Raw genomic sequence first — 72,089 nt, forward strand, 5'->3', positions numbered from 1 at the left:
GCTGAGGAATCCCACAACCATAGAAGTTGGGGATTCACCACCCTCACCAAATAATTTCCACCAATGACTACCACTCCATTCATGAACCAAAAGCACAAAATAACCCCAATTGCGCCATTCCCAACATCGCAAATACCTTTGAGTATCAACTCTATTACCTCATAAACATCACGCCAACTAGAAGATTGCATGTGAAGCACCAAGTGCATACGCACTCCATAAATGCTTCGTTAATACACCAAGGATGGTATGCACAAACACCGAAACCCCTCATTACCCATCAGAGACACTCAACATTTATTATAAAAAAAATATAAATATAAAATAAAAATAAAAAATCACAGTTATAAATATTATAATAAAATTAAAATAATAATATATTATTTATCATTCAGATTAGAATGAATTTATTTTATATTTTATATTTATATTTATAATATTTAATGATATGCACATCTTAACCTACTTAAGATCTTGAAATATATGCAACATTTTTAAAATGCTTAATATGAAATATGATATGTATTAACCTGATTTATTATGTTTTTATTCTTTATTAATAATATATAGTTATTATTATATAAAGTAGTGTAATTATTCAAAGTTTTTTATAATTTTTTATTTATTTTTAATTTATTTTATTTGAAATTTAATATGAATTCTTTGTTAGTAAATTTGAGTTTTATAATCTATAGACCTTAATATTTCAAAAAAAATAATCAAAATATTATATCTATTTATATATTAAAATGTCAAATAATTAATCTTCCTTTTATTATATTATAATATTACATTATAAATTTATAATATTATATATAATATTAATCTAATGATTATAAAGTTATAATATATTTTTAAAATAGTAATATTATATGTTTTTACACACTAATTCATTTAAATTAACATATTTATTACATATGTTTATCATCAGTTCATCTTATAGATAGGTTTGCACAATACAAAATAATATTATTTTTTTATTAATTTATTAATTTATTATATAATATAACAAGTTTGTTAGGTTGAAATTTTTTATAATATCTTATTAACAAGTTAAATGGAAATTTTAAAATGTCAGTTAACATCACATTATAATTTTTAGGTTCTACTAACGGATGGTTTTTGTGCATTAGTTTCCAATGATATTTTTTAGTATCAGTCTTAACCTATAAATGGGGATTTTTTTGTCATTTTCGTTTCCATTTCTAGTCTACATTGAGGGTTTCGATATTTTTGACATATTTGAGGGTGGCCTTTTCTAGTCCTTCCTTCAACCCATTTTACCTGGTGTTCTATCCTCCCCCTGGTCCCTGTCATGGAGGACATGTTGGTGGACTATTTGGAAGATCCACTGGTAGGTGAGAGCATATTTGTTTGGTCAGCTAGGAATTATATCAATGATTTGAGTTTGGATCCGGGTTTTACCGACCAAGAAGATCATGGGTCTCGCTTTAGGGTGGATGTTCACAATGGGGAAGTTTCTCTCTATTGTTATGGTTTCAACCTGGCATCTCCTATTGAAAATGCAGCAAGAAAATATCAGTTTGACTTTGCCTTCGTCAAACTAGAGAAAATTTGAATTTCTATTTCAACAGAAATCTTGGAGGTAGTTAATTGAGGTGTCATGGAACTTGTCACTCAGTTAATTCAAGTTGGGGAAACTTGATTTCAGTTCGGTATGATTGATTTCTAATTTGTAGCAATTTATTTAAGTTAATTTAATTTGTTGTTAGTTAAACTAGTTCTAACTATCTGAAGAACTAGTGGAGGTCAAGTTATGGAAATGGAACTTCAACCAAACTCAGAGATCAACCAGTTAACTAATAAATCAGCCCAAAATAATTTTTTCATGTAGATAATTCGAGTTAACCAATTGAGATGGAGATTTCAAGGAAATGTACAATCAGTTGTAGCATATTCCCATGTGTACAGGTGGTGCATGCAGTCAGAGGAAGGACATAGAGGAATTGCGCAATTCAATAGTGGGTAATTCCTAAATAATAGGGGTTAATTTCCTGGAGGAACACCGCAAGGAAATAGGAGCTTGGAGGGCTTGAAAATTGGCTAAGTGTTGGCTAGAGTCATTCAGTCAAGCAGAGGGATAGACTATACACTTATAGGGTGTGCTCAGGCTTGAGCAAGCATATGTATTTCTTCTCTTCTTTGATTAGTGCAATACAAATAGGAAGGGGTTTTGAGCAGTTGATTTCCCCTAGATAAAGATATGTGCATGTGTGATGTTTCCTTTTGCATGTCTATGATTTTAGTTTTAGATGGTGAATTAACTTCCGCATATCAGTAGAGTAGCTTCAAGTCTTGTGATTTGGTAAATTTCGCGAGCAGTTTTGAATCTACACATTAATTTCTACATGGTATCAGAGTTGGATTCACCGTAGAGAAAATATTTCGATGTTGTCATCACAGGAGGAGCATATTTGCAGGATCAATTCTTCAGAGTTAGAAGGATGGATTTCTATGGACTAAGGCTCAAGTATGCTCTTGAGGGAAGCTCGAATTATGTTGCTTGGAAGGACCGCATGGAGGTAGTGCTAGAAGCTAATGGACTGAACAAATTCATTGATAACGATATCCTGAAACCAACAACATCTGATGCTCAGGATCTAGTAGAATGGAAGAAGCATGTAGCCAAGGTGAGGAGAATAATATTGGAGGGAGTACCAGGCCATATTGTCTCAAATATCCATGGGAAAGAGGCTATGTATGCAATGTGGCAAGCATTGACATATCTGTTTTAGAATAGTAGTGACCACAAGAATTTGGCGCTCAAGGACAAACTTCAAAATATCAAGATGCAAAAGAACAATACCATTCCACAATACCGGAGCAGGTTCACAATGTCGTGATGAACTTGGTCAATTTGGTGTTACTATAACAGAGGATGATTTGGTAAGCCTATCCTTTCTAGGCCTTCCCAAGAGCTAGAAAAACTACCAAGATTTGGTGAATGGGAGGGAGAAACTACCAATTTGGTAATGCCTATGGCCTGATTTGGTGCAGGAGGAAATAAGGTGGAATACCAAAGACGTGACTTCATCCAAGGGCGAGGATGAGGAAAATTGTGCCTTGGATGGAAAGGAAAAGAAAAGGAAAGGGAAGAAATCCCAATCCAAAGCAGAATCTAGTCAAGGGGGCAAGAAGAAATACTTGTCCAGAATCAAGTGCTTTCACTGTCATGAATTTGAGCATTATGCCACGAAGTGTCCACATAAGAAGACAAGCAAAAAGACCTCAGGAGGAGTAGCAGTTGAAGCTTTGGCTTCGCAATTCGAGCTTGATTTTACTCTCATTACATGCATGGCCATCATAGTGATTGGAAGTGTGTGGTACCTAGACAATAGTGGCTCATTCCATATGATGGGGATTATATATTTTTTCAGTGATTTGGAGGAGAAGGATCTCCAGATGCATATAGAGATGGAAGATGATGGAAGGTATAGTGTGACCGCGATTGGTACAGTTAACCTTTCAGAGGGAGTCAGGCTCCCCTCTTGGACTCAAGGATGTGATGTTTGTTCCAGGTTTAAATACTAATCTTGTCTCCATTGCAGTCTGGAAGACCGTAGTTATGATGTGATCTTTATCAAAGGAAAGGCATTCCTGAGACACGTAGCCACGGGATAGGTGAAGTAGATCGGGGTTCATGTGAAGAACCTCTACAAGTTAGATGTGGAGGATTGTGTTGCATTGAGCACAAAGGCAGAGAAGGTGCAGAGCCTCGATGTCGGTTAACTTTGGCATAGAATACTTGGCCATTTGCGGCACTTTGAAGATCATGCAGTAGATAACTACAAGCCTCCCCAAATGAGAACTAGAGCAGCAGGATACATGCAAAGGGTGTACCATGGGGAAGTACACAAAAGGCACTTTCCATGATCGGGACATTAGAGCACATGCATTTCTTGAAAGGATCCACTGTGATGTTTTTGGACCTTTCTCAATAGACTCCACTACAAGGCACAAATATTTTTTTTATTTTTATTGATGACTTCTCATGGAAGTGTTGGATTTCCTTCATGCGGAAGAAGGATGATACTTTCTCCAAGTTTGTATAATTCAAAGCATTGGTTGAGAAAGAAACATGAAAGAAGGTGAAGGCTCTCAATAGCGATAATGGAGGTGAGTACATGTCAAATGAGTTTAAACATTTATGTGCAAAATAAGGCATTCGTTGAGAGTTGACAACACCCCACAACCCACAGCAAAATGGGTAGCTGAGAGGAAGAACCGTAGTATTGTGGTTGCAGTGAGGGTGATGTTGCATAACTAAAGGCTACCTCTACACTTGTGGGATGAAGCATGCAACATAGTGGTATATTTTCAAAACATGAGTCCTCATTGCATGATTACACTGGAGGAGGCTTTTTTGGAGAGGAAGTCAGATATGTCACACTTCAAGATTTTTGGAGCCTTTGTTTACTTCCATGTGTCCAAAGAATCAAGGAAGAAGATAGAGTCAAAAACAGAATTGGGGGTATTTTTGGGTTACACAGAAACTCCCACAACTACCATATGTACTTATCATCCCTCAGAATGACAGTTGTGCGAAGGGATGTAAAATTTGATGAAGACAAATCCATGCAGTGCTTTCTTGAGAGGGAGGTTCAAATCCCACCGAAGGAGGAGATTTTAGCTCCAAAGGAGGAGCCCCAAGATGTTTTGGAGAAGTCACAAGTTTAGGAGAAGAGAGTGGAGACAGCTGCTAAAGAAGAACCATCCAGAGAAGGAGGGAAAAGGACCAGAGAAGCTAAGAGACTTGTGCAGGATGCGGGGGAGAATGTGGGTTATCCTTCAAATCAACACAAGTAGAGAAGGTCACCATATCAATACACTAGCTACATGGCTCTAATGAATGAGCTTATAGAGACTAAGCCATCCTCTTTCATGGAAGCAGTAGAGAAACCAGTATGGGTTGATGCTATATTGGAGGAGTATGAATCCATTGTAAAGAACAATGTTTGGGAAGTGGTCCCAAGACTAGTAGACAAGTTGTGGGTTCGAGATGGATCTTCAAGGTGAAGCATGCAAATGATGGAAGCATAGAAAAGCACAAGTCCATATTTGTGGCCAAGGGGTACTCTCAGGTTGAGGGGATTGACTATGAAGAGACCTTTTCTCTTGTAGCAAGGTACTCATTCATAAGATCAATATTTGCTTTGGTTGCATAGATGAGGTGGAAGATCCACCAAATGGATGTGAAAACAACATTACTTCATGGATTTATTGAGGAGGAGGTGTATATTGAGCAACCAGAAGGCTTCAAGACTTTTGATCGAGAGTCTGATGTGTGCATGATCAAGTGAGCATTATATGGTCTCAAGAAAGCACCACGTGCTTGGTACACCAGGATTGATATCTATCTCAATCGCTTGGGCTTCACCAAAAGTGGTCTGGATGAAAACCTTTATCATATTTTGGTATAAGGTAAATTGTTGATTATTGTCTTATATGTTTATGACTTGATTTTGACTGGTGATGAGTAGCTAATTATATCTTTAAAGGAGGACCTTGCAAGAGAGTTTGAGATGAAGGACATGCGTCCCATACACTACTTCCTTCAATTGGAAGTATGGCAAGGTGATGAGGAACTGTTTGTCTCTCAGGGAAAGTATGCCAACGAGATACTTTAGAAGTTATGCACAGATAGATGAAAACCCATGGAGACTCCTCTAGCGACCAAATGGAGGAAAGAGGATGCCACTTCAGGTGAGGAAGTGGATGCCACTGTTTACCAACAGTTGGTGGGTTCACTCATGTATCTTGTGAATAGACAACCAGATATGTGCTTTGTAGTCAACTAGCTGAGCCAAGCTATGGTTAGGCCACCCAAAATATTTTGGAGGGTAGCTAAGCATGTTCTACAGTACCTCAGAGGCACTACCCTATTTGGACTTTGGTACAGACGAACAAAGGGAGTGAATTTGTGTGGCTTCACCATTGTAGATTGGGCGGGGTGTCCATCAGACCAGAAGAATACATCAGGTGGAATTTTCAATGTTGGGTCTACAACAATTTCTTGGTATAACAGGAAGCATAGATCTATGGCACTCAACTCAGCAAAATCAGAATACATGGATACAAGTCAAGCAACATGTGAGGCGATCTGGATGAGAAAGATACTTGTTGGCTTGTTTGGTCAGATGATGGATCCAACTGTGATTTATTTTGATAATCATAGTTGCATCAAACTCTCGGAAAATCATGTTTTTCACAATCGATCTAATCATATTGATATATAGTATCACCATCCATGGGATTATGTCCAGAGGCGGATTATATTGTTGCAGTACATTCCGACAGAGGAACAAGATGAAAATATTTTGAAAAAGGCCTTATCAAGAGGGAAATTTGAGTTCCACCGGTCCAAGATAACGGTGGTTGATAATCCCTTTCTTGTTGAGATGGAGTGTTGAAAATGTAGCAAGAAAATCTTAGTTTGACTTTTCCTTGGTCAAACTAGAGAAATTCGAATTTCTATTTCAGCAGAAATCTTTGAGGTAGTTAACTGAGGTGACATGGCACTTGTCACTCAGTTAACTCGTTAATTCAAGTTGGGGAAACTTGAGTTCAGTTCAGTATATTTTTTTCTAATTTGTAGCAATTTATTTCAATTAATTTGAGTTATTATCAATTAAACTATTTCTAAGTGTCATAAGAACTAGTGGAGGTCAAGTTGTGGAAATAGAAAATCAACTGCATTCATTGACCAACCAGTTAACTGATTAACCAGGCTAAAATAATTGTTGCATGCAGAGAATTCGAATTACCTAGTTGAGATGGAGACTCCAAGGAAGTGTACTATTAACTTTAGGATATTCCCATGTGTACAGGTGGTGCATGCAGTCAAAGGAAGGACCTAGAGGAATTGCACAATACAGTAGTGGGAAATTCCTAAATAATAGGGGGCAGTTTCCTGGAGGAACAACACAAATAAATAGGAGCTTGGAGGGCTTAAAAATTGGCTAATTGTTGGCCAGAGTCAGTCAGTCAGGCAAAGGGATAGATTATACACTTGTAGGGTGTGCTTAGGCTTGAGAAAGCATATGTATTCCTTTTTTTTTCTCTGATTAATGAAATACAAATAGGAAGGGGTTTTGAGAAATTGTTTTCCCCTAGATAAATCTATGTGCATGTATGATGCTTCCTTTTTCAAGTCTATGATTTGTGTTCTAGATGGTGAATTAAATTATGCATATCATTAAACTATCTTCAAGCCTTGTGATTTTGTAAATTTCATGAGTAGTTTTGAATCTACACATCAAATTTTACATCTCTGAAGGTCTCAAGTGTTGGTGCCCCTTTACAAGGTGGTTCAAGAGCCATGACTAGTTGGGGTCTTATGGAACCAGCCTTGCATCATACTACTTCTTCTTTATTTCAACATCCGATGGAATTTTTAAACACCCTCTCATCTGGGTACAGTTATGGCATCTCTTTGGATGGTTTGTCATTCTCAATTTCAAACTCCTTGGAAATATTGTCTTTGGGCTCTCACGAGCCCTCTTTTGGGGATCATTTCTCTCTACCTTCTCTTAGAGAGATCATCTCTTTCCCTGTGGAGTTTCTGGGCCTATCTACTCCCACCTTTTCCTCTTCTCCTACTGCGAGTGTCGGGGTTTTCAGTCTGTCTTGCTCTCTTAAGGTGGTACTACCCATTGGTGGTCTAGATCAGGCCTTTTGTTTAGAATCGCCAGACTCAAAGTTGTTTATATTTGAGGATCCATTAAACATTCAACTTTATGCCCTATAATTCCTTGAGTTTTCTCTCCCCATGAAGGTTATCAAGAGAAAAAAATCTTTTGTTAAGGAAAAGAAATGCTAGCTTTCTATGGTCTTGGGTGATACCGTTAAGATGCACCATGTCATTCAAATGAGTGGACTCGTGATCGTGTGTTGTTCCCATGGGTGTTTCTATTGTAGTAAATCATTAAATGCCTAGTTTCACACGGAATAAGTCGATCTTGCAGACAAGATAGACCTTCCTAGAATCTAAAGAAGACCTAATGACAAGCAAACCAACCAGACACTATCTTTCTCTAAATATGCTTTAATAAACAATAGCAAACAAGTGCTTTTAGGGCCTACCTTAGGTCCAATGCAAGCTTGTGGATGCCCTCACTTCTTTGATCCAAATGAGCTCCTTTTCATGAATCTACAAACACAAACAAGGCAAACAAATTAAATAGCACCTGAAAAGCCAATTGCATAAAACATATTTAACATGAAAGTCAAGGAGTCCATGAAACAAATAACATAAGATACTTGTTGAGAAAAATGAGTTTGATTGTATTAATTCAAAAGAAGAAGAACCTTACAACCTTTGCCTTGACGTTGTACAAGCTCCTCCCAGGGTCCAGCAAGAAGTCTCCTCTACTTTGACAAGTTTCACTCACTCCCCAATGAAACCAAAAAGGTATGTGATCTCTCCTCTTTAGGCTTAACTAGGAAGTCTTGATTTCACCAGCATTTACCCTCAAAAATTTTCAGCTTCTAACCTCTCCAGCAACCAACCCAATGCTTGTATTTATAGTGCAATGGAGGGAGGTTACTAGGTCCTCCTTCAAAGGGATAAAGCCCTCCTTCAAAGGGATAGCTCCTCCCATCAAGGGATTAGCTCCTTCTCTTTTGGGATGCATGAACCACCTCATAGTGAACAATCCACGTCAAAATTCCTTCTAGAAACCTCTAGAATTAACCCAAAGTGAGTTTTTTAAGATAAAACTTGCGCCTTTTGACTTTCACATGGGTCCGCACCTACACCGTTAGGGACAGAGCGGGCAAGTACGCAGCTTTTGTACACAGAAGGTGCGGGACCACAGGTGACTATGAGAGAAAGTGCGGAACCAGAGTTACATTGATTTTTAATGTCTTTCTCTCATTTCCAAAGCTTGATTTGAAGAGCTGAGGTCTGAGACTTGCTTAGGAGGATAGTACAAGTGATGATAGACCCATACTGACTGCAAATAATCATGGTGACGATATTTTTGTGTAACAGATTGCCCCCTAAAGTGCAAAGTCTGTAGTAGATGAGGATTTCTTATCATTTAGGAAGAGTGAAGTACTTTATCATTTCGAGGATCATCTTGTGGAGAACTCGGTTGGAACCTGTAAAAACATTCAATGGAAGATATATATATGAGATCATATCATCGCTGAGGTAGGCATTCCCATACTCAGATAAAAACTGTCTAGAAACTAACTACTTTTCTGATACAGGAATGATCTTGTAAAACATCACAAGTATAGACTCATGTGGACACAATATGGGTGCAGCCATCTGTTTATGAATAGTCCATTATATAATGAATACAAAATTCCTCGCATCCTGGATTGTGGAAACTAGATCTAGGGTCTTCATTTCTACTTCCCGAAACAGTACGATTCTATCCATGCGAATGAATGTGTTGATGTCGAACATGGTAGAAACCACTTGATTACCAGTCAATGATGTAAACTGTTAACAAGTGTGAGAGAAACCACCAGCGATGTCAATGGCTCTCAAAGTACCCAGTACAATCCATGAGATGCGAATAAATGTGTTGATGTCGAGCATGTCACGGAATCCTTTGATCGAAAGTCAATGATGTAAACTGTCGTCAAAGGCGAGAAACCTGCCATTGATGCATGTAGATCTCAAGGTACTGACGATTCCTAGATCATCTTTCTAGATAATGAGCTGATGTCGATAGAAAGCGATCCGTCGTAGGCAAGCCCACAACACGAAATCATAGATCAAGTTGAAGAAATTTAGTTGCAAGAACTGACTCAGGGATGGTCAAGATGGATGACAGATATTTTGCAGATGAATGGCTTATTGGCAGTGACCTCTTGAACACATAACGACACGACAGATGGTTTGGTGATAATTGACCCAAAGTTAATACCCAGAAACCGGCTGAAGACTTTCAATGTGGTTTGATCAACTATTAGGCAAAGGATTTCCCAACCCAGGTGAATAAAAGTGTCGTGTTCAAGAGTGGTTACAAAATATGACAAACAGGCTCATTTTTCTCTCTTTTCCCCCACCATTTCTGGCAAGTACCTCTTTATTTTTGACAAGCTTGAGGAGGATATCATTTGCTTGATTATAAGCTCATCCTTCGGATGAGTCCAACTTAGTTTAAATTTGAACCCTAAGAAGGAGTGGTTCGTTCCTGTTTGTAATTGAACAGGTCCTTTACTGTGAAATTTTAACGAGTCCAGTATAGGAGAAACTCGGCGTTTTTCAATTTTAGAGAGTCTGAAAAAACTTAAGAAGACTCCAGGGTTGACCTTTTTCGTAAATTTGTGTCTCCCAAGCCCGAAAAAGTATAAAATAATACTTGAGAGAATCGCTTGATCTTTTACGACCAAGGAGTACTTTTCGTCATTAGTGCCTTTGACCCGAAAAAGTAAAAAAGCGATCAATGACACGTCGTTTTTTAAAACCAATATCGAATTTGAAACGACAAAAATCCGGCAATCTTTTCATGTTTTTACGGTCGGAAAAGAGTTGTAAGTGGACCATCTTTTAATTCTGTTTTAACGAGTCTAAAAGAAACACTCGGCAATCTTTTCATGTTTTAGGAGTCAGAAAAGAGCTTAAAGATGACTCTACATGTTTTTTCGTTGAAAATAATAGATTTCGCCTGAATAATCCTTTATTCTGCACAAAAACACAAACATTACTCATACCTGTTTGAAATGGATAAAAATGTCGCAAAATACCTTTTCAAAGTGAAACATAAACAAATTTTCGATTTATTTACTCAAAAAACTTATAAAAAGGGCCTTTGTCAATTCATTTTTACCGTTTGAGTTTGGGTGAGAAAATAGTGCTTTTGCTTAGAAAACTTCCCGTGAAGATTGCGGAAAATCCAACCGTCGGAATCGAGCGCCGTCTTCTCCAGGTAATCCACATCATCCTACTCTTCATTTTTAACCGTTTAATTTTTTGTTTTAGTCCTTTATTTTCTTTTTGGGAGGGTTTTTAGGCGCAAAACCCACGCGGGGGCCCGCAGGTTTACCATTGCGGACCCGCGGACCCCGACTTTTTCTCCATTGGGAAAAAGCTCGGGGTCCGCACCTTCCGTGTAGACAAAGTGCGGTCCCACGCACTGTGTCTAACCCGGAGGGTGCGTACCCCGCCGCAAGGGTTTTGAACCCAAAAATTCTCAAAAATGGACCAATCAAAATATTTTCTAGCAATTTAATTAATCTTTATACTTGATGCAGAGAGTACATCATGCTAGATTGGCGTGAACGAGAGCATGAGGACGTGGATGCTGCCGCATGGAATCATCAGCCTTCACTTGATGCTTTGAGGGCGTGCGAACTGTACAAATTCTGGGCCATTCCTGGCATGAGGGCTCAGGTGGATTTCTTACAGTGGCTGGTTGACAGATGGAGCATACAGGACCAGTGCTTCTTCATTGGCGGCCACCAGCTCGAAATCGAGCCGGCGGACATTTATTTCTTGACTGGTTTGCCTAAGAGAGGCGAAGACTTGACTCTGCACGGGACTAGGCCAGGTGGCCAGTCTGTCGATAGCCTCCAGCTAGAGTACTGCAACAGCCAGGCTAGAGACAAAGGGATAGACATAAAGACGATATCCTGTCCTGAGCTCATGGTGATTGCATTCACTGTCACCAGACTTTGCGGAGCTGCCGCATTACATATTGCCACCGGATCCCAGATGCGTATGGCAGTTGATTGCTTTCGAGGCACCATCTTCAACTGGTGCGATGCCGTGTTGGCCAATGTGAAAGGCCAACTGACCAGGGCCAAGAACAGACGACTAAAGACCTTTGGTTATGGGGCTTTGGTCGTGAGTTTTGGCCTGGAGAGGGTTCCTATGCTGATCCCACAACACCTTACTGTTGGAGCTGGGCTTCCTCGAGAGCCCAAACTGATGCGATGGGTCGCAGTCATGGCCCGTCACCCGGACGAGAGGACAGAGGTTGCTCGCTTCAAACCTGAGTATTTCCAATGGTTGGAAAACCAGGTCTTTTCCATTCAGGATTTTCCTTACGCTGGGATAGATTTTCGTGGTGACCCAGACATGGTTCTTCCACCAGGAGAGCAGTGGGACGAGTCAGGTAAAATCCTTTTCAACATTTTTCCTATTTTAATTTTTTTTATTTTTCCATCGTCTCAAAACTGATAGTAAAAATTTTAAAATGCAGATGTGGGTCCACAGCGACCAGCCGCTCTCCGGCCTTTCGAGAGGAAGCAACCAGTTGCACCCACGCCAGCCCCACAGGACGAATCAGCAGAGGTTTTGGCCGAGTTGGAGGGTCATCTTGAGCGCTTGACAGGAGATATTCCTGAGACCACTATAGACGACATTCCTCGTCGACTTCAGCGCTATGTGATTGGAGTCCCGGGACCTTTTAGGAGGTTCCTTTGCAAGGTGGCCCGTGCAGTGGTTTCTTATAGAGATCATCACCAGTGATAGGATGATCGCCTATTGTGGGCACATGTGACATTTTTGTTTTTTGTACTTATCATTTTTGCCGATCATAAGGTGTTTTTCAACCTATGATCGAGGACGATGTATTTTTTGACACACTCCTATATATATATATATATATATATCACTATTACCGGCTTATCTTGTAAATCATGTTATGGAATGATTTTAAATTTACATGTATGATTATTGCAAATGTCTATTTAACATTCGAGAAGCAATTGCATCTGCTAATGTATTTAAAGATCTTGGAATATGCTGATATTCAATGTAATCAAATTCACGTTCCAAGAGACGCACTCTCAAAAATAATCTTAATAACACTGGATTTCTAATGGCATACACTCTATTAAGCTGTAATACAACGAGTTCAGAATCTAACCTCACTATCAAACTCCGAATCCCAAATGAAATAGATTCAGACAATAACTCAATCACTGCACTGTACTCGGCAATGTTGTTTGTTGTTTGACCGAGGCTTACCCCATGCATAGATACTAACTCGTCAGAGGGCGAATAGATAACCCAAGCTGCGGAAGAGATGTTCCATGTATTACGACAAGCACCATCAGCAAAACCAATGTATGTTTGGAGAGGCATCGACATCTGCAATATCAAGAGTAAAACCAAGATAAGCAGGAATAATGACGAAAAAAACTCTCTAAGCTAAGCACACTGTTTAAACTAAAACACACCAGCTAGAAAGAAAAACTATCCTAACTAAAAATCTCCATACCCATTCTTTTAAGCATAATACCTCTTCAAGTAAAGGCCATTTCTGGGTTTACCCAAAGAGTCCCCATCAAAGTCTACCAATTCATAAGCCCCTTTGGCTAGCTTTCGCTTGACAACATAGGGACCATGCCACATAGGAACGAATTTTCCAGCACCTAATTTATCATTAGCTTGATCATAAACTAAGACTAGATCCCCTTCCGAAAAATTTCGAGGGGTCACATTTCGATCATACTGAGCTTTCATCGTTTTGCGTGAGTCTCGATCGCCAATGCAGCATCACGTCGATTCTCATCTAATTGAGCTAAGTATAACAAACACTTTTCCTCTTCGGAAGTGGCTGGAAGTAACTCGATGGCCATTTGCAGTGACGGGATTTCGCATTCAATGGGTAACACAGCTTCCAAACCATAGACTAGTTGGAAAGGAGTGAACCCTGTTGATGTTTTTACTGAAGTTCGGTACGCCCAAAGCGCTGAAAATAGCATGTTGTGCCAATTCGACCGATGAATCCCAATGATTCGTCGGATCATGATAACTAAAACTTTGTTGATGGACTCAACCAGACCATTCGCTTGTGGATAATAAGGGGTTGAACTATCGTGACGTAAACCAAGCTGGCCTGTAAGTTCGGTCATCATAACGTTTCGAAAATGACGCCCATGATCAGTGATTATCGCTTGCGGGACACCAAACCTAGCAATTATATGATTGAACACGAAAATTGCAGTTGTCTTGCCGTCTGCCTCGAATGTAGGCATCGCCTCGGCCCACTTAGTAAAATAATCTACCGCAAGGATGATATACGCATGCCCCCCGGCCGAGTGAGGGTTACATGTAATAAAATCGATACCCCATTTGGCAAAAGGACCAACGGAAATTATAGGGTGGAGAGGAGCAGGTGGAGCGCGCATCTTACGATCAAAAATCTGGCAGTTGTGGCATTTTCGGACCGCCGTAATACAATCTTTAAATAAAGACGGCCAGAAGTAGCCAGCGCGCAATATCTTTTGGGCTGTGGCATACCCAGACATATGACCGCCACACGCTCCAGAGTGACAGTCATTTAGAACCCTTTCAGCTTCCTCGTGAGTTAAGCAACGTCGAAAAACAGAGTCCGCCCCACGGCGATAAAGAGTATCTCCAATAATTCTGAATTGTTGGGACTGGAATCGAATTTTCCGACGTTTTGACCTTGAAATTTCTGGCCGAAAGGATTGGGTCTAGAGATAAACGATGATATCCCCATACCACGGATCTAAAGTGCTGATTAGAAACAAGGATTCGTCCGCAATGGGCTCCTCCGCCACAGTTTCCGTGTCAGCACGCGGGAAGTCACACATTAACTCCGCAAAAACTAAAGATTTCTTAGACTTAGATTTCTCAAATTCCAAGTCGAACTCTTGCAGGATAACGATCCATTTAGAGTACTTGCCCCCTAGCAATTGCTTGGTCAAAATGTAGATCATAGGGTTGCAATCTGAAATTACCGTAGTTTTACGTAGTAAAATGTAGTGACGAAAACGTTGGACAGCTTGAACGGCTGCCAATGCCAATTTCTCCACATGTGAGTATTTTAGCTCAGTTGGATTTAACGTTCGACTAAGGTAATATATCACATGTTCAATTCCTGATTCATCTTCCTGAACTAAGACCATTCCAATGGTGGAATGAGAGGCGGCGAGATACAAGAAGTAATCCTGGTTGTAGTTGGGAGGATGCAACAACGGTGCATGGGTCAACGCGTGTTTGAGTGCATCAAAAGATTTCTGAGCTATCTCATCCCAATAGAATGGAGTGTTTTGCTTCAACAACCGGGTAAAACCCTTTGTAACCTCGGCGTAGTTAGGAATGAATCGTCGTAAATTTGCTTTCCCCTGCAAACTTTGGAGTTGGCGAAGACTCGAAGGAGGAGGCAATTTGATGATAGCTTCGACCTTCGAGGGATCAACGCGAATGCCGGCTTTCGAAACTACAAATCCCAGCAATCGACCCATTTCTATACAGAAGACACATTTGTGTGGGTTCAACCGAATACGATAATGCCTACACCTCATAAAGATTGCTCGTAAATGGACGAGGTGATCAGCTCGATGTAATGAATGAGCAGGCAAGTCATCGAGATACGGTTGCACAATGTGTTTGATGTCATGAAATGCATAAGACATCGCCCTTTGAAAAGTTGCTCCGGCATTCTTAAGCCCAAAAGGTAATTTGCAATAAGCAAATGTCCCCCATGGACAAATGAAAGTCGTTTTTGGTTGATCGGCAGGTAGAATGTTGATTTGATTGTATCCAGAAAAACCGTCCATAAAGGAAAATATTTTGCTGCCGGCACAATCATCAATGATTTGATCGATATAGGGAGTTGGGTAATTGTCCTTTGGACAGGCTCGATTAATGTCCCTATAGTCGATGCATATTCTTATTGTTCCCTGCTTTTTGTTAACCAGAACAATATTCGATACCCAATCCGTTAACGGGATCGGATAAATGAAACCTGCTTTCAATAGTTTTTCAACTTCTGCTTTAATTGCAGCAGCTTTTCGTGGGTGAATCTGACGCAAACGTTGTCGGACGGGTTTAGCGTCCGGGTAAGTCTTGATCTCATGAACAACAATCGCGGGATCAATTCCTGGCATTTCCTCATAGGACCAGGCAAACACGTCGCGGAATTCTTGAAATAGGGCCTTATATATTTGAATTTCGTCATCTGTACACGAGGCACCTATATGAATGTTCTCAACAATTCCGGGCTTAACCGAAATGTCAATAGGAATATTTCGAGAGATGTTTCCCAAATTTAACTCTGAATCGGGATGTTTCATTGGATTCTGAGGTTCCTTGACATATTCAGTTGTAAAAATTGATGAGAAATCATTTTCAAAATGATCATCCTCAGGTAAAAACGAAGATCTGTGATGGAGATCTTCCCATGGTAAATCATCTACACATAGGATTTCATGAATTTGCTCATCAGAGTGAACAAGTTCAGAAAACGTAGTTAAATCCAAGGTTGATGTGAAAAGTGATTCCTCACAGACCACATTCATTAAGTCATTTTTGGTTGAACACGGGTTGGCAAAAGACTGCATGGCTTCATAGGCAATTTCATATGGACTCAAAGGCATGGAATTTCCAAATGAGTCTATCTCAGATTCAGAAGGGACGATCCAAGGATCATCATAAATAATGGTGTCTGATGTAATCATATGAATGGTTGCAAATGAAGATGATGCGTTGATTGGAGGAAAAGGAAAAGTTCCCAGTAAACCGGCATCTTTAACTAATCCTACTCCAACATCCTTATATGGGATAGTCGTTTTACCAACATGCTGAATACTCTCCGAAGAGGCTGGGTCGGATGAAAAGTAAGCCAGCTGGTCTATTGTTACGATCTTCCCATTGTGTGGAAACTTTATTACTCGAAAGACCGATGAAACAACTGTTGTCATAGCGTAAGACCAACTTCGACCCAAGAGAAGGTTGTAGTCTAGAGGGGCATCAACCACCTCCACATCTAGACTAACGGTTTTTCCTTCAACCCCTATAGGTAAATCCTGTAGAATGCCAAAAGGATGAAACCCACGGCCATCAAAGGCCTTTAGAATCGTCGGGGATTGATTTAGTGAAGGAGAACCAAGCGATCTCCAACACTGTATCGACATAATACACGTTGAGGCTCCTTCATCAATTACAGTCCGATGAATAGGCCTGTTTTTTACTATCACTGGAATCTGGAAAGCCATTTGATGAGGCAAACGCGGTGTACTATTTTCTAGATCGAAAATTATTAGGTTCGGGTCCTGAACATCAACAGCTCCTATAGCCGACAAAAGTAATTTACATTGTGCTGGGCATGATTGCAGCACTTCCAAAGCCGACATTGCTGAGGGTGAAACAGCTAAATCCTCAACAATGTTATAATTCTGAGCCGCTCTCGCATGTGGATTGAAAGCTGACTTTCAAAGTATACCCTTGGCAGGCGGTTTGATTACCAAGTCTGGATTAGGTTTCTCGATCTGTAGTGGATCGGAACCGGGAGCTGAGGTTGATGGATTAGAATGAGAAGATTCTGCTTCTTTACCATCAACAAGACTCTTACTACCATAATCTTGTGATCGAGTCGCAATCCTAACATGGGACATCATCAGTATGGGTTCTTCATTGGCACCCGAGGATGAACCTATCATCTTACTGTCTTGAGCCGGAAAAGGATCCTTCAAAACAGCAGGAGTTTGGGAACCCTTGACAATCTTCGCAACCTCTGCACGATGAGGGCAGTCTCTTGTAAAATGTTCATCATCACAAATGAGACAAGGATAACGAGGTTTGCGCTTTTCATCATTGGATTCCGCCTTTTCAAGTTTCTCCTTTGAACTTTTGTCCGTTTTATTCTTCTTCTTTCCTTTCTTCTTCCCACCGGATTTTGATTTGGCTGTAGATGATTCTACAACGTGAATATCGGCGGAAATCTCTGCAGAAGAATCTCCTGTTGGGGAATCAGGCAAGGTTATGATAGGGGAAGAATTCTTGGAAGACTTCTTCTTACTTTTAGTGTTAACCGTGCCAATCATACCATCGGCGGCATGAGATCCCGAAGGAGCTGCAGCGATTTGATTTTGCTTGGGAAGATCGGGGATTTTTTCATGTAACGTACCTGACTGAGTATAGACCAAGTCAAGGTACTGTGCTTGAGAAATGACTTGCTCCTCATTAACAACTCCGGCTTTAGCAACATCTTCAGTGATCTTTGGCAACAAATATTTTACAAACCATTCAGCCAAGATTTGATCTGGAAAAAATACCTTCACTAAACGACGTCGACGTCTCCACTCATGAATATGATCTGAAATGTACGTGGATGTCGATTTTTTTAGCGAAGTTAACAATTCTGTGCCATTGTCATATCGGACTGGCAACTGAAAATGAGTTAAAAACGAGGTAGCTAACTGACTAAAATTATAAAAAGTTCCTCGCGGTAACTCAATGTACCACTTGGCCGCGAGACCAATTAGAGTGTGCTGGAAAAGTCTAAGATGGATTGAATCATCTGTGATGGAGTTAGACGCACACCAGAGGTGGTAAGTCATCACATGGTTCGACGGGTCCTCTCCTGATTTACCTTCGAACTTGGGAATGTCACTGAGCAACTTATTCGGCATTGGCGGCCAAAATGGAAGATAATTAATGGGATCGTTCGTTAGGCGCGACAAGTCAGGCAAGTCCAAAGTTGCGATAAACGGTAACTGTCGATTAGGATCCCTAAAACTCTGGGTCATGAGACCAGCCCCAGGAGGAGGATATCCAGGATAACTAGGAATAGGAATCACTTTCGGGATATTGTATCCTCCTGAAAAACCAGGATTAACCAGACCGTACTGCGGTTGTTGAGGTTTTTGATAAGTGTACCCAGGATACGGTTGATACTGATAAACTAGCTGCTGGACAGCAGGACCGAATTGGTATTGTCCCTGGTACGGTTGATAGGTGAATTGTGGTTGACTTGTGACAACAGTACTTAAACCAGGTTGTCCTACAGGCATCTGAACCGAAGTTTGAATCGTAGATCCAGATGGTGGTAAAGATGTCTGAGGAGTAGATACAGGAACAGTAGAAACCGAAGCTGTCGATACTCCAGAAGTAGGTGGGGTAGATTGAACAGATGTAGCGGCAGTTGTAGCAGTCATTTGAGGCGGAGTACGAGGTATACTGGGCCCAGGCTGAGAAACTACTGAAGGTACAAAAGTTTGAATGTTAGACTGGACTGGTTGTTGGGGTGTACCAGAAACTAGGGGTTGCCCAGTTTGAGATGACAACTGTACACTTAGCTGCAACACCTGTTGGGTTTGCGATGGATCCCACACTATATTCATTCCGGGGCACTGACCCATAACTGGTTGAGAATATTGACGGCCATAACTGGGTTGAGGGTAGGATTGATAATTGAAAGGTACATTTCCCGTTCCTTGAACATACGTTTGACCTTGGGGTGGTTGGAAACCTTGGTTCGAGTATTGACCTTGGGGTTGATACCCTTGAGGCACATACTAATACTGGGGTTGACCTTGAGGTATAAATTGATACTGGGGTTGACCTTGGGGTACATATTGAGTCTGGGGTTGACCTTGAGGAACGTACTGTCCTGTAGGTATGTACTGTCCTTGAGGTTGCCCCCCAGATGCAAATTGTGTACCTTGAGGTTGCCCCCCAAGTGTTAATTGAGGCTGCCCCCCAGGTGGTAACTGGCCACCTTGAGGTTGAGGATTGGGAATAGAACCTGACATCATAAGAATGTCTTCTACGCTCAACGGCTTTGCACCATTGCTTCCAGTTAATAACCCTTGCTCAATGGGTTGGGGAGATGCTCCCAAAAAAGTACCAGAAAGAGACTGATACCCAGAGGGAATAGATGGACCATCGTACAAAAAAGATTCGGGTGATTGAGTAAACATGGACGACTGTCCTGACATATTTATGGGAGTATAAAATCCTCTAGGTGTTGAGTGATAAGGAGCACGAGGTGGTGAAAAACTTAACCTTGAGTTTTCTAAATAATTAGTTAAAGAAAGATACCAAGAACTACTCCTAGGTGGACTGTAAAAAATTGATTCACGCTCCCTTAGTTCAATGACAAGTTGATTTTCAGGGATAGGGATGCCTACTTCTTCTTCTTCCGGAGCAAGTTCTTCAATAGAAATAAGTCCAGAAGAAAGATCTCGAGTGATTACTCTTTCTACCCTAGGTGAACCAGGACCACTAAAAGTTGGAGAAACAAACCCCGATGTCGGAGTAGCAGCAAATTCACTTTCAGGCTCGGATATTTCGGGTTCTTCACCTATATCACTAGTAGATGAAAAGCTACCAATGATTTTGGAGACAGACACTGATTGTGGATTATATTCTGCTACTAGCATTTGAAAATTAGGATGTACTATCAAAGAAGATTCTCCTTCTTCCGGTGACCCAACTCTACTGTCTCTAGGAGTTACGAGGACTTTTAAGCCTTCAAGTTGGCTCGGTACTTCCTCAGGAGGTTGGCCCCGAAGTCTACGGGACTTCCTCAGTAACTCAGCCACGTTTATAATCTCAGGAGACTGGCCCCGAAGTCTACGGGACTGTCTTGGTAATTCAGCCACAGTTAAAGACTTTTAACTACTTCACACACAAACAAAGTAAAATCTCAATAAAAAGCACCTAAGGTCTCTAAAGAACCAAACAAATTTGAATCACACGCCTAAAGAATCTAGGAGATCAAACACACACAAATAGTAACTTTCCAGACCGAAAACACTAGTTGGTGATGAAATCCAACGTCGCAGAGTTCAGTACAGAAATGGTGGTTGGAACAGTTACCCCGGCAACCTGCTTAAGGAATAGACTAGCACAAGTTCCTCCACTTAACTGTCTCGAGTGAAGTGAACACCCCAGAAAATCCAAGTGAGTCTAGCCGACGTCTGCTCCAGGTACAGTGGGATCTTCCCACCACTGTCACCTCAGGAAGAGTCCTAAAGAATATGGCCACTAAGGTTACCAACTGAGACAAATACACCTGGGGGAACAGTCTACGATCCGATATGCACGCAAGGGGTAGAGTAGCAAGCTCAATCCCCTTGAAGGCTCCTTGACATAATCCAAGGTTTACCAACAAGTGACCCCAGGCTCCTTGAAAATGGTTATTCCGAGGTTTACCATTTTTAATACGTGAATATCTGGCGTCGTTCCCAATGAGGAAGGATTGATTCCCACACTGGTTCGGATACGATCTCGTGCTTCTCCTTTAAGAGGAGCTTTCCCAGAGCATAAATGTAACAATTGGATTTCTTCCCTACCACAAGATACAGCTACTTGTTTGTTTTTACTGTCTTGGAGAGTTAATTACTCTCCTACTCCATGACACTAGCCTAAGCTAAGTTGGTGTATTAGAGCCCTAGAAATAAAAATGTTACTAGGTGAATTTTACTTTAAGCGTTAATTTTAGTGGTTTTTTTTTAAGTCAAAAGGTGCGGAGATGAAACTCGTGGTATGAAGACTCGACTCAAAATCACTAAAAATGCACCTAAGATGATCTAAGCAATCTTTTTCTCTTCGATGAATTTCTAAACTAAGAAAGAGTTTGAGAATGCAAATACTTTAGAAACACAAATCTTTCTCAATTAAACAAATTAAAAGAAGAGCTTTTCCTTTCCAAAGCACTCAAAACGAGACAACTAATTATTTCACAAAAATTTCCCTTTTTCATTTCAAAGCACTCAATCACTACAAAAGACAAACTTTTCCAAAAGAGATTTTTTTATATATATTTTTTGCAAAACACTCAAAACTAATGAAAATGACTAACTTTGAGATCTACAAATTATAAAAACCTATTTGAAGTCAAAGCCTACTAAAAGTCTTTTTTAAGGATGTTTTACTCAGCTAGATGCAAGCTAAGGACTAATTTATGCAGAATCACAAATCAGTCAAGAACAACCAATTTCGTTTTCTTTTTGAAAATGAAAATCCAAACTCTCGAACACAAGCTTTTTGAAGTTTTGTAAAGAGAAAACTCAAAGCGGATTCCTCAAACAAGGTGAGATTTCATACATGGTCAGACTCATAAGAAGGCTGGTAGACACTAAGGTGATCTGAAGTCCCTACAGCTTCTAAGCTCAGAGCCACTACACAACCAAAATGAAAAACAAACCCAACAAGCAAAACTCCTAGGAATTTCACCTAAAACCCTAATACTAGTGAAATTAAACCAAGGAAAGTTTTTGACAGGGTACACGCAGGTCTGGGCAATGGCTAAAACCTATAAACAAATTCTAAACTGATAAAAAAGAGAAAAATTTAAAATTTCTCAAAATTTTGACAGGGTACGCAGGCAGCCTGTTTACATTGGTGCGTTCACGCTCTGTGCACAAAGCAAAAGCGCGTACAGGTACGCACTGTGCTTAACTCAGAGAGTGCGTACTTCTCCCAAAACTATGAAAAATAAAAACTAACTCAAAATTAACTAAATCCACCCAATCCCACAATCATCAAGCCAAAAACAGAAACAAAAATAGAGTTTCTCGGGTCAAATTATAAACAAGGAAAACAATCAATTCCCCAGCGGAGTCGCCATTTTGTCACATAGAATAAGTCAATCTTGCAGACAAGATAGACCTTCCTAGAATCTAAAGAAGACCTAATGACAAGCAAACCAACTAGACACTATCTTTCTCTAAATATGCTTTAATAAACAATAGCAAACAAGTGTTTTTAGGGCCTACCTTAGGTCCAATGCAAGCTTGTGGATGCCCTCACTTCTTTGATCCAAATGAGCTCCTTTTCGCGAATCTGCAAACACAAACAAGGCAAACAAATTAAATAGCACCTGAGAAGCCAATTGCATAAAACATATTTAACATGAAAGTCAAGGAGTCCATGAAACAAATAACATAAGATACTTGTTGAGAAAAATGAGTTTGATTGTATTAATTCAAAAGAAGAAGAACCTTACAACCTTTGCCTTGACATTGTACAAGCTCCTCCCAGGGTCCAGCAAGAAGTCTCCTCTACTTTGACAAGTTTCACTCACTCCCCAATGAAACCAAAAAGGTATGTGATCTCTCCTCTTTAGGCTTAACTAGGAAGTCTTGATTTCACCAGCATTTACCCTCAAAAATGTTCAGCTTCTAACCTCTCCAGCAACCAGCCCAATGCCTGTATTTATAGTGCAATGGAGGGAGGTTACTAGGTCCTCCTTCAAAGGGATAAAGCCCTCCTTCAAAGGGATAGCTCCTCTCATCAAGGGATTAGCTCCTTCTCTTTTGGGATGCATGAACCACCTCAGAGCGAACAATCCACGTCAAAATTCCTTCTAGAAACCTCTAGAATTAACCCAAAGTGAGTTTTTTAAGATAAAACTTGTGCCTTTTGACTTTCACAGGGGTCCGCACCTACACCATTAGGGACAGAGCGGGCAAGTACGCAACTTTTGTACACAGAAGGTGCGGGACCAAAGGTGACTATGAGAGAAAGTGCGAAACCAGAGTTACATTGATTTTTAATGTCTTTCTCTCATTTCCAAAGCTTGATTTGAAGAGCTGAGGTCTGAGACTTGCTTAGGAGGACAGTACAAGTGATGATAGACCCATACTGACTGCAAATAATCATGGTGACGATATTTTTGTGTAACACCTAGGTTCAAAACGAATGGGGAGATCATATTACCCCATTTCCATCAATCAAGGAATTAGTGCGGGGCTAGATTATTATTTTCCTCTCTACCCCTGAAGAGGTTAAGTGGGTCACATACAACCATTGGAGAATCAATTTTGTCTCATTACTTCTAAAACCTTGGACTCCTTTATTCAAACCAATAAGGGAAAAGATGGATAAATCACCCATATGGGTCAGGTTCCTAGGCCTCAAGGTACAGTTCAGGTATGAGCATGTTTTCCTGGAAATTGGCAGTCGATTAGGAAATGTATACAGGTGGATATGTCTTCATTCAAGTAGATGAGATGAAAGTTGCTATGGTTTTGGTGATTTTGGATATTCGAGAGGGTATTTGGAGTGAAATGGATTTGAATCACAAATGTTTCTTTATGATCCAACCCTTGAACCGTGAGGGAATACCCTTTCGCTGCAGATGATGTCGCACTCATGGGCACAAAATTGGAGAATGCAAGTTAGGGTTTCATGGAAATGTTGGGCTAGCAAAGTCTCGTTGTCAGATGAAAGGGGGCATGGAAAGTGTATCCAGGAATGTGTTTATTACTTCCAGTTCTTCTACTCTTGCAATCTCAATTAGACATCCTAGAGCTACACATGACTTTCCAATTACCTCCTTATCTTCATCTGTGCCTATTCCTATAGCGGGCTCGATGGAGGCTATTTTGGTGGAAAATGGGCACTGCTTCATTTTAGAAAAGGACCTTGAGGAATTTATGCAAGCTTCTCCAATTAAGGTTACATCTAATCATTCTCCCTATTTTTCCTCATTTCCTAGTTGTTTTTTGGATATGGGGATGGCTCCAAACCCTCCTTGTAATGTTTCAAATGAGTGCTTTGATGGTTAGGTCTTGTCTCACCTAAATCTAGTCCTAGGTATTTTCCATGTAAATTTCTTTGAGAGGATCGATCCTTCTCCTATTATTGCTTCTACTGATGGGGATTCCTCAGAATATTTCTCATATGAACCTAGATATCCTCTTAGATCTTGGTTGTTCTCATCCATCAAGCATTGTGTCTTTAAGGGTTTGGGCCATAATTTACTATTAGTGACTACACAAAAAGGTTGAGGTCGTATGTCATATCTCTCTTAAGAACAAATAAGGTTGTTATGGAACAAGACTCTGGTAAACAATACAATATTGTTTGGGTCTTAGAGAGTTCATCCGTTGGTGGCTATTGAGCGAACAAAAATTAAGCCCACCTGGATAAACAACGGGACAAGTCTTGAGAGGTTTGTTAAGCGTCTATACATGTTTCTCCTTGCAGAGAAATTGGTGGATGACATCCCCCTTATTCGTCAATGGATTGGGGAGGGTGGGATATTTGGCCATTCTCCTATATTTCTGGATCTTGAAGGTTAGGGTAGGAAACCCTTAAGCGCTTTCAAACTCAATCTTATATGGCTAAAGTACGAGTCTTATATGGACCTAATTAGATCCACTTGGAAGACCTTTGATCACAAAGTTGGTCTATCTTTGGTTTCTTGGTTTGAGTTTAATTTAAAATATATAAAACTTGCTTTGATTACTTGGTCGATGGCAAAAAGATTACATGATACTCAAGAGTTAAGGGCCATTGAAGGGAAACTCAAATTTATTTTGGAGGAAACAACAAAAGGTTTCAAATTAGAGGGTACTAAGGCCAAGTTAGTAGGGTTGGAAATACATAAAATGAGTCTACTAAATTCTTAAGAAACTACATGGCACCTCAAGAGCCATACAATATGGCTAGTGATTGGGGATGAAAATTCAAAGTTTTTTCAAATTTTCACAAAATGAAAAAAAATGGGTAATACTATTTGGAAATTAAAGGACCATGGTAGGAACAATGTCACCTCCTTTGAAGATTTTACAAACATGGGATGCTCACATTTTGGGGGGATTTTCAAGGCCCCTTGTGGTGCCCCTATTATTGAAGTGGTTTAGTCTGCCATGATCTTTCCTAGATTTCCATATGAAGCAGACAACTATCATTTGATGGCCATGGTTACCAATGAGGAACTTTTTTCGGTTCTCTCCATCTTCTAAAAGGATAAGAGTCCGAGCCCGAATAGTTGGTCAGTTTAATTCTTTATTGGTATTTCAATGTCATTGGTGTTGATCTTCTCAGAGTGGTTGAGGAGTTGAAATCTATTGGTAGGATTCACATTCCATTCATACCACCTTCATCTCACTTACACCAAAGATGGACTCTCTTTTGCTACCTTTCATGACTACATACCTATCTCCCTCTACAATTGAATTTATAATATCACTGCAAAGGTTATTTCACACAAATTAAAGGCTACTCTTTCCAATATGATATGAGGGGAAAATTTTTCTTTTCTCCAAGGGAGAGAGATACATGAGGCCATTAGCATGGCTCAAGAGGGACTACATAATCTTAAACAAAAAAGGATTAAAAGGGGTGGTTCTATAAATTGATTTTTCAAAGGAATTTTACGTGGAAAATTGGTTATACATCCATTTACTCCTCACTCATTTGGGGTTTGAACTCGCCTTCATCAACTGGATTATGAGATGCATATCCATGGTTACTTTCTCTATGCTCATCAATGGGTTAGCCTCCCCTTTTTTCTCGCCTGAGTGTGGCTTTTGACAGGGGTGCCCATTGTCCTCTCTTATCTTTTTATTGATTGTTGAAGGTCTTAGTTGATCACTAGCTGGCTACAAAAGGAGGGGTCTATTGTTAGGTATCTTTGTGGCTCCTAACCTCAACATACTCACTTATTGTTTGTTGATGACATACTTATTTTCTGTGATAGTTCCCATAGAGACATCTCTATAATAAAGGATGCCCTTTCTGTATTTGAATCTACTAAAAGTATGCTTATAAACCACTTGAATTCTACATTAAACTCTTTCTATCTAAATGAGGATGAACTTATTTTTCTTCAAAATATGTTTCCTTTTGAGTTAACTACCATGGATGAAGGCCTTAATTATCTTGGGTTTTGTCTCAAACTAAATTCATATAAGAAGGTTGACTGGAACTGGATACTTGGAAAACTAGAGAAGAGGCTAAGTGTCTAGTGCCTTTAGTGGTTATCAAGAGCAAGCATATTGGTACTAATCAAATAAGTTCTTGAGGCCATACCAATTTACTAGATGGCATTATCTTGGATTCCTAGGATCATTTTAAAAAATATGAAAAGAATTTGCTATAAATTTCTATGGGTTGGGTCTGTGGACAAATATTCTTTTCCTTGGGTTAAATGGGTTCGCATTGCTCTCCCAAAGGATTAGGGTGCCTGGGGGTTGAAGCATCTCCCTTCTTTCTCAAGTACATTAGCCACAAAAGAAGGTTGGAGACTTGTTTCTTATACAGGTCTATGGTCGATGGTTGTCTTCTAGAAATATATCCATCCATTTTCCATTGAGGATTGGATTAGATCCCCAAATAAAAATTGTCACAACTATTCTATTATATGGAAATTTGTTATCTCCTAATTTCCTATCATTGAGAATGGATTGGCATGGAAGATCGACAATGATCAAATTCTTCAGATTGGTATTGATTTGTAGTTATGTTACAATGCTCTTTATAGATTACCCTTGGACCTTGTTCAATATCTACAGGGCAGGGGCTTAAACAAGTTGACATAGATTGTTGGACAAGGTGGTAATCTGTTGAGTCCCCAAATGTGGCTCTTGTCCCATCATCTTGGTCTTCCATAGATTTTCAGAGAACCCTAGTCTGTTTACACCAAGGCACTGGAAGAGAGTCATATTCGCCTAAATGAGGCATATGATGAGTTAGTTTGGTGACATTTGATGAATGGTCATTACACTCCAAAAATAGGATTTACTTACCTTATTGCAGATCACATCACTAGAAACAAGGTTGGATGGTGGAAAGCTCTGGGGCGATTAAAATGCACAGCTAAAACCATGCTTTTTATGTGGTGTATTTTGGAAAATAAGCTTCCCACCTGGGGTTTCCTACAAAAGCAATAAAAAGCTGGCCCAAGCTAGTGTTGTCTATGAAAATTACAAGAGGATTTTGTCCATCACTTGTTCCTTTCTTGTTCCTACACACAAGTCATTTGAGAGATATTTTTTGGAAAGCTTGGGAAGGCATGTCGATGGCTTGGGAACTCACTCACTAAAACTTGTGAGAAATTTCATACAATTTGAGATGTGAAAGATTTCAAAGTTCTTCCATTATTAGAGTGTTGGGGTATTTGGCTAGCTAGGAAAAGATCCATCTTCAATGACAAGTAAATTACTCCCCTAATCACCGCTAGCCAAGATTTGGCTATCCTTGACCTTCTCACTAAGCCAAAGACTATGCAACATTGCATAGATGGTATGGATCTTCTTCATCTTAGTAGATTAAAATTGGGTCTTGGCATAGGTACTAACAACTATGCAGAGATGATGGCTCTAAATTTGTTTCTTATATATGCTCTTGAGCATGAGGTCTTTGTTCTCCATGTCTTTGGGGACTCTTTATTGGTGATATAATGAATCAAAGGCAACAATTAGTGTCACAACCTTTGTCTTATGCTTATTGTGATTAAAATAAACATAACCATATCCCTTTTCAATATTTTCTTATATTTATATATATATTTATATATATATATATATATATATATATAGATATATATATATATATATATATATATATATATATAAAATTAAATGTTGATGTTGATGCCTTACTAAAAGAGGGCATTACAGTGGAAACAGGTTCTTGATAGAATACTGATGAGCCTCATAAATGGGTAATTATATGGGCTCATTTTACCTCCTAACCTAGTCAAATCAACCATTCTCTTAGCTTATTGTATGATTTTCTTATTATATTTATGCTTATAGGGTGAGTTGAGTTAGTTATTATGCCATGTGGTATAACATGTATTTAATGCAGATTATTGATGGATTTTGAGGTCAAAGTCAAGGATCTAGTGGCCAAATTGCAGCAATAACTCGAAGTAGACAGAGGAGAGGACTTATAGGAGGGAATCCCCCTCATTTATTGCTCCTCACTTCAAATTCCCCTTCATTCAGCTTGGAGTACAAGCTGCCGAATCATGCACTAGAAGGCAGTCAAGCAAGTGGAAGATGATTGAGAGTTATCTCGAGTTTTGGGAGCCAAGCCTCCCTGATTTTAAGGAAGTTGTTGGTAGCTTCAGATGTATAAGTAGAGAGGCCTAAGGCCTCACTAGGGTCGAATTTTTTTTCTTATGTAAACTCTGCTCAAATTTCGAGCTTATTATTTTGTGACAGTTTCATATAATCTTGCTATTGTTTTGATAATGAAAATGAAATCCTTTTTGAGCTAGCACTAAGTTACCTCAGAGGGCAGAAGCTCTTGGGTTAGGGCCCAATCCAAGTAGCCAAGCTTCTCTTTAATTGTGTTTGTATGCTTTACTTTAGTTTGTAGATTAATTTTTTGTTAGATGTATTTTCCTTACGGTTAAGAATAGGTTGATTTTGATGATTTGGTAGTTTGCTTCCATTTGTGTTTTCTATAGCAGGTTAAGCAGTGATCAGAAAAGATTCAAAAGGCTAGAAATAGTGCCTTGGCCTCTCTTCCTCCCTCTGGGACCATAGTTTGAGACAAAGACTCTCTTGCTGCACCAAAAACACAGATTTTCCCCATTCCTAGGACTTCTAGTGTTTGCAGCTCTTTAGTAGGTTGATAGTCCAGTTTTGCTTTGCTTTAGATCTCCTTTATCATGTTCAGTTCCTGATTTGCAATATTCCTCTTTCATGCTTTCCTTTCTTTCAACATTTCTCAGCATTTCCTTTCATACATCATAGTTTAGACCATTTTTATGCAAAACTCTATTTTTCCTAAGATGTACTCATTTCATTTTGTTATCAGGAAATCTAGTGTCCACTCGGAGCTGCTAGTCCCACTAAGACTGGTAGCTATCTTAGAAACAAACAAACTAAAACTACTTTCGTTTTCCTTTATGAAAAGTAGATAAGAGAGGAATGAAGGACACCAACCTCAGTCTTGCGCTTGGTTCCTTGCTCGGTTCCTCTCCCTTTTGACAGATCCTTGCCGCTTTCTCCTTCATCTACCCAGCTTCAAAGAGCACCTGTAGAATCAAGGCAGCATAATACTATCGAAGAACAGAGATCTACAATCATAAACAATATAGGACCAGATATATATTGACCACACAAATGCATATATCATCAAACATACAAGAATGTGGAGGAAAACTTAAATAGCTTTATTAATATCAAGAATAAGCAAAGATACAAAATTCCAGCCTCTGGATCTCTGGGATGAGGGATCCATATGTAGATGATTGCAGGGGGGTGAGTCAGCTTCTGGGATTTTGATTAGTGTCCTCTCTCTGATAGTTCTTGATTCCACTTGGAGATTGATGATCTCTTACTCATCCCTGGGCGAATTCAGAGAGGCAAGTGTCATAGGAGAAGTTTCTGGAAGATTCTATGATCATCCACCTCGCAAACTATCTCTGCCATTTGTCCACTCTTGCCCATCACACCCTACAAAAGGACTTTTTAGTATGCATCGCACCTTTTACATTGGGCAGGTGGGATGCATCGCACCCTTAGCACTGAGCAACCTGTATGGTCTAGTTTTGACCAGTTCTGAGCAGTTTCTTGTGGAGAACTTCTGGGAGATGATGTAATCAGTTGACCTTGTTCCTTTAGGGTATGAAACAACACTTTTTGGGACCTAGGAGCTGTTAGTTTATGGACATGTATGATTGGGGTTTCAGTGCCCAAAAATGTCTATAACAGTTGCCCCTAAAGCATGTCGTTAATCTTTTGATGTCGGGTGAAATGCTTTATCATGAGGATCTGAAGTTTTTTCGAGCTGGAAGGCGACCTGTAATAAGATACAATACAATACATTATCTTCATAATATTTTTCATGATCTAGCTGAGGCAGGCATTCCCATGCTCAGCTTTATAAATTCATTTTCATGTACATAAGACAGACAACCGTCTGTGCGGGAGACTGATGATTCTGATAGAGTCATCATCCTTTGATTCGGATGATCATTTGTGCAGCAACAATGTACATTTGATGTCTTTATTTTCCTGAATATATTGCAGCCTGGATGGATGAAACTAGATCCAGGGTCTTCAAACTTGTCCAATATTCACTCGGAGTACAAGTCGATCCATGTGAAAGATGTTCTGGAGTCGAACATGGAAAGACATCGCCTGATTACCAGCCAATGATGTAAGTTGTTAACAGGCACGAGAGGAATCACTGATAATGATGATGACCCTCAAGGTACTACAGTACAATTTGCATGGTGTGAAAAGGGACTTGGCGTCGAACACCACGCAAAATCTTTCGGTCGAAGGCCATTGATGTAAACCTGTCGCCGGAAGTGAGAAACTTGCCATTGAGGCATGCAAGCTTCAAAGTACTGAAAGGGTTGTTTCTAAGTCGACTTCTTGGATAATGAGCTGATGTTGACAAGAAGTGAACCGTCGTAGGAGGGCCTTAATGAATCCCACATCTACAACACGAAACAGAGTAAATGATTTTGGAGGTGAAAACGATCTAATGATATAGGGTTTAGGGTGGCGATCATGAAAGAATGGAGCGTGAATGTATTGCAGCGCACAAGACACAGGTGAATTCTCTGAGCGACTTCTCTTGAACATACCGACGACACTGACATGGATCGGTAGCATTAACCCCAAATATGGATGGTGCGGTGGACCAATGGTGATATGACCGGTGAATAGAACAACCCAATCCGACTCAGATGTGGAGTGAAAGTGTCATGTTCAAGAGCGACTTGCTACCAATAAAGTTTCTTCAAGTTTTCTTCCCAATTTTTCCCCAATCATTGTTGACCAGTACCTCTTTATTTTTGTCAAACTTGAGGAGGATAACATATGCTTGTTCTATAATTTTCCCTTCGGGCAAACCCGTCGCTATGTTCTAACAAGCCTAGCGATAGTGCGTTCTTGTCTATATGGACAAGTTTGTTGCTATTTGGTTTTAACGAGTTTAACGACAAAGATAACTCGGTCCTTTTCAATTTTAGAGAGTCTGAAAGGGACGTAAAGGAAACTCCAATAATCCTTTTTCGTCATGTAATCCCTTAAGTCTAAAAAAGTATAAAATAATACAAAAGGGATGAATTTTTGGTAATTTTAACGAGCCGAACAAAATAAGCGCTCGATCTTTTTGTGTAATAATCCCTCAGGTCCAAAAAGATTAAAATTTAGAGGAGGGATAGCACTTCCGATTGTTTTAACGAGCTGGAGAGGCCAATCGCTCGGGAATATTTTCATGTTTTACGAGTCAGGTGAAAAGAGCTTAAAGGAGACTCGTTTTTTAGGAATGAGTGATAATTTCAGGTAGCAGCTGATTCTAGATAAGGCTTGGAATTTTCCAATCACGGCAGTGTCACAAGGATGGCTAACAGGATCACTCTTCGCAGCTGTTCCTCAAAAGCGATAAACAATCAAATGGAGGTGAATGATCAGCTAAAACAGAGTGGAGGTGATGATGAGAACATGACCAAGGCTCAAAAGCTGATGATAATGCATTCACAATGGTTATTTACCGGAGATGGGTTCATTTTTTAATGAGCTTAAACTCTGGGGAAACATTTTCTCATTGCTTAGGTTTAATTTTTAACGAGCTTGAACTTCACATAAAAACTACTCGTGCGGGTTTATTTTTTAACAAGCTTGAACCATGCGGTAACACTGTTCATGGCGGGTTTATTTTTTAACGAGCTTGAACCCTGTGGCAACACTGCTCGTGGTGGGTTTATTTTTTAACGAGCTTGAACCCTGTGGTGACACTGCTCGTGATAAGTTTGCATGCCCCCAGCATAATAACGCAAATCGAGGTGCATGCCCCCCAAGCTTCATTGCATTCACCATGGTGGTTGGAATGAAGGTTTATCTTCGAGATCTTTGAAATACTCAACTTTTATTTTACGAGATCGTAATCAAAGACTCGATTTGGAAAGGGAGTTGTTTCATTTTTTAATGAGGTTGACACAAGATAGGAACTGTCCTTAGAATTCACCGTATTTACAGTATTTGATAGAAAATCAAAAACTGAAGGATGATTAAGGTCACTGGAATAATCTTTGTGGTAATTCGGAAGATGGGAACGATGGTGGTGATCTTCCCATGGTGCCTCTCCTACCATCATTGACTAAATGATTCCTTTGTCTGTAGAGTGTACATGCGACCAAGGATCTGAAGAGGTGCCATATTCCTTAGACCTATTTATCCAAACACTCGATGAGTGTTGACTTGAGTTTGCCCCCCAGGCCAAGAAAATTGATTGCTACAATATTTCTATTAGGGCGATGATCCATGCTAACAAAATGTTCAAGAATCTTCTGAATATAGAAGATATCATATTGCAGGTTCCCATCGTGGCCACTTCCGCCAGATTGTTTGGAGGTGGTAGGGAAAAAGTCCCCATCAATGTAGGGTCTTTTAGTAGGCCTACCCCGATATTTTGAAGTGCATGAGGGCTTCCATGGATCATTGGAATGCTTCCCGTAACTTGTGAATTGTTGGGGAGAAATGTTTGCTGGTCGACGATTGTAATACTTCCTTGGAAGGGAAATGCAATCTTCCTGAAGTAGGTCGACACAACGGTGGCCATAGCATATATCCAGGGCCTTCCCAGTAAGATGTTGTAATCGAGGTTTCCGTCGATCACTTCAACATCAATTTCTACTGTTTTCCCCCCCAGTTCGACTTGCAAGTTACTTAAAATCCCATATGAGGTGTATGTTCGTCCATCAAATGCTTTTAATGTTGTCGAAGATCGCGACAAGGGTGGAGATCCTAAAGTCTTCCAGCAACTCATCGACATAATACATGTAGATTCCCCCTCATCAATAATTGTTCGATGAATAGTTTTGTTGAGGGCTTTCACCTGAATGAGGAAAGCTAGTTGAGCTGGCAATTGAGGGTCATATCCTTTGTGATTAAAGAACACAAGACTGGAATCCGTTGGGTCAATCCCACCTATCGCTGATAATAAAGCCTGCATTTGAGAGGGGCAATTTTGCAGTACCTCAAGTGTCGACATAGCGGATGGCGATTGGGCCAGATCCTCCACTATATTATAATGTTTTTCTACTCTGGCACAGGGATTAAATGTCGATTTGTGTACTACTCCCTTTGGCGGCTTTATCGTTAGTTCAGGAATGATGGGTGGCACAACTTCAGTCGAAGTTGTTGTCGAACTTCTGGGTTGATCATTCGCCTTGTTGTCCGACAGCTGTGGATTCCCATAATCTTTATTCCTTGTCAATATCAAAGCATCTTTTTGCTACTTCGAAACTGACAACATTAGCACTTGGTACGGGGAAGCATTGTCACTAGCAACCAGATTTGTTCCTGGATTTGAAAACGGATCAGTCAATACTGTCGAGGTTTTTGAATTCTTGAAGAATTTTCTAAGCTCAGCTTTATACGAACACTCTCTTGTCCAATGATCCTCATCACATATTAGGCATGGACGATTTGGTTTCCTATCTCCAGAAGAGTTTGCAAAAGATTTTTCAAGGGACGACTCCTCCTGTTTTTTCTTCTTCCCTTTCTTTTTCTTCTTGCCTCCTGGTTGCTTGGTTTCTTTGCCTTTGTCAGTCGATACGGCATTTACTTCTGAGGCGAGAAGTTCTTCATTCGCATTTTGACTTGAAACTATACCGGCCTTTTTTGATTTAGCCTTTACGGTTTTTGTGCTGGTCGTTCCTATCACGCCGTCCATGGCATGAGAGGCTTTGTTTGATTTAGGAGAGGGAGGAACAGAAAATTCCGGTCTAGGAGCATCAGGGATTTTATCGTAGAGCGTGCCAGACTAAGTATAGATCAAGTCTAGATATTGCGCACGAGAAATTACTTGCTCTTCAGTGATGACTCCTCCCTTTGCCACATCTTCTGTAATAGAAGGTAACAATGACTTAATAAACCATTCAGCCAATAGCTGATCAGGAACATATGTTTTTACCATTCTACAACGACATCGCCACTCATGAATATGATCGAATATGTGAGTGGTTGTCATTTTCTTGAAATTGGTAAGAAGCTCTGTTCCCGTTTTGTACCTTATGGGTAATTGAAAATGGGTTAAAAAGGTTGTGGCTAGGGCACTGAAGTTATCAAACGAAGCTCTAGGTAATTCGATATACCATTTTGCTGCCGGACCAGTTAACGTCTGCTGAAAAAGGTGAAGCCTGATCGAATCATCGTTTAGAGTGTTAGATGAACACCATAGATGAAAGGTCATCACATGATTCGATGGGTCTTCACCCAGATTTCCATTAAATTTAGGAATATCTAACGGAAGTTTATGAGGAATTGCTGGCCACCAAGGGGCATAAGCGATTGGATCGTTTGTTAGCTGATTTAGATCTGGTAACTCTAAAGTTGCCACGAAGGGCAACTGTTGATTCAGGTTCGGCGAAGCATACCCAGGATAAGATGGGATTGCCTAAGCAATGGGTTTTTTCATACCAGCATAGTACATTTTATGCTGATAACTTTGATAAGGTTGATGGGCATAACCATTACGAAATGGTTGATGTTGTCCATTTTGAATATACGGCTGCCCATTACTTGCAAAGACTTGGTGCTCAAACCCTTCGTAAACTTGTTGGAATTTTGGTTGTTGATATTGCACCAGCCATGGTTGTGAGACCATGTGCTATTATCCAATATTGGCTGTTTGACCAAGATGAGGGGTAGTGGTACTCATCTGAGCCTGGGTCACTCCATTTAAGGAGCCACTAACCGATGATTGTGGTGGTGTCACAGGGATAAGGGGCTGTTGGATTACGACCTGAGAGACTTGAGGTTGGCATACAACAGGTAGCGCTTGTACTTGCGACACAGTCACAATAGCCGGTGTAGTGGGGATATTTGACATAGGCATACTTTGTTGCATTGAGTATACAACTCTTGGTTGTTGAGGCAATATTGGTATCCAACCACTGGATGTAATTCCAGCATAACCTGAATTCCGTTGCGAACCCTCGTATGTTTGACCTCCCCGAGGAGACAATGAAAGGGCATATTGCCCCCCATACGACGGTAGTTCGGTGCTTAATGGAATGATTTGCCTTTGAAGACAGGACTGCCCAATTGACACTGTGAAGGATCAATTTGTTGGGACTCAAAATAAGAGATTCTAGGTATTATTCTGGACGAACAAACGGGAAGAGACCATACTGTTGAAACAGCCTCTGGGCGGATTCCATCCAAAGATTGAGAGATAGTCGCGACAGATGGTATGCCGGCGAACATTGTCGGTGTGGCAGCAGGCAGTTCTGCCACTGCTGTGTTAGATGACACAGTCCTAGATGTCGATGGTTGTTCAGACATATCTAGTCTATCCAAAAGGTTTCCTAGCGATTCTACAGGAACTTCTGATAACGGTAGACTAATTTCTGATGAAGAAGGATATAGAGTGATCCCAACTCCAAAATGCAATGGAGTACTAGATGGTGGATCCTCTACAATCTCTTCTATAGCAATCAAACCAGGTGGAAGAGGTAGACTGCCATGTCCATAAAATGTTTCCGGTGGCGAAGAAGGTAAAGATTCTACAGCGACTGATGTTTGGGGAACAACACCTTCCGAATCAGCTATAGATGGAGTCGGTTCATGTATACTAGGATCAGTTCTACTGTCCTCTAGTGGCTGCAGAACTTCTTCTGTAAAGGCAGGGGTACTAGAAATGTTTGGAGTAACCAAAGTCTCCGAGGGTGTCGAAACTCTTGTCCCAACCAGACCAGGGGATTTTGAGCCGGTTAAACGAGTTCGCTTTGTCTGGAATAGTTTTGATTCTGGGGACAAAGATGGTTCACTCGTAAGTCTCCGTGAACGATGGGGTTTCAATTTACTTTCTTCCACAATTGCGGATTACTCGATCAACTAAAAATAGAGGGGAAAATGTTTCCGAATTAAATGAATTTTAGACGCTTTGACACAACTTGTTTTTTCAATTTTTAAGAGTTGAGAAAAAACAAAAGATGACTCTAGTCGCCTTCGATTTTTAATGAGCTTGAAGTGACAAGTGCTCAGAGGACCTTTTCCTTTAAGGAGTCTGAAAAGGAATGAAAGAGACTACTCTCGAAATCTAGATAGAGGGATTACCAAACCAATCTCAAAACTACAAAATACTTTTTATGGTACGGCAGTCAATCTTCCTGAATGTTGTGTTTAGTGCATTGGGATCGATAGGGCGGCAGACACAGCTTCCTATGGATAAAGGATATAGCCTATTGTGGTCTCCCAATATATACTTGACGGTACGTGGGAGCACAAGTCCGTACTGGCACTTGTCGTCTCAAAGAGGAGGAATCACCCAACCAATAGTGAAAGCGACAGTTACCAGGCTTTACGACACCAGAATACGTCTCTAGCCTAGACTTCTAGATGTTGTGCGTTAGGTTCCAAAGCGTTTTTATGTTCATTGAATTTATTTTACAGTTGATCTTTCTTAAGAAATTTGCCTTTCAGGTTCACCACGTGATGTAGATATATAATTCCTAAAATGCAATCTAAGATGATAAACAATCGTTTAATCTTCTTTTTGCAATGAAAATCCTAGCTACTAAAGAAAGAGAGACGGTATTCTTTCAACATAGAGCAGAGAGCACACACTAGATGCACTATCCTAAATCAAACCAACAAGCAGTCTAAATGCAAATGCACATGCATGTATTTTTTTTCAGCTTTCTTAATGTGTGAATGACAAGAAGAATGCTAAGTACAAATCTGAATTATCTTTTCAAAGCGACAGTACTAACAAATTTCTCTTCAAAAACGAAAGGAAGATAATGACGACACTTTACTATTTTGAATTGAAAACTGATTTCGACACTTGAAAAACTACTAATTCAAATCAAATACAAGAGTAACTGTATAATCGACCATCAAGAACAATAGAATTCTTTTCTTTGACTGAAAATGACACTTGCGACACTTTCAAATCAAAAGACAACAGTTCAACTATGCTACTACTTTGTAAAAGAGAACTGAAAATGGCGCACAATACATAAAAACATTCACAGTTCTTTGCACAATGGAGGCGGAAAGATGGAAAGGAAGGGGGTTTCGACAGTGGTATACTAATCACAGACAGCAAAACTCCTTAATAGAGCTGAAGAGAGTGAACACATAAACCAAAATCTGAGAGCAGAAGAGGTCTTGTCTGATCAGCGCACCTGTAACACAGGGAAAGTGCGATGCAGCGCACCTACTGCACACGAGAGGTGCGATGCATCTAGATTCCCAAGAGGAAAAGGTGCGATGGTCCGGGGACGAGACTTCAACTGGGTTTCGGGTCACAATTTGCAGCTCAGTTCAGGGATTTAGGCCGAGAAAGTGATGTTCAGTAAATATAAATCACAGGGGCTGATCTAATGAGGTTACTAGAGCCACCACTAGGGCAATTAGAAAGTTTGCAAATCGATTGTTCAGTTTATAAACAAAACCCGGAGATAGACTGAAGCAGCATTGATCTACTTTTCACTCGCATAGCAAATGCAGTTCGAAGGCTAGCTGGCTTGACTTCAGGATCCGTCTGTAAGTTTATAAAACAAACAAATATAGACAAACAAACAATCTATTTGCTCCCCAGTGGAGTTGCCATTTTGTTATCGGGAAATCTAGTGTCCACTCAGAGCTGCTAGTCCCACTAAGACTGGTAGCTATCTTAGAAACAAATAAACTAAAACTACTTTTGTTTTCCTTTATGAGAAGTAGATAAGAGAGGAATGAAGGACACCAACCTCAGTCTTGCGCTTGGTTCCTTGCTCGGTTCCTCTCCCTTCTGACAGATCCTTGCCGCTTTCTCCTTCGTCTACCTAGCTTCAAAGAGCACATGTAGAATCAAAGCAACATAATACTATTGAAGAACAGAGATCTACAATCATAAATAATATAGGACCAGATATATATTCACCACACAAATGCATATATCATCAAACATACAACAATGTGGAGGAAAACTTGAATAGCTTTATTAATATCAAGAATAAGCAAAGAGTATTACAACCAATTGTTCTGACCCAGCGTCATCCTCCAGCATGAAAGCCCTTCTTTCACCTCATGAAAAGCTTAGATCACCCAACACTATGATATTCCAACAAAAAACCAATAGCACTTCCTTACAAGATACAAAATTCCAGCCTCTAGATCTCTGGGATGAGGGATCCATATATAGATGATTGCAGGGGGGTGAGTCAGCTTCTAGGTTTTTGATTAGTGTCCTCTCTCTGATAGTTCTTGATTCCACTTGGAGATTGATGATCTCTTACTCATCCCTGGGCGAATTCAGAGAGGAAAGTGTCATAGGAGAAGTTTTTGGAAGATTCTATGATCATCCACCTCGAAACCTGTCTCTGCCATTTGTCCACTCTCACCCATCGCACCCTACAGAAGGGCTTTTCAGTATGCATCGCACCTTTTACACTAGGTAGGTGGGATGCATCACACCCTTAGCACTGAGCAACTTGTATGGTCCAGTTTTGACCAGTTTTGAGCAGTTTCCTGTGGAGAACTTCTAGGAGATGATGTAATCAATTGACCTTGTTCCTTTAGGGTATGAAACAACACTTTTAGGGACTTAGGAGCCCTTAGTTTATGGAAATGTATGATTGGGGTTGCAGTGCCCAAAAATGTCTATAACACATTTGTTGCTTGATTTTCTTGGTTTACTATCAGTTTCTATGCAGCAGATATCTTCCAGTAGTAGGCCAGCTTACCAGCAATCACACCCTCCCTCTGATCCATGCCCTATAGGTCTCCCAAGCCTCACCTCAATTCTGCCCTATTTTCTTGAATTTTTCATAGAACTTCTTCCTCTCTCCTTGAGCAAACCCAATCATCTTTCTCTCTCCTAGTGATTCATGGTAGACCTTAGGCACCCTAACACCTCATTCCAACCTTCATCCACCTTTTCCACCCACTCTCACACCCTCAAAACGGCAAAAATTGCTCTCGGCCTCCTCCTATAGGCCTCTTGTAGTTTCCCTATTTTCCTCCTATAGTTTCCTTGTGTCCTCTTGTAGTTTTTCCTATTTTGAAGGCCGAGTGTGGGAAAAGCCTCCAGAAGGCCACCTAAGACCTCCTAGAACCCATCCACACCATCTTACATCCTCCTAAGCTCCAAAACCGCCCTCTAACGCCACCTGTTTTCTGCCACACACACACAATAAATTAGATGCATGTCAAATTCACATAAAAACACATAAAAATCCAAAAATATGTTTTTTGCTTGTTTCCTTCCAGAACTAGCATGGTTAGATGTTGTTTACTTCCTTGAGTAGGTAATGGCATTTCTTTCATGGTTTTCATAGTGTCTTTGGCAAAAGTAGAATTGGCTTGTTAATTAGGCTTTACTAGGTTTTGCTTTATCTTCCAGTCTTTCTCCTTTCTGCAATTAGAATAGCATCTGTAGATTAATCTTTCTTTCCTTTCATCACACATAGAGCTTCTTTTGAAATCTATAGAAGTTGGCTTGAGCTCCTAGTGATCTTGCGCTAACTGACCAAGTGACAACCTGCAGTGACAACTAGTACTTGTGCATACAACACCAACGCTTCCAAGTTTGTTACGAACTACCGGGTTGATAGAAGTAAAGTTGGCAGCCCAGGAGTTGCAGCATTCTTGCTGTAATACTGGTGCTTACCACCTTTTGGTGCCGTTTCCAGGGAAGCGTCAGAGTATTCTGTGATTACTGCTTTCTTCTATTTCCTATTGCAACATTCTGCTAATAGTTTTTTTCAGCAAAAGTAGACTAGTCATTTCTTTCCTTTCAGTTCTACATTTCCTTGCTTTCCTTTTTAATTTTGCAAATTTCCATTCAGCAAGTTCATTTCAGCTAGTTGCAATTTGTTTTTTCAATCACAATTTCAGCTTTTGCAGGTACTATCAGTGTGGGGAAAAAGAAACAAAACCCAACCAAAAAGATTTCCTTTCATGCCTCGTAGGAATAGAGATAACTCAGGAAAAATTTTTCCCAAGATCCCCACTGCTTCACACAGCCAACCTTCTCTCTTCTTCAGTGGCTGCAATCAAGAAGAACCCTTAGGTGAACAGCCAGACATATTTGAAGAATCTATAGGGGAAGAAGAAGAAGAAAACATTCCTCTGGAGCCAATGGCCGAAAACAGAAATCCTAGGGGGAATGGAGAGAGAATAGAGGGTACCTTTCCCATTCGAGAGACCAATGGGGACACCAAAATTAAGAATATAAGCCCTTCAGCCCTACCTCACTTCCATGGTCTAACTACAGAATATCCTAACACCTTCTTGTTTGAGTTTTCTGTCATCTATCGAACTTATGACTATGCAGAAGACGAGAAAAAGTTGAAACTGTTCCCTTCTACTCTCAAGGATGCAGCACTACGCTGGTTCATGGGATTACCTGGCAATAGCATCACCACCTGGGCTCAGTTGCAGCAGGCCTTTAAAAACAAGTATCGAGACTATTGTAGGTCAAAAGATACTAAAGAAGAAATCTTTTGAATGACCATGGGAAGTGATGAGTCCCTGGAAGACTATGAAGAGAGGTTCCTGCTCAATTACAAAAGGGTCGGGTGTACACTTGACCCTGAATCTCTGAAGTTGGTCCTACTCAGGGGAATTTAGGAAGACCTTTTATACACCCTCCATCTACTGGCCGGGGGAGACATTTACCAACTATCCTATGAGGACATAAAGACTGTTTTTAGAAACCATTTTGAAGTAGCCAGAAAGAAAGGTAGGGGGAGTCAACACATAGCCAATACCTCTTCCTCCAATTCATCCATTAAAGGTGAAATTGGAAACATGCTGGAAGACTTCAAGAGTGAGATGTTGTAGACTCTTGCCATGCAAATGGACACCTTACATATCAAAAGAAAACAAGAGGAAGCAGAGAGGGCTTTGGCCATCTTTTTTCATAGATGCACCAGGAGGCATCCTGGGAATGAATGCCCATTGAAATCTATAGAGGTTTGTTCAGTCTGTGAAGAAAATCATTCTATAGATAAGTGTCATTCCTTGCCTAGACTTGAAGCTGTATACCAAGGGGCCGAAGGAGTCACTGAACAGATCTATTACATAAACCAAAGGAGGCTTCATGGACCTATACCATACCAGCAGGGGATGTCAGGGACATCTCGGGCATACTACAACCCCAACCAAGTCCCCTCCATACCTTCTTGGGGCCCCCCTGCTCATCCTTCCTGGTCCATGCCTCATCCTTGGTCCTTCACATCTCAATATCATGCCCAACCAGCCACCCATTCATTTCAATCCTATGCTTAGCCGCAACCTTAATGGAATGCATCTTATCAGAGCTGTAGGCCCCAATACAACTATCTTCCCGATCTTCTACCTCCACCACTTGCCCAACTACAACCGTTACCTTTTGCTCCACCAAGGCAACCCCAAATGCCTGCCCAACCAAATCCAAACCCGAACAACATACAGGCTCAGCAAGTGTATAGTGGGGAACCATCATGCCCAACTTATGCTGTGGAGATTCAAGAAATTAACTTGCGATATGGGAAAGTTCTCCCAGATAGAAAGCCTCCACCCAGGGAGATTGAAGAAGATAAAAAGGAAAGCGAACCTGAAGCAAATCCACCCTTTCTTGAGAGACTATCCATGACAATCCAGCCTACCCCAGAAGAGACTGAACTCCTGGGAGAATTGAAACACTTATGTGTGAAGATACCACTTCTCCAAGCCATAAATGATGTGCCTATCGACAATAGATTGATCAAATAGAAGTGCTTTAGGCATCCAGGAAGGCACAAGAGAGATGCCCCAACCATCAATGTCATAGGACAACTATCTGACCTGATGTTGGGGCATATAATCTGTCCAAAATATCTGGATCCAGGAAGCCCAGTAGTTGATGTCCACATCAATGGCACAATGGTCCCACATACCTTGATTGATCTGGGAGCTGCCATTAATGTGATGAAAAAGGAAACAATGCTCAAACCTAACATCCAAGGCTTCTTGAGGAAGACCACGACAATGCTGCAGCTAGCAGACCACTCCACAGTGACCCCTGAGGGGATTGTGGAAGATGTGATGGTCTCCATTGATTCTTGGGAGTACCCTGCTAATTTCTTAGTTCTCCAGCCAAAGGAAAAACTCACTAGGTATCCTCTCATCCTGGGAAGACCCTGGTTGGCTACAGCTGATGCCTAAATCAGTGGTCGAGCTGGGAACATGACCATAAAGAATGGGCACATGTCCAATAAATTAACCCTATATCCTCCTGCCCAACCCTTGTTAGAACATGATCTACCTCTCTGGTTGGAGGAGGAGGATGAGGATGAAGTTTATTCTACACCACTCTATGCATTAGAAATCGCCATGGGGGAAAAACCGTAAGATGAGGATGATATGATTGAAAATTTGATTCAGAATCCCCCTCCCAGTGTATCACCATTAGAAGACATAGTAAGAGAAACCCAAAACAACCCCTCAACTGATCTCTGTGTGACCGACCCTACTTCTCTCCGTGTCAAAAATATAGATTTCGGCCCAGAAATAACATTGAAAATCAATCCATCCCTATCTACTTCCCAGGAGAAGGAGCTATGCAGCCTACTAAGAAAACATCTAGATGCTTTCGCCTAGAGTTATAAGGAGATGAAGGGAGTGCACCCTTCAGTATGTACTCATCATATATACATCAAGGAAGATTTCAAACCAGTCAAGTAGCCTCAAGGTAGGATGAATCCAGCACTTAAAGATATTGTTAAGGAAGAACTACAGAAATTGCTTGATGCAGGATTCATCTATCCCATCTCTGACAATGAATGGGTCTCTCCTTTGGTGCTAGTGCCAAAGAAAAATGGTAAGTGGAGAATCTGTGTCGACTATCAGGAATTGAACAAAGCCACTAAAAAGGACCATTTTCCTTTACCTTTCATAGATCAAGTGTTAAACGGTCTGGCAGGGAAAAAACATGGATGATTTTAATATTTATGGCTCTGACTTTCAGGAAGCTTTATCTAACCTAGTAAAAGTTCTAGATAAGTGTGTTGAGATGAACCTGTCCCTCAGTCCAGAAAAATGTGAATTTTTAATGATTGAAGGGACCGTGCTAGGTCATGCAATATCTCAACAAGGACTGCAGGTGGACCCCAACAAAATTTCCATCATCCAAAAGGTCCCAGCTCCTCAAAAGGTGAGAGATGTCAGAAGTTTCCTAGGCTTAGCTGTATATTACAGGAGATTCATTAAAGACTTTAGCAAGATAGCCTCTCCTTTGTTTGGCCTCCTAGCTAAAGATGTTGAGTTCATATGGTCAGAAAATTGTCAAGAAGCACTAGATACCTTGAAGAGCAAGCTAGTGACTGCCCCAATTCTCAGAGGCCCAAATTGGGCCCTACCCTTTCAGATTCACACAGATGCCTCGAACAAAGTGATAGGAGCAGCCTTAAGACAAATTGATGGAAATTTACCTTATGCCATATACTTTATAAGAAAAAACTTGTCAAAGGCAGAGTTAAACTACACCGTGACCAAGAAGGAACTCCTAGCTGTCATGCATTCCTTAAAAAAATTCAGACATTATATCACAGGCTATCAAACCTTCGTGCACACTAATCATGCTGCAATTAGATATTTAATGAACAAACCAGATGTAAATGCTTGCATTATTAGATGGTTTCTTTTACTTCGGCAGTTTGACCTGACCATTATTGATAAGCCTGGTAAAGAAAATGTTGTTGCTGACTTTTTGTCTAGAGTACATTTTCCTACAAGTGAAGGAGCAATGGTGGATGACCAAATGCCAGATGAACACATATTTGCTATATCAGTACTCTCTCCATGGTTTGCTAATATAGCAAACTACTTGGTCTCAGCACAGTTCCCACAACACCTATCCTCAAAAGAGAAGAGAAAGATAGTAAGGAAAAGTGCCCCTTTCACCTGGATTGGAGGCAATCTCTTCAAACTTGGCCCAGATCAGATCTTAAGAAGATGTGTCAGGGAGGAGGAAGTCTTTGACATCCTCCTAACCTGTCATGACGGACTTTATGGAGGTCATTTTGCAACAAAAAGAACTGCCTTCAAGATATTGCAAGCAGGCTACTACTTGCCCACTCTTCATCGAGATGTGAGGAGATGCACAAGCCAGTGTGATCAGTGTCAGAGGATGGGGAAACCCAATCCAAAGGATGAAATTCCCATGCAACCCAGGTGACCTTTGAGCCATTTGAGAAGTGGGGCATGGACTTTGTGGGGCCTATCAACCCCCCTTCAAAGCAAAAGTAGTACAAAAGCAATCAAAGCAAAAGCAATCAAAGCAGCGACAGAGGAAAAAGTAGCTGAGTTTTTGAGGGAAAACATATTCTACAAGTTCGGGTATCCAAGAGAGTTGGTCACAGACCAAGGCAGTCAGTTCACTTCCAGCCTGATTGAAGACCTGCTCACACATCATAAGATCAAGCACAGGACTTCCACCCCTTACCATCCACAAGCCAATGGGAAAGTGGAGGTCACTAACAGAGCATTGGAAGGGATTCTAACTAAGGTAGTGAGCAGTAGCAGAAAAGACTGGGCAGATAGATTAGTTGAGGCCACTTGGGCCTACAACACAACATGGAAGACCACCACTGGGTTCACACCCTATGAACTGGTCTATGGGAAGAAGGCTTTGTTGTCAATAGAATTTGAATTCAATACCCTAAGGATGGTAGCTCAACTAGACCTAGACCTCAGCCACACACAAAAGGAAAGATTACTTCAGCTCAATGGGTTGGATGAATACAGATTGCAATCCCTTCTCCATACAGAGGTAGTTCAGCTTCAGAGAAAGATATGGCATGACAAAAATATCAGGGAGAAGCAATTCCAAGAGGGAGATTGGGCACTACTCTATGATTCAAGATACAAGGATTTCAAAAGCAAGCTGAGGACAAGATGGCTGGGACCCTACACTGTGGAGAAATGCAATGACAATGGTTCAGTTCTTATCAGAACCATTGATGATGAATCCATACCCATGCTTGTCAATGGACATCGGTTGAAGGTCTACAAGAAACCCCTCTCCAAGCGAGAGTTTATTGAAGATTTAAATAAAACAATGATGGTAGTGGAGCATGTCTTAGCTTCCACTTCACCCACTCACTGAAGAAAAGAAAAAATAAAAAAATTAAGGACTCAAGTGAAAACCTCCACGAGGCGCTTGAGTCCCATCATTGGGTTGAAAACCTCTTCTGAGGTAGCCCAGTGATGTCAAAAAAAAAAGAGGAAAAATAATAAGATCCCTGGGTGAAAACCTCCCTTGGAGGCACCCAGGGCAGGCAATTAAGGTGAAAACCTCTCTGAGGCACCCTAGTTGTTTTCAAAAAAAAAAAAAAAAAAAAAACTTTATTGCATTGCAGGTTTGTAGGAGGACTATAGGGAGGAGAAGAAGGTGTCAAGGGAACCCTGACATTGACACCAGCATACATCTCATCTCCTCCACACCTTCCTCTGTCATTTTTGGCATCTCTTCCACCCCACTGTACCTTTTTCTTCCAAAACTGTGTTTTCTACAGGAGGTTTTGTGTTTTCTATAGGAGGCTCCTGTAGGAATTACAGAGAGCCAAAAGTGTCTACAGAAGGTAGTTTGAGGGACAAAAAAGCTTCATGAGGAACCTATAATCCCTCCTACCATCTTCAAACCTCCTTGCCATCATTTCCAAGCCTGCATCACACCCCAAGCATCATTATTTTTTTCCCTTGTCCAAGAAAAAACACAGAAAAACAGTTTTTTAGTTTTGAAAAAAAAAAAAAACAAAAAAAAGGAGAAAAGGCACCATCAACTTCACCTGAAGCCTACCTACTATCCCTCCATCTTATCTACACCTCTGGCATCATTCTCGAGCTCCAAACACAGGAGAAATCTGAAGTTTCAAGGGGAGAAACAGCTTTAGGAGCTCCTGTAGGAATTTCTGTAGCAACTGATCCCATAGAAGTCTAGCACCAACAGCAAAAGAGTGCACATCTGCAGGTTGAAAAGGCACATGCAGCTCAACTCCAGCAAAGGAAGAACCTGCAAAAACACACAACAACACATCAGCAAGCGGGGACAGCATGCATGAAGAAAACTGAAGGCATGCAGTAGAGAAAGACATAACACCTCATAGCCAATACACTCGGATCATAGGTAAGTAACTAAGTCACTCCTCTATTTGCATTTGTATAATTAGGAGTCATACGAAGGAAATGAGATGGTTGATATCAAACGAGGGAAAGGTGGCCAGTTAACTTGGCCACCTTCATTTAGTTGACTCCACTTATCCGAGATGTCACCCACACATGCGCACAGTCAACTCAAGCACAAGATGTCAAGGACAGGTAGTGGGAGGAAGAGTTAACTCTGATGCAATGATGAGGGATGATTACGAGGAGGGGCCATGATGACCAAGCAGGTGGGGACCAACGATCCTAATTCGGGCAACATACACCTTGCCAGCTCAGCACTCATAACTGAAAATATCCATAAGGGGTATTGAGCACTCCTCCCCGCGCATTCTCACCACCTTTTCTTCATTTTCTCCTCGTAACTCAGCCACAAAAATATTCTTGTTCCCCCGCAACCTCGTAACCTCCATCCTCTGTCGATTTCCTCCATATTCTTGCTCTCGACATTGTCTACAGGAGCACCTACAGGAAATCTACAAGAGGGGCAGTGAGTCATTTTGAAGGGAGAAAACACAGTTTTTGGCACGAATTTTAGTCTAAAGAGGTAGGGTTCATGAATGCCCTCTGTTGAATATTGAAATGAGAAAGAATTAGTCTCAATTTGAGGATGAAATAAGTCTTTAGGAGGGTAGAAATACATAAAAAGAATTTATGTTTAAAAAAAAAAACATAGTCTCCTCTGTTTTTCTATTTCACTAGGAATTTGTTGTCTCCACCTCCATATTTGGTTTTCCAAAGAAGTATAGGCAGTATGACAGGGGGTTTATGATAAAGGAGCCCACTAACTCCACTAGGCTCCATGCACATCCTCAAGTGGTGGACATATTCACAAGGGAAAACTGGATGAATTTCTTTGAGAAATTTAAAGGGTTTGATGATGAAATTGCCCAAGAATTTTCTCTCTCTCTAGTCCCTCACACAAGAACTTATATTATTGTAACCATTAGAGGCCTATCCATTGAAATAACCCCTGAATTCATCAGTATGGTCACTACCCTTCCTCTTGGGCTTCCTTGGAGTAAAGATTAGAAACCAATTGGCCAGGCTGCCAAGAAGAAATTTCTCCAAAATAATGAAACCCCTGTCGAAGATAAAAATGGAATTAGAAGGGCTAGTATACCATATGCCTGGGATGAGGTTAGCTACCAAGTAATAAAATACATTTCTTGTGAGGGGAGGCACATCATTGTTTATGGATACCATTTCAGAATCCTCCATGACTTGAGGTATGGCATGGATACCCCAGCACCTTAAAAGCTCAGTATCCCTTACTTTCTCCTTCAGTCCCTTATTGACTCCAGCACCAAGGTACAAGCAGGAAATTCAGGGCAGTCAGCTCACCATGGCTTAATCAAAATCCTAGTAGAGGAAGCCCTCCATACCCTTACACTCCCTATAGCATGGGAAGTTTTCCAAAATATGACAGCTGAGGATGACATAAAGGCATTAACCTATGATGTCAGTCCTGCTATCAGTGAGGAGGAATAACAGCAAGGAGGAGAAGATAAGGCTAGTGGTGACATAGCAGAGCAAGAAAGGAAGGAGGAAAGAAAAGAAACAGAGGAGGGAAAAGTTGAAGAGACAAAAAAAGAGACAGAAGAGGGAGAAAAGGAGGCAGAGAGAGCAGAGAAAACAAAAGAGTCCCCTGAAACTTGGGAAAGAGAAGCAGCAGCTGCCCTCACTACCCTCAGTACACCAGTCAAGCCAAAGCAGAAGAGGAAAAGGAAAACCTCCATGTATTTCAGGGCAAGGAAGAGCATAAGAATTAAAACAGGCAAACCTCAGCCCTCCTCAATGACTCCCATTACCATTGAAGATTCACCATCTATCAAGATGAAAGAATCTTCTTCTAAGACAACCATAACCTATGAAAGGGGGACTCCAAGACCTTCTACATGGAAGGGGAAGTCAATTCTATAGGACCCCAAACGAGACCTACAGGAGGCTGAAATAGTCCTACAGGAGACAATGTCCAAACTACAGGAGACCCAAAAGCTTGAGGAAATGATACGAGGACAGCCAGAGGTGAAAGAGGAAGCACAAGAGCTACAAGAAATTGACCCCCCGCCTAGTCTTGCCTCCTATTATAATCTACTTGAGGGAGGCAAGATAATCCCACAGAAATTTGCAATTCCACTATTTTTCGAATTGGAGAAAGAGAGAGTAAGAACACATAGGTGGAAGCAGATAGCCAAGTCCAAAGGAGTTGAGGATATTGGCCACATGGAAAACAAACGCAGGGAAATGGGCAAGGAATTGAGTGCTCTTAGAGATAGAGAAGCCATCACAAGAAGCCACCTTGAGAATGAGAATGAAATACTAAAGAGGCAGTTGCAAGAGAAAGAGACTCATTTGGCATACGTGGTTAGCTTATCCATGGAAGAATTACAATGTAGAACACCAGCCAAGTCTTATGTTCTGTATCTGAAGGATCAATGGCTCCAATTCCAAATAAAAACTTTGGCACAAAGAGGCACCATGCCTTTCCAAGACTACAGGAAGTTTATGGATTTGTGTGACCAAAGCACCTCAAAGGATAAAGCAAAGATGGTAGAGTTCTAACTACACAACATGGCCCTCACAGACATGAATGTGTGGGACCCCAATGCCAAGGTAGGGGATCTGCAATTAATGGCCATGGCCTCATTGTTGAATCATGAAGAATTGACGGCAGCAGAAATGAAAAGATTGTTGATAAAAGAGCAGAATGAACCATTAATGATAAGAGCTAAGCCATCAGATCCTATGGCACTCATCAACACACACAACCTGCTTTCCAATGACCCTCAGATTGCCCCTAAATATCTAGCCAATCAGGCACAAGCCATTGCACACTTTGAAGATATGCAAAGGCTACTTGGGGATGACTGTGTGCATGCATGCATGAGAAGATGGAACACCCTACCCCACAGCTTGCAGATCAGAGAATACCATTCCCCAATGAGGCTAAGGGAGGCATTGAAAAGAGTGCCAATGTATAAGCACTCCATGCAAAGGCTGAAGGTCAACTGGATTGGCCTCAAACTGAGTCCTCCACTCCTATTAGGCATGCTAGAAGGCAGAAGAGAAGAAGAAGAGAAGGAGAAGTGGAAGGACATAGACAGAACAACAGGATTTTATGGAGAACATGAGCAGACCACATCAGAAGCTTGGAATGCTAGGGAGGCCACCAGGGCCATAAAAGATGAAGAGATTGACTAGGTTGCTCAAAGGATGAGCAACACCTTCAGTAGGGGGTGATGATGAGCCTCATAAATGGGTAATTATATGGGCTCATTTTACCTCCTAACCTAGTCAAATCAACCATTCTCTTAGCTTATTGTATGATTTTCTGATTATATTTATGCTTATAGGGTGAGTTGAGTTAGTTATTATGCCATGTGGTCTAACATGTATTTAATGCAGATTATTGATGGATTTCGAGGTCAAAGTCAAGGATCTAGTGGCCAAACTGCAGCAATAACTCAAATTAGATAGAGGAGAGGACTTATAGGATGGAATCCCCCTCATTTATTGCTCCTCACTTCGAATTCCCCTTCATTCAGCTCGGAGTACAAGCAGCCAAATCATGCACTAGAAGGCAGCCGAGCAAGTGGAAGATGATTGAGAGTTATCTCGAGTTTTGGGAGCCAAGCCTCCCTGATTTTAAGGAAGCTGTTGGTAGCTTCAGATGTATAAGTAGAGAGGCCTAGGGCCTCACTAGGGTTAGATTTTTTTGCTTATGTAAACTCTACTCAAATTTCGAGCTTATTATTTTGTGACAGTTTCATGTAATCTTGCTATTGTTTTGATAATGAAGATGGAATCCTTTTTGAGCTAGCACTGAGTTACCTCAGAGGGTTGAAGCTCTTGGGTTAGGGCCCAATCCAAGCATCCAAGCTTCTCTTTACTTGTATTTGTATGCTTTACTTCAGTTTGTAGATTAATTTGTTGTTAGATGTATTTTCCTTATGGTTAAGAATAGGTTGCTTTTGATGATTTAGTAGTTTGCTTCCATTTGTGCTTTCTGTAGCAGGTTAAGCAGTGATTAGAAAAGATTCAAAAGGCTAGCAATAGTGCCTTGGCCTCTCTTCCTCCCTCTGGGACCATGATTTGAGGCAAAGACTCTCTTGCTACCCCAAAAACACAGATTTTCCTCATTCCTAGGACTTCTAGTGTTTGCAGCTCTTTAGTAGGTTGATAGTCCAGTTTTGCTTTGCTTTAGATCTCCTTTATCATGTTCACTTCCTGATTTGCAATATTCCTCTTTCATGCTTTCCTTTCTTGCAGCATTTCTCAGCATTTCCTTTCATACATCATAGTTTAGACCATTTTTATGCAAAACTCTATTTTTCCTAGGATGCACTCATTTCATTTGTTGCTTGATTTTCTTGGTTGACTGTTAGTTTCTATGCAACAGATCTCTTCCAGCAGTAGGCCAGCTTACCAGCAATCACACCCTCCATCTGATCCATGCCCTATAGGTCTCCCAAGCCTCACCTCAATTCTGCCCTAGTTTCCTGCATTTTTCATAGAACTTCTTCCTCTCTCCTTGAGCAAACCCAATCATCTTTCTCTCTCCTGGTGATTCATGGTAGACCTTAGGTGCCCTAACACCTCATTCCAACCTTCATCCACCTTTTCCACCCACTCTCACACCCTCAAAACAGCAAAAATTGCTCTTGGCCTCCTCCTGTAGTTTCCCTGTTTTCCTCCTGTAGTTTCCCTGTGTCCTCCTGTAGTTTTTCCTGTAGGCTTTCTTTTGAAGGCCGAGTGTGGGAAAAGCCTCCAGAAGGCCACCTAAGACCTCCTAGAACCCATCCACACCATCTTACATCCTCCTAAGCTCCAAAACCGCCCTCTAACACCACTTGTTCGCTGCCACACTCACACACAATAAATCAGATGTATGTCAAATTCACATAAAAACACATAAAAGTCCAAAAATATGTTTTTTTCTTGTTTCCTTCCAGAACTAGCATGGTTAGATGTTGTTTACTTCCTTGAGTAGGTAATGGTATTTATTTCATGGCTTTCATAGTGTCTTTGGCAAAAGTAGAATTGGCTTATTAATTAGGCTTTACTAGGTTTTGCTTTATCTTCCAATCTTTCTCCTTTCTGCAATTAGAATAGCATCTGTAGAGTAATCTTTCTTTCCTTTCATCACACATAGAGCTTCTTCTTAAATCTATAGAAGTTGGCTTGAGCTCCTAGTGATCTTGCGCCAGCTGACCAAGTGACAACCTGCAGTGAGAACTAGTACTTGTGCATACAACACCGATGCTTCCAAGTTTGTTACAAACTACCGAGTTGATAAAAGTAAAGTTGGCAGCCAAGGAGTTGCAGCATTCTTGCTGCAATACTGGTGCTCACCAAATACGACAGAGCAAAATGACATTTTTAATGCTTACTACCATCGACCGTTTATGGATAAGTATTTAGATGCTTAACAATTTTCAATTCACAATCTTTCTTCATGAACAACATGGGTTTCTAATGATGTTTCTTTAGGTTTTTTTTTACTGGAATTTCAACTTTGTTATAGGACAACTTTTTTTTTCTACGTTATAAACAACGTTGTAAACATAGTTTACATCTCAAAACTAGGTTAATGTTTTTAGAAAATATGATTATATATAAAACATAGGATAAAACATCAATATCTTTTATAAAAGCTCAGTCCCATTTTAAAAAATCCAACTTCTTTTGGACCTATTTTAAATACATGCTGTTATCGGGAAAACTAGTGTCTATGCAGAGCTGCTAGTCCCACTAAGGCTGGTAGCTACCTTAGAAACAAACAAGCTAAAACTACTTTCGTTTTCCTTTATGAGAAATGGATAAGAGGGGAATAAAGGAGACCAACCTCTGTCTTGCGTTTGGTTCTTTACTTGATTCCTCTCCCTTCTGATAGATCTTTGCCACTCGCTTCCTCGTCTACCCAGCTTCAAAGAGCACTTGTAGAATCAAAGCAGCATAACACTATCCAAGAACATAGATCTATTATCATAAACAATATAGGACCAGATATATATTGACCACACAAATGCATATATCATCAATCATACAAGAATGTGGAGGAAAACTTGAATAGCTTTATTAATAATCAAGAGAAGCAAAGAGGATTACAACCAATTGTTCTGACCCAACATCATCCTCTCAGCAAGAAAGCCCTTCTTCACCTCATGAAAAGCTTAGATCACCCAACACAATGATAATGCACCAAGAAACCAGCAGCACTTCCTTACAAGATACAAAATTCCAGCCTCCGGATCTCTGGGATGAGGGATCCATATATAGATGTTTGCAAGGGGGGTGAGTCAGCTTTTGAGATTTGATTAGTGTCCTCTCTCTGATAGTTCTTGAATCCACTTGGAGATTGATAATCTCTTACTCATCCCTGGGCGAATGCAGAGAGGCAAGTGTCACAGGAGAAGTTTCTAGAAGATTCCATGATCCTCCACCTTGCAGATTGACCCTGCCATTTGTCCACTCTCGCCCATCGCACCCCATAGAAGGGCTTTTCAAGATGCATCGCACCTCCCGTGTGTATTTAGGTGGGATGCAGCGCACTTTGACCATGGAGCAGGTGAGATGGTCCAGTTTTGACAAGTTCTGAGCAGTTTTTCATGGAGAACTTCTGGGAGAAGATGTAATCAGTTGACCTTGTTCTTTTAGAAGATGGAACAACACTTTTAGGAACTTAAGAGCCCTTGGTTTATGGACATTTATGATTGGGGTTGCAGTGCCCAAAAATATTTATAACACATGCGCATCATATATTTACAACAAATAATTTTGTATCATTTTAAATATAAAATGATATTTTTTGCCAGAAAATTAACATCACATTATTTCTATAAAACCAAAAAAAAATTATAAATAACAATTTTTTATGACAATAAAATATTTTATTCATTCTATTATTAATATTATTAATTATATCATTTTATGATGATTAATTTTAATATTATTTAGAATACATTTTACGTATGATAATTTCATGACATTTTTCAAATTTCTTAGATTATCTAATGTTCTCCCCAGAACCATTAACACTTTATTAGAATGACTTAACTATTTTTAATTGAGGACTAGACAATATTGAGGCACATAAGCTTTAAAGCAAAATATGTGTTTAACTTTAAATAGTGTTGAACTAGGTTAACTATGGGGTTGGAAGCCTTTGCACCCCTTATGATGTATTGTTTATATTTTTAATGTATTGTTTTGTAATGTATGTGTTCACTTGGTTGACTAAATGTAAGGTACATGTGTATCTGTGATTGGCTTGTGAATCTAAATAGTGAAAACTAATTCATTGAAATTATGTACCGAGTAAAAGTAATTATGTATCAATTTATATTATATTTAATATAGTTTAGATTGTAATAAGATTTTATTTATTTATTTATAAATAATTAATATAATATAATATAATATATGTATTAAGTTAATCAAAGGTTTATGTACGTTTTTCATTAGTATAATAATTTATTCTCATATTTAGCTTATGCATAAATATTTGTAGTGTAGTGACCTTTTGGTTTTTATGTATATTAAGATGTATACCATTCCTGAAATAATGTAGCAAAGTGCTATTCTATAGCATAAATATTCTCAAAGACACTTAATTCTAGTTCCTAGTAAGACTAAAGTTTAATTTGTATTCTATTTGTTTCTGTATATTTTGTCTTTTAAACTTCAATTTTTTTAAAGATCACTATTCCTATTAAACCAATTGAATGTTAATTTATTAATTTTTTTAATTTTATGAAACAATATTTTATAGTTAAAGTTTTTACTATTTAAATTAAATAATATTTTAGAGAAACTTCTTACTAAATTTAAAAAATAATTTTAATTAAAAATTTAATACTTATCAATATATAAATTTGTTCCATAATTTATTTATAATTTAATAAAAAACAATTATTAATATAATAAAATATTATAAATTTGTTCCATAATTTATTTATAATTTAATAAAAAACAATTATTAATATAATTCATATGGTGTTGCCCAAATATTATATGTTTTGAAGTTTTTGGTTGAAATTTGATGAAGCAATTTTTTGTTAAATTGTCAGTTTGAGTGGGCCTAATGGTTAAGAGCATGTGTTTCCTCCTAAGAGGTCACAGGTTCAAAACCAAAGGGGGTAGAGTATGTATGCCTTGGTAGACTGCAGTCAAATCGTTGCCCGGAGGTGGGTCCCTTGTCCCACAAACAAGGGGGGTCTCATACACCAATTTGGTGTCTAGCTTGGCTGGGACCTTAAAAATGGATATTATTATTATTATTATTATTATTATTATTATTATTATTATTATTATTATATAATTCTTAAAAAGCCTCGGGGCACTTGAATTATGGAAAGTTCACAATTCAAACTTGTGATTCTAACAAATCCATGCAAAAGTTGAGGAAAAGTCCACTGAAAAATATACCCTAAAAAACTTCAAAATGTATAACAAATAGGCTACCACTATTTTATCACTATAATTCCAACTAAATGACTCTCACCAAACATAATATGAATATTTTTCATATATAAATAAATAATAAAATTACATCAATTTTTTTAATGACATAGTCTAACAAATACATGAAATGGTTTTTTGGGTGGAAATCCAACAATATAATTTCTAGTAAGATTGTGATTTCTTATTGTTTAAAATGTATTTTTGAATGCATAAATAAATTCAACGCCCTAAAAAACCCTTAAAACACAATTTTATATATATATATATACATATATATACATATATATAGATATAACAATTTAAAATTATGATTCTTATAAATCTTTACCTTATTAAAAACCATAAAAAAAAAAAAAATATCTCAAAAAATCATTTCAACTATGAATTAGACTACACACTTTTCACTACACCCATTTTTCACAAATTTACATCAAAATATACTTACAAGTATAATATTTTTAAATAATACTACCCTACCTCTTTTATTTTTATATACCACTTTACTTTTTAAAATATACTACTTTCTTTATTATGGTGTACCCTCCACCACCTTTCCATCTTTCCAAATGCACAAGATAAAGTCATTGAATATCCTATTTTATTATAATATCACCCTCACTACCTTATCATTTTAATTTACAATAAAAATTATATTTCATTTTTTATTTTTATTTATTAATGATTACGTGTAATAAACGTTTCATGAACGTCATCCAGTTCCCCGACTTTATCCGGAGATGTGGATTATCAATATAACATTATTAAATGAGTTTAAATCTTAATAATAAATAAAATAATATAATTTCATTTTTTTATAATTAGTTTTGTATTACTCTAAAATTTCAAAATACGCCATCACAATCAAATCAATTCATACTATTACTATTATTAGTTTAATCTGCAATTAGGAAAACTACATTGGTTGACTAGTAATTTAAGAACATTATTAAATGAGTTTAAATCTTAATAATAAATAAAATAATATAATTAGAATTTTTTTATAATTAGTTTTGTATTACTCCAAAATTTCAAAATACACCGTCACAATCAAATCAATTCATACTATTACTATTATTAGTTTAATCTGCAATTAGGAAAACTATATTGGTTGACTAGTAATTTAAGAGTAAGTATATTACAGTAATTTATGTTAAAAATAACAAAAATAAATTGAAATTGAGTTATATAGGTAATTAGTTAAGATTTATTTTATTTCGAGATCTGCCATGCACTAAGAGTTGGATCTAGGTTGGTTTAATTATTAGCCTTTAACTAGGTCACATTAGAGAAGAATACCATAGGAAAAAACCATGGGTTAAGAATACCATGGGGAAAACCATGGGTTGGAAAATTTTATGTTTTTTTATGTTATTTTATTTTGAATGAATCAAAATGTTAATCATTACAACATCTCTACCATACTGGGTTGGAGAGTAGAACTCAGCACAATCAAACTAATTACAAAGAGATATATCATGAACTCAGGTGTCAAAAGAAGCCACTGGAGCAGGATCTTATGCATTGGTTCCACCTAGAGCAAAGGGCTTAAGATCGCATTGAAGATGGTTTTCCAGGGGAGCCAGACGAGCGTCCAAGCTAGTCAAACATAAACGTTGATATCGTTGAACCCGCTTGATCTCGTTCAAGGAAGAAATGATGTCATGTTGGTCTTCATGCTCCTCTTTATTAACACAACTCAAAAGAGTTTTCGTCTACTAGTGGAGGGTGATGGAGTTTAGGTAATGGCTCCTTCTTCCCTTGGTGTGGCCAGGGTCAGGAGCCCAATTGGCTACTTCCTCCAAGATTTTAGAGTTGGAATATGCATGCGGGTCATTAGTGGTAAGAGTTTCAAACTGGTTGATTTCTTGACAAATGTCAGGAGGGGTAGCAGAATGGAACATGGCAATGACTTCCCCGGCCTAGGCGTTGGGATCGTGGCCATCCTTGTGGTCCTCTACCACCACCTCCCCTATGGCTATGCATGTGTTTCTTGGGCATAATAAACTAACAGAAAAGGAGGCGAGTGAGACTACAAAACCTGAACAAACCCAGGTCGAAGGGATAAAGACACATATGGACGAGATTGAAGGCAAGCCAGAAGCAACAGGAAATTTGGGAGAACCCAAGCCCACATAGGTAAAAACACCAATAAACCACAGGTAAATATGACAACTTCCCAACAGTGACAACCACTCAGCAAAAGATCTTGCGGGGAAGGTCACAGAATACCTTTGTGATAATTAAAAGGAATTCTCCACACTTAAGCCACACAAATTCAAAGAAATAACCAGAGAAAATAGGGAACAAGAAAAGAGCCTAAAACCTGATAACATTAACATATATGACTGGAGCCAATGAGGAATTCTATATTGGGTGCAGAGTGGCATTTTCTACAACATCCCCATTGTGTGCACCCCACCTCAAGCATTGGAATCTAAATCAAGGGTGACAAATACAAGTAACTATCGTTGTAGCTTGCCTATGGTTGGGTGGAGAGTTAGAGTCCCACTCTTAGTCACCATATCTCTTATATGATAAGTATTCTCTTATGTTCTATTATGGTGATTAACATGTCTCTGTTTATTTTGTTGAATTAACGCCATGCTAATGCGGGGGAGTTTTGTTTTCCTGTATGAGTAAGGAAGGTCACCATCTAGTATAAAGATTTTACGAAATGACTCATTCCCTGTGAATGTTTCTGAGCTTGAAATTAAGCTCAATTTCCCGAGTTTGAAGAGATGGGTAGTCTCTATCTATAACTGATTAATTTCTGGAGAGTAGAGATACACTTCACAGGTCAAGACAATGATGGAAGGATTAACGTCATAGTGAATGAGAAATAAACTCGCATTTGTATGCATGGGGCGTGTTGGTCATGCCACCGCACTCTTAAATGCAGTGGGATGCAGCAAGGTGGAGGGCACCCCCAATATACGTTGCCATGTCGCCTCACAACTCGGTCAGGAAATATAATTTGAAATGTTAAATAAATTTAGATATGATTATTATTTATTATAAATGACGATATACTATACTTTTTTACATCTTTATCTTTATTTATATATATATAGATATATATATATATATATATATATATATATATATATATATATATATATATATAGATATATAATTTAGAAATTTTATATATTTTAAAAATTATTCGGTTCAACTTTCCATTTTCCTAGGATTATTCCTAATGACATTGTACTCTATATGCTCATTTTCCAATAATTATGGTTTTGAAGGCAAAAGTCATATTGAGAGGCATACTAACTACAATACACAAGTGACTATGGGTACGCAAGAAATTAATTATTATTATTATATTAATATTATTATTATTTAACCAGGATTATTAGTTGTTATTGAAGAGATTTGAGTTTTCAAACTGGCCAAAGCACTATATTAAGTGGCAAAGATATCCACTATTTGACCAAACCCAATAAACTCACAATCAATTTCCTTTTATTAAACTACATTTTGCTAGGATTAACCTTGACTCAAGAATGATAGTGTGACATCACTTGGGTAACATACTCTCACTGTGAATAATTGTAATTAATTAAAATTCTGGGAGAAAGGGACACAAATTTTAGATTTCTTAGGGAGGGATATCACTTAAGGAATGGGTCGTTTTAAATATCAATCTTGGGTGGTTGAATGGTTTTAAATGGGTTGGATGTGTCATAAATTAACTAAAAAGAGGAATTGTAGGCCCATGTGTCCTCTAGCTCTAATAAGAAGCAACAAAAGGACAAAATTAAGCAACATGGGTTGCGTTGTCCTAGTCATATGACCTACGTAGAGTTGGGAAAAATATAGACAGTTAGTTTATTCGAGGTGGGAAAAATGAAGTAGAAAAAATGATAGAGGGGGGATTCTATGCATACGCAACAGATAAAAGAAGGCAATCTCATTCTCTCGCGTGGATGTAGTGGAACAAAATGCATAGTGAAGAGCATTGGACAAAAAATTCCTCTAAGGGCGAAGCTGAGAGCACAGAGAGGGAAGCCATTAGAGTTCACAATTAACAAATTTCTAGAGATTAAACGAACTGAAGAACATTCACATAGAATTTCGAGGTGAAAGCATCATAGAGAGTAGTGGCTTCCCTGAAAGGCTGAAGAACCATTGGAAGTTTGTGGATTGATGAACCTACTACATTGGGGAGAGTCACTCAGGTGCTTGTGAGGGATGATGAACCACCAAGAGTTTCCTTGGGGCTGAAGCTTTGGTTCTTGATGCACTGATGAACCACCTGGAGATTTGATCTCTTTACCCATCAATACCTTATCCACTGATGAACCTTCCCTGGATTTGGAGTTTCTTCTCCTAAAGGTGAGCTGAAACTCTTTGTATTGTGGTATCTTGGCATGGATGATATCATGTTTGTAATTCTGGAAATGTTAAGTGAAGGCTTGTGTAGTTGGTGGATGTAGGATGTGTGGCCTTGTGGAATCTTGTTTTAGCTTTTCTGTTGGTTAAATTCCTCTGAAGAGCACCCCACCTCAAGCATTGGAATCTATATCAGGGGTGAAAAATACAAGTAACCATCGTTGTAGCTTGTCTATGGTTGGGTGGAGAGTTAGAGTCCCACTCTCAGTCACCATATCTCTTATACGATAAGTATTCTCTTATGTTCTATTATGGTGATTAACATGTCTCTGTTTATTTTGTTGAATTAACGCCATGCTAATGCGGGGGAGTTTTGTTTTCCTGTATGAGTAAGGAAGGTCACCATCTAGTATAAAGATTTTATGAAATGACTCATTCCCTGTGAATGTTTCTGAGCTTGAAAATTAAGCTCAATTTCCCGAGTTTGAAGAGATGGGTAGTCTCTGTCTATAACTGATTAATTTCTTGAATTGTTTGAAATCTCTAGCTATCATGTTGATAAATATTCTTATACCAACCATATAAATATGTAAAACTTATCCGGGCTGAGGCGTATCTAAGCTCAGGAGAGATAACATTAGTTGGTATATGTGTGTGTGTGTGTGTGTGTGTGTGCTGTAAGATGTAGGATTGGGGGGGGAGGCTTATGAACCCATATGTATGATAGGCCAAATGTTGGTCTCAGGCCCAAATTTTATCATAACCACTACAACCAAGACTTGGTCTAAGTCCCTTGCAAAAAAACAAAAAAACCACTGGATTCAAGCTATTTTGCATAACGATTAAGCAAGGTTGAGCCTCATTCTTTAAGTGTTGAGTGTTAAGTCTCAATATATCCATACACGTATAACCACCATGATTGAGAATGTATTCCAGCAATGGTTCTAAAACCATTCATATTGTTAGTGTCGTGAGCTGGAGTTAAGGACCTAGAGGAGCTTAGAAGGCCAGAGCCTCATAAGCCATGTGATCGGGCGAATCAATCAAATGCTAAGGCAAGAGAAATTCAGGTCGTCAATGAGTGAGAGCTCATGGTAGTTGGATAACCATGGAGGTTTGGTACCCCAGAGATTTCAAGGAGAGCCCCAAGAGTAACCTTAGAGATTTTATTTCTGATATAACTCAACAAGTGAGGTCAATCAGTAAGTGGGTTTTGTATCGTGGTGGAGGAAAACGTGAAATGATTATGTTGGCTTAGTGGGTCCCGACCCAGGTTCAGAGTTATTTTTTCCAAACAAATCCCTACACTACTGGCCCTTTCGGCATCAATTATGTAAGGCTACGCATCAATACAGTATTATAAAATAAAAGCACATTCATTCATAATAGAAGTAAATGGACAAAACACAGGAATTTCTAGAATAATCTCTTTATTAATACTTCAGTTCTACTTACAGACTCAAGACTTCCTTGCACACTCAGCTGCAGGGGTCCGCGCACTCAGCTGCAGACTCTACTCTAGGCCTCTATGCACATAGATGTAGAGCCTCTCTTCTACTCTAAGACTTATTCTCTTTTCTACCTACTGACCCATTACATTCATCTTCATCATCGATTTCCTTAGACTCTCTAAGATTCTCCTATTTATACAATCCCATGGTCTGCGAACCATGGGTGGATCTTCAAAATCCGACTCAACTTACATAAAAGAAGGGTAAAACCCTTTATGACACTTTACTATCTACGCGCTTCGCGACCAAAAGTTGTAGGACTTTAGATTCTATATAACAAAACTTGGGCTTTTTTCCCCAAAACTGACCCTAGGGGACCCTGTCCCAACAGTCCCCCAACACAAAGATCGTGACTCGCCCTCCAGTCACTGTGCTGGCATGAAGATCTTACTGCAGAGACCTCCCAACTCTACTTGTGCCACTATTACCTCAGTCGTGCTCTGCATGTCTACTTGTTTGATCTGATCCACCCGCTGCTCTGTTGCTGGTCCCACACTGTCTGCCTTGATTTTCTGTTGTGTGCTCTGTAGGCTCGCCAACTTCTCCTGAATGTTCATGGAGATGATGTAGGCCTCATCCAGCCAAGGCCCCAATCTGGCCTTGAGGACCGCCTCTTTCCTCTACGCTGCTTCCACCTATTCAAGCAGTTGTTTCGCCTCATGCAGCTTGGCCAATCGTTGTGCTATAGTGACGGTGCATGTTGTTGCTTTCACTTCATCATACTATTGCTGCAATTGATGGGCTTTTGTATTTAACCTCTGCAGGTTAGGATCTTCCTGCAGATCTGTGACTACCTCCATGGATTGCTCGAAGAGTGCAGTGCAATCCACCACCGCAGCATCCACTGCTGCGACTCCATCCTTCACAGTGGCTTCGTGTTGTTCTCTGACCTCTGGCGGAGTTGAAGGCTGTGACTTCAACTCTAACTCTGTGATTTTCAGATTCAGTTCAAACTGAACCTTGGCCACTTCTATCTTGGCGTCACGCACACCTGCAGCCAGCTTCCTGATCTTTGCCTCCAATGGTGCTTCCTCTGAGATATGTAGTTCAGGGACTATTCTACATGCCTCAGCCACCATGGCTGCAAGCTGGTCATTCTGTGCCTAAACTTTCTTCTGTGCCTCTAGCACTGTTGATTTCTCCATGAACATTTGTTCGTTGTTGACTTTGTACTCGCTTATCAGGCTCAGCGCGCGCTGCTCTCGAGCCTTAACCTCTGCTATCACACTTGCCTGCAATGTGTGAAGAAACTCGCTGGGGAGCGCAACCAGGTTAAGGCCAATATTCTTCAAAGAGCTGAAAATAGCCTTATTAGCAGCCACCTCCACGCTCAAAGCTCCATCAGGTAGTGCGACTGCCTAGAGGTCCAATGACCGAACCATCTCTGTGGCTTTTGTGGTTCCTGGTGCCAGACTTGTGGATGCAGCACTGCTTTGTCCTACACCTGCCTGGATTCTATTCGTATGGATCTGCAACTCATGCAGACCTGTCTGGATGCTAAGTGCCTAATTTTGCTGCTGCTCAAACTATCGCAGAAGTTCTACGGTAGTATCCTGCACCTTGTCTCCAATTTCATCCAAGTCACCGTCCGTCAAAGTAATCAGATCCGGCGACAAATTGGTGGATTTTGTCTTCTTTAGCGGTCGTTCCTTTTCCTACTCCCTGTACCACTTTAATCGAAAGGGAGTGCTCTCCTGCTGCTCATTGTCGCCCTCCTTTGACTGCTCTTCCTCCTCCGTTTGGGGCGAAGGAGACTTCTGACTTCTTTCAGAGCCACGCTCTTCCTGCTCTGCCTGTTTCTTCGCAGCGCGCTCTGCTTCTACCTGAGCCTTCTCCTCTGCCTCTTTCTTATGCTTTATAGCCAACTACTAAACCTTTTGTTTGGGGCATCCTTCTTCTACTTCTCCGTGGACTTGCTAGTCCCTGTGGCTAGGTCGAAAGGAGAATGCCACTCTGTGGGTCAGCGCTTGATGACTTCTTCAATAGCGTCATCCGTAGCAAGGTAGGGTAGGTCAAACCACTTCTGCTCCGGATCCTTACACGCTCGGATGTATACATAGTGAAATTTCGCTTTAAACTTCGTGTTGACTACGCGCGAGAAGATTTCCAAAGCATTTTTAAGACCAAAAGGCATTACCGTATACTGAAATCATCCCCACTCAGTCGTGAAGGTTGTCTTACTCCTGTCTTCTGGCATGATATTTATCTGATGGGATCCATATAACCCATCAGTGAACGAATATGCTTCCTGCCTGCCAACATTATCCATTACTTCATCTGTGAACGGAGTTGGAAAAGGGTCATGAACGCAAGCATCGTTGAGCTTCCCGAGACCTACGCAAATCCTGATTTCATCCTTTTACTTCTTTTCCTGAACTACCATTGGACTCGCCCAATCAGAGTCCTCCATCGGTTCAATAATACCTGTTGCAAGCATCTTGTCCAATTCCAGATGGACCTTTTCCTTGTATTTGGGATTAAGGTGATATGGCCTCTGCTTAATAGGCTTCGCATCCAGTTTTAAAGTTATTTTCATCACTCCCAAATCGTCGATGATGCCTTTCAAGTCTGAAAATTTTGTGGGAAACAAATCCTGATATTCGCGGAGCAACTCAGCGACCTTATCCACCGTAGCATCATCCCAGTAGTCCCCTATCTTCGCAAACTTTGGTTTTGCCTCTATGCCAATGTTTACCTATCGATTTTTCAGTGGTGCGGTGATATCTGGATTCTCTATCTGTGGCCCCTCAACCTCGCGGTGGCCTTCTGCCTCTGGGATGTTAATGTTCCTTAGATCCTCCTCTTCTTCTTCAGCAGTCACATTATAGCACTCCAGCGCATGGCACAGTTGGGTGCTCCAATCTGGTTGAATCAAGTCTAAAGGATCCTGCGGTATTTTGAATATCGTTTCCTTCACCTCCTACAATGCCTCGTCAATACATTCGAACCCATCTTCAAAGTTGAATGTCATCAAGAATCCCCATCTCAAAACATCTCATTCTTCAGTGCCATGGTGGAGCTCTGTTTCCGAGTAACAATTCATTGGTATTACATCCAAAGTATGACAAAATAAATGTACCCACTCAGGTTGCGCCTCTGTTCCATAAGCGTTAGTCCATTTTGCTAAGTGATTGCGCGGTTCATTCCTCCCATCATATTTCTCTATTAATTGCACTTTTGGGTGACCAACCACAACCTCATCATTCTTCTGTATTCACACCATCCATCAAAACTGTCTTTGTCTATACCCCACCATCTTGCGGTCGTAGTGCGCAGTGCAAAATCCAAGGCTTGGAAGTGATGCTTCTTAGGTACTTCCCTTTCAAATGCATCCAAAAATTTATCTACGTTAGTTAGACCATCATAGTAAGGAAAACTCCTTACCTCCGACAATACACAGTGCAGAAATTTAGTCATCATGTTACAATGCAACGTAGATACTTCATGCAACCTATTCTGCCAGTGCTCCAACTCTTCATCTGAATTTGATGTACAAGAACTTTCGCGGTCCCATGCAATGCACCCATCAACTGTTGGATTAACCCAATCTTGATCTCGCGTTGTTATTTTATAGATCTGGTCCAAATCATCGTCACTTTCCTCATAATCATGGACTGTTCAGTATAGCGCGGTCCTTCTGCAGGGTCCAAAGGTACTACCACGCGGAGTGATTTTCTTTCAAATGACATCGTCTGCTTCTTCAGATTGATTACCCCATTCATGTCGATAGCCCAATCAATCCCAAGGAGTGTGGGGTATGGATTGTTGTCATCCACGATCTCTATCACTTCAAAATCGGCCAACGCACTCATTCCTTCAATGTCTACCGTCGCTCCCTCCAATCTTCCCATGGGGATAATCTTATGTTGATTTGACATCCTCAATTGAATCAGAGACCATTGCAGTGCAGGTCTCCCCATTCTCTCCCATGTCTGTTTAGGCAAAACATTCACATCCGACCCAAGATCCAGAATAACTTGGTCCATTTCATATTCTCCTATTTGCATAGTGAGCCTCATCTCATGCCCTATTCTTGCCTTATGCTTACCAATTTTTCTGACTACATGAGGTCCTTTAGGAGCAGTTTCTTTACCGACACATTTATTTATCAACTCCTGTAATCCTTTCATGGCCTTGCTATTGCGTAGCAACTTCATATGGTCTCCAAGAATGTAGTAATCATATCTTCATATAGTTGATCCTAACTTCCTAGGGTAGAGGCCTCAGTGAAGCTTTTCTTTACTTCCATGAATGTTTCTTTCGCATGCTCCAAATCAAACCCAACCTTTTTTTCTGGAGCCTTGTGGACCCATTCACTTTCTGTAGGTTTTTTTTCTTTATCCTTGCCAGTCGTCATTCCACTTCGCAACATGATATTCACATTAGGATCTTCTTTGTGGGGTTCAAACCTCATCATTTGTAGGTTCTAGGTAGGCTATTGAGGCTACGCCCTCTTCTCCTGCATCTTAGCTATCAATACAGGGCAGTCTTCTATCACGTGATCAAACTGAGTACAGTATCAGCATGACAGGCATTTCGGGATTGTACACTCCTGTATGTAGTGTCCTGGCACTCCACAATTGTAACAAATGACTTTTGTCCCCGACCTCTCATAGGTCCTCCTCCTCCTCGGCCTCGTCTACGCCCCTGATATCCTCTGCGCACTCCCCCAGCACCTTGATCCGGAGGCCAAGTTTCTGTTTGCATTCGATACGCGGGCGTTCTTTCCATCATCAACTCATAGCTATGGCAGTTATGCTCATCGTGGCCCACTGATTTGCAGAAGTTGCAGAAGAGCTGTTGTGGTGTCTGCACAAATTTCTACAACAAGTGGCCATTGTCTGCTACATTTTTTCCAGCTACATGACAGATAGCACACCACAGCGCAGGCCCTATACTTGGCTCTACTTGAGCGTCTAGCCTCAGAGGCATTGGCCCACCTCCTGCAACATAATTTGTGAAGACAGGGCAGTGATCTTTATCATGCCCCTGACTCTTACATTTCAGACACCAAACTTCTTCGCGCACCTCTGGCCAAGCTGCTCTATCCTTCTTCAGGCTTTGAAACTCTAGGCAAAGATTCTGCAACTCTGCGTGAATCTACTGAACTCCCAAAGTAACGTCTTGAATCAGTGTCTCATGCAACCTCATCACAATTTCCAGGGCTTCCACCTAGGTCCCAATCTTTTTCTACGATAAAGCAACCCTTAGATGGGGTAAGAGCGAAGCTACAAACCATTCGCGGTGCTGCCCATCGGTGAGATTCATGTTAGATTTGCAGATCTGGAAATTTAGTCTCTGATCCGGCTCCTAGGGTGTCTCGCTAGGCCTCATCATGACTTCCTTGAATCCAACGACCGATTGCAATTCAAACTTAGGCCTACTGAATTCCTTATTCAGTGCGGTCTAATTATCCGCCAATGATGCCATCGGGTTATCAATGCAATACTTAATGTACCGTTTCAATGCGCGATCTTGTAGAGTAGTAACCAATTGCGTTTTCTTCATATGATCATCTGTAATATTCTGGGTTGTCCATACGGCCTTGGCAATGAACCAAAACTGGTCTGGGTCCTCATTCCCCAAGCCCTTGAAAACGGACAACTTCATTGTATTCGACATATTGAACGGTGGTGGAGGTGGTGGAGATGTGGGCGAAGGTGTATGTTGTGGGGGTGAAGGTGGAGGTCGTGTGGGAGGATGGAGTATTCGCGGGAACCCTTGCCTTATTAACTGGACAACACTCTATGATGAAGCATGTGCTGCTCCTTCGTCGTCACGCAGAGGAGGCTCAATCAGCAGGCTATATTCAAGACCTGTTCTCCCTCTATCCCTGAAGAACTTTCCAATTCACGTAGCTCCAAACATCAATTCACACAAGAGAATCTTAATCCAAGTATTCAAATATCTTAAATACTTACCTCGCAGCCCCTTGAAGAAGTATCTCTCTGCTTTGCTGTAGCTGACCGAGGTATCGACCGTGAATTATGTCACAAATCCTATGACATGATCAAGCTAGTGATCGACAATGCACGTGATCTTATCTTCAGAGGCTTCCAATCTCTGCACTAGCTCCGAGGTCCACACTATTGGACCGTCAAGCCTCCACCTTCCCTGGTCGTCTGCCAATTTAGCGATCCACTCGTATAGCTCGATCAGGAAGGAACAGAAGAAAATTTCATGTATCTCTGTGTACAGATACCTGTCCAACCATTGTTCTTTTGTCAGGCACAGATTTATGTTTTCTTGTGCCGCGAATTCGTGGATATTTCTATCCAACCACTCCTCAATTTCTTTCTTAGTTGGATTCCAGTGATGTGACATCACACATCTCCTTATGTAGATCCTAGTCCTAGCAACGGAACCATTTATTGGCTTAGTGGGTCCTGACCCAGGTTCAGAGTTAGTTTTTCCAAACAAATCCCTACACTACTGGCACTTTCAGCATCAATTATGTAAGTTCGCACATCAATATAGTATTATAATATAAAAATGCATTCATTCATAACAGAAGTAAATGGACAAAACACAGGGATTTCTGGAATAATCTCTTTATTAATACTTCAGTTCTACTTACAGACTCAAGACTTCCCTGCGCACTCAGTTGTGGACTCTACTCTAGGCCTCTGCACACATAGCTACTGAGCCTCTCTTCTACTCTAAGACTTCTTCGCTTTTCTGCCTACTAACCTACTACATTCATCTTCATCATCGATTTCCTTAGACTCTCTAAGATTCTCCTATTTATACAATCCCATGGTCCGCGGACCATGGGTGGATCTTCAAAAGCCGATTCAACTTACATAAAATCCGCGACCACAACTTGCATAGACTTTACATATATACAACAAAACTTGGGCTTTTTACCCCAAAACTTTGGGCTTTTTGCCCCAAAACTGACCCTAGGGGGCCCTGTCCCAACAAATTATAATGTGGAAATTTGATTTTTCTAATCCTAGAAAGGCTAAGCGGGACCCACACCTAGCATGGTGGGTGACATGGTCTTTGGGGCCATGTGGCATCTAGAGAACAAAACCATTAGAGAAATTTTCAGGTCTAAAATGGGCCTAAAAAGAATAATGTACAACCAAAATCAACTTGATAAGAACCAATAGGATTCAAGATGATGATGTTAGCCATGGGGGATGATTCACCATTTTTGAAGTAAAAAGATTAAAAAAAACTATTTTTTCAACTCGTATTTTCAACTTATCTCCCTACAGTTTTACTCAAATTTTGAGCGAGAGCACTCATTGGGTGCGAAATTTAATTCTTCATCCAAGGATTACCCATGTTGCATACTTTCGATGGACCCTGCTACATGAAAAATGAGAAATACATGACAAATGTGATTGCAAACATTTTTTTTCATGTATTTATCACATTTCATATAGTAGGGTCCATCAAAAGTATGCAACATGGGTACTCCTTGGATGACGAATTAAATTTTGCATCCAATGAGTACTCTCGCTGAAAATTTGAGTAAAATTGTAGGGAGATAAGTTGAAAATACGAATTGTAAAAGTAGTTTTTCTTTTTTCCCTCTAAAATTTGATGATGTAATCTAATCTAATCTTATTATTTCCACTATTATGTTATAATATTCCTTAGGAGGCCCATTTTAGACCTCAAAATTTGTGTAATGATGTGTTAACTTGTTTTGAGGGTTTTGGAGGCCCATGTGGTATGGATTCAAGTAGCACGTGGTGTGTGTTTGGTGGAGCCACATGGAGGGGGACATCACCCTAGAAAAAAGGGGCGATGACATCACCTCGATGCCTTGTCCCTAGAAGGAAACAAAGAGGTACTTTTCAAGTAATCCTCAGATTTAATCTTTAGGATATCGAGTTAGGAGTGGGCTTGAGCACACACTGCTGCAAGAAATGAAGCGAGGACATGGTGGAAGAGGGACAACTAGGGTTCCATGAAATCTCAGAAGGGTCATCCCCAGAAAGAATGCTGAGGGGTTGTACGAGTTATCTCTGATATGTTATTTCCAAGGTGACCTATCCATGGAGGGCCCACAGCTGGATACATATATACATACATATATATATATATATATATATATATATATATATATATATATATATATATATATATATATATATATATATATATATATATATATATAGATATATATATATATATATATATATATATATATATATATATATATATATATATCTATATATATATATATATAATGTTTGGGTATGGGGACCTTAGAAATAAGGTTATATGTGACTTGCTATGAGTGGGTCGGTAGTTGTCACTTAGCATGGCATGGCATGTGATTTGAAAACCACATGAGCACCACGTGGCAGGTTAAGCTAACATGGCTCAATATGATTGGTTGAGACTTTACTCAACCATATATTTCAATCTAGGAGTCGAATTGAGATGGATTTGGTCTCATTGGAAAGGTTTCAACAAGGCGAACACAATTGCATTATCCATTTTAAGTTTTAAGGAAGTTTATGAAGGTCAAAAAATATAGACCCCATTCCCATAAAATGATAATGGGAGTTGGGTTAGCTTAGTAACTTCCTCCTTCTAACCTTAGTCGGGGCTAGGGTTAGTAGGGGGTATGTTACAAAGTTGTATTAGAGGACCTTTAAAGATCCAGTGATGCCTTAAATCCTCGTGACAAGTGTTAGGAATTTGATTGTTGTTATGGATTAATTGTAGGTATAGTTTGGAATGTCTTTGTATGCATGTAGCATGACACTAATGATGTATATGATTTTAATGATACTAATGTACTAAACAAGGTGTAATGTTGCAACTAGCTTTTCACACATAGATTTCCATCAGTAAGCCAAGGTGATAATGTTTATTATGCATTGATATTTCTTGGAACCTAACAATTAAGTGTGTGCATGACGACACATGAAGGTTAAAGACCACATGAACAATAAAGGTTGGTACAATATAGAACCAATGGACCAAGGAATGAATAGTAAAATGGTGTAGTATAGCTCTAATCCATCACAACAAGGATATGAAGAAGGAAGGATACATGAAGGGAAAATATTAGTTGGACAAAAAGGAGGGAAAAATCTCCTGATTGGATGGACATGTTAAGGAGATTGAGAGCATAAATAAGGATTTGTAAGGCTGACAATGAGAGACTTGTCAAATCACAAGAGAAACAAGCAGAAGTCAATGTAGTCATACTACAAAGCCTATCATATTTACAAAGGCAGAGGCAACATGAGTTGGGAATTATCCATAGGGATATGCAATGTCCTTTAGGACAATAAGAAAGAACCAATGGGGTGAATGAGAGTATATCTAGAAAGAGGCATCAGTTGTCCAATAAAGACTGTGTGAAAGGAGGCACACTGCTAAGTACTCCTTAAAAGGACTTAAGCACCCATGAACAACAACATGAGACTACTCATAGAAGACCACACCATCATAACTATCACCATTATGGGAAGAGAAGGGAGAGAGGATATGTGCTAGAGGATTTTATGAAGGCCAAGCCTCCTATATTTTATGGTGAGATCAAGAAATTATATGATGTAGTAGTCTGGCTATTGCAAATGAACAAATTATTTTGAATTCATGACTATTCATACAACAATAAGGAAAATTTAGCTACTTTCACCCTAAAGGGAAGGGTTGACATATGGCAGGAAGACTTGAAAAATGTAAAGAGCATGAGAGAGGAAGAGTTGTCCTGGAAGGAATTTGAGGAATACTTCTGGATTAAGTATTTATTTGAGAGATACTTTGACAACAACGTGAAGGAGTTCTATGAGCTCAGATTGGGTCAAATGACAAATTATGAGTACACCACCAAATTCTTAGAAATGTTAAGGTATGTTCCCTAGTTTAACGAGGATAAAGCAAAGATTCAGAGGTATGTTAGTGGACTGCCACAATCCTTCAAGGATATAATTGAGTTTGATGAGCCCAAGAAATTAAAGGATGCAATTCGAAAACTAAAGCATTGCTAGGAGAAGTCTAGGCATAGGCATAAATATAAACCAGACTAGAAATTCAATAGAAATAGCAATTTTAAATGAAAAAGGAAAAAATAAACCAAGGTAAGTGTTGAAGCCCAAAATTGTCTCTTTGTGACAACCTTCTTACACTCCATCCTCATTTTTTACTCTAATAACTCTAATTGAGCATCAATTTACAAGGCTCATGGAAATAGCAGGTACTTAAACATATTTTATTTCATAAGTTTCATTTTTCTTTATTATTTAACTCAGTATTTGCATAAGCTACTGAATTACACCAATTTTGCAGCTAATGAATGTTTTGCAGCATAGTTGACGGTTCGATGGGTTTCGAAACTCTAGTCGAGGAACAAGACATATGGGTAGGTGGCTACTGGATGGCATAACAATATATACCTATCTTCATGACCTAGATCGATAATAAGAACACCGTATAAGGAGCCGAAGGCGAACCAAGCAAAGGAGAAAATTAATGGAAACATATATTTAGCCTCATGATTTGCTTCTTCGATAGAAAATCATGAGGAAATCATGTCATATTATCTTCTTATGTTATTTTTAGTCTCTGTCGAGTAGGATAGGCTTGTAAATCTCTAAAAAAATTATTGATAGAGGTTATAAATCTACCTCTCGGCATGATAAACGAGAAACCTGTATATTGTTTTGAAAACTCTGTTTACAGTTATAAAAACTATGTTTTGTTTGATACCCTTGTTGTGTGTTATCTCAATGCGTATATAATCCTTTGAAGAAGTCGTGATGTTACCTACATCTCGTAGGAGGGCCCCCTAGAGTTGTAAGGTTTTATCGTTTTTAATTAACATTTCAATTTTTCATTTTATATAGTGTTTAATTAGTTCATCTAACTGTCCCATTTCAATTTTGAATGAATGTTTAGGACTGAGTTTAAAGCAGGATTTGTTTAATCATTTTGTTGTAGGATGAATGAGTGAAGCCAAGATCTCTTATGCACATGAAAAGTAGTATGACAGAGTGTGGATTGATTTAGGATTTGTAGTATAGTTTGAGTTACATCTGAGTTAAATTACATTTGAGTGAAGAAGATTTCAATTTCCAATTAGTGTGATTATAGAGTTAATTTTTTTTTTTTTGTCAGAGTGCTTTATATTTAATATCATTATTTAGTTAAGAAAGTGTGATATTTCAAGCAAAGTGTGATATTTATTTCAAGCAAGTGTTATGTTTCTTTCAAGTAAAGTGTGATATTTGT

Source organism: Pinus tabuliformis, chromosome 9 (assembly GCF_031772625.1).
Source record: "Pinus tabuliformis cultivar Carrire ecotype Pingquan chromosome 9, CPIR1, whole genome shotgun sequence".
Classification (NCBI taxonomy): Eukaryota; Viridiplantae; Streptophyta; class Pinopsida; order Pinales; family Pinaceae; genus Pinus; species Pinus tabuliformis.